The 72,089-nt window shown below is 40.4% G+C and overlaps 1 protein-coding gene, 1 non-coding gene and 5 gene segments (V, D, J or C); 2 read left to right on the top strand and 5 right to left on the bottom strand.

Annotated features, from left to right (window-relative positions):
• Window positions 1-10,091: 10,091 nt before the first annotated feature.
• On the bottom strand, window positions 10,092-15,136 carry LOC112657938 (T cell receptor alpha variable 8-4-like). The segment is given in 2 exon segments: window positions 10,092-10,534; window positions 14,964-15,136. Coding segments are annotated over 2 exon segments (495 nt in total).
• A 14,604-nt stretch (window positions 15,137-29,740) lies between these two features.
• On the bottom strand, window positions 29,741-30,364 carry LOC125755634 (T cell receptor alpha variable 10-like). The segment is given in 2 exon segments: window positions 29,741-30,054; window positions 30,278-30,364. Coding segments are annotated over 2 exon segments (366 nt in total).
• An 11,903-nt stretch (window positions 30,365-42,267) lies between these two features.
• Window positions 42,268-44,910, top strand: LOC112657850 (BRCA1-associated RING domain protein 1-like). The gene is given in 4 exon segments (XM_025444015.3): window positions 42,268-42,386; window positions 42,388-42,452; window positions 42,455-42,934; window positions 43,151-44,910. Coding segments are annotated over 4 exon segments (2,310 nt in total). The 5' UTR covers window positions 42,268-42,318; the 3' UTR covers window positions 44,848-44,910.
• Window positions 44,911-46,496: 1,586 nt separating this feature from the next.
• LOC125755649 (T cell receptor alpha variable 9-2-like) lies at window positions 46,497-47,228 on the bottom strand. The segment is given in 2 exon segments: window positions 46,497-46,951; window positions 47,090-47,228. Coding segments are annotated over 2 exon segments (405 nt in total).
• Window positions 47,229-58,513: 11,285 nt separating this feature from the next.
• On the bottom strand, window positions 58,514-59,537 carry LOC125755633 (T cell receptor alpha variable 22-like). The segment is given in 2 exon segments: window positions 58,514-59,043; window positions 59,223-59,537. Coding segments are annotated over 2 exon segments (582 nt in total).
• Window positions 59,538-63,589: 4,052 nt separating this feature from the next.
• On the bottom strand, window positions 63,590-64,506 carry LOC112657401 (T cell receptor alpha variable 9-2-like). The segment is given in 2 exon segments: window positions 63,590-63,979; window positions 64,105-64,506. Coding segments are annotated over 2 exon segments (381 nt in total).
• A 5,930-nt stretch (window positions 64,507-70,436) lies between these two features.
• Window positions 70,437-70,543, top strand: LOC112658116 (U6 spliceosomal RNA). The gene has a single exon (XR_003135520.1). It is a non-coding gene; the product is annotated as a U6 spliceosomal RNA (small nuclear RNA).
• The last annotated feature ends 1,546 nt before the right edge of the window (window positions 70,544-72,089 follow it).

Raw genomic sequence — 72,089 nt, 5'->3', positions numbered from 1 at the left:
CTTTTTCTTTTTTTTAAAAAAATTTTTATTTATTTATGATAGTCACACAGAGAGAGAGAGAGAGAGGCAGAGACACAGGCAGAGGGAGAAGCAGGCTCCATGCACCGGGAGCCCAACGTGGGATTCGATTCCGGATCTCCAGGATCGCGCCCTGGGCCAAAGGCAGGCGCCAAACCGCTGTGCCACCCAGGGATCCCCATTGTCTCCTTTTTCTTACTAATAGAATCCCAATTTTAATGTGGGATGGCAGCACGTTAAGATAAAAAAAAAAAGCTGTGATATCTCAGTCTCCCTTGTAGATGGGAGAAAGGTGGAGACATTGAATAACACTCAGGTAAATGAAATGGAAGTAGAAGCCATTGGGTGTAGTTTCTGGAAAAGATCAACTTGGCCATTCTTTGCCCATTTGCCCTCTAACTTTTTCTTTCTGCCTCGAGGGTGTACAAAGTTTCTTCAAAGTATAAAACCAACAGTGACACCTTAAGGATGAGAGACAGTGAGCTAGAAAGATCCCATATCCTTCCTAATATGATGAAGCTTTCAGACCAGGCCTGCATATGATAGAACTTCTTTATGTGAGAAGAAAATAAATTCTACCCTCTTAAAAACATTATCATTTGAGTTTTCTGTAACATGAGACTGAAATAATCTTGAAACTGATACAGATGATGTTCATTGAGAATACAAATTCAGTGTTTCATCAGATACTGAGTAAGCTGGGATGGAGCCTAATAACCCAGATCTTCAGAGGTGCTCTAGGTGATTCTGAAACAGGTGATGCTAGTGGTTAAAGGTCTGCCATTTGGGAACCACTGACTTCCTGTATAACTTTTCCTCTACCCTCTCCCACCTTTTTCACCAAACATGCCCATAAATACAAATGCCCCAATTTTCTCCATAAACACATTTTTGGTAGTATCAAAACTGTAACAAAACTATATTCATACCGGGATCCCTGGGTGGCGCAGCGGTTTGGCGCCTGCCTTTGGCCCAGGGCGCGATCCTGGAGACCTGGGATCGAATCCCACATCGGGCTCCCTGCATGGAGCCTGCTTCTCCCTCTGCCTATGTCTCTGCCTCTCTCTCTCTGTGACTATCATAAATAAATAAAAATAAATAAATAAAAATTAAAAAAAAAACTATATTCATACCATATAATCCACTACTGGATTAATAATAATTCCACTACTGGATATTTACCCAAAGAAAAAGAAAAACTAATTTGAAAAGACTGTGCATCTCTATGTTTACAGCAGCATTATACACAATAGCCAAGGTATAGAAGCAGCCCAAGTATCCATTAATGATGAATGGATAAAGAAGCTTAGCATTCTATCAGTACACAATGTTTCCATTCCTCAACCTTAAAATGAAAAGTGGCTGAAAGAGTCCTAAGACCCTTTCTAATTCTCTTTCTTATACAGGAATTGGAGGGATGTAAAAAACATTGCACGCATGTCAAGAAGTCATCTGGGCCACCAAGGGTTTGCACATATGAGACCTTCTAATACTGAGAAGTCCTTCCTCATTCTCCACAAGTGTCAGGTGCTTAGCTCTTTCCCTGATAAAATTAGAGCTTGAAGGGTCCTTTGGACTCATCAATCCAAACCCTTCATCTGAAGTGAGGAAATGGAAGACTGCTACCCTGATGATGTGCCCAAAGCCATATCACCAGGCAGATCTGAACCTGGTATTTCAGTTTCTTATTCTAAACTCTATGCCCTTTGCCCTGGTACAAGGTGTTTCCAAAGAAACCATGAATTTGAGAGTTTCATCTTGCCTGCTCTTTGTAGACTCTTCTCCATGGGAATACATAACCACAAATGTTACCCACTGTGGGGCTTCTGAGAGGCAGCTTGGGCAGAGTCTATCCAGGTGCCTGGTGAATACTGTGTATCCATAGCACAGATATAAGTAGCAGTGTCTGCAGCCTGGGAAGCCACGATAGACAAAGAACTGCTTTTGATGCTGGTGTTCAGTGTGACTTGTAGTCTTCTACTGTGTTTCTCTCTCTGGTTTGAACATACTAAAATCAATTGGACAAAGACTCTGCCTGAGTCTTGTCTATACCACTGTAAGTTGTCAATAGAAGTCTTATAACTGCAGTTCATGGTGGCATTTTCACCCTCCTGGATGCTCAGGACCTGATGATTCTGTTCTTGCTGGCTGTTCAACCGTAGTCAAAAACAGAAGGCCAGACATTGGGAATTAGTCATTGTATTTTCATTCTTCAGTATTCACATTTCCTCCCATAATTTTCTGATGCATTTTCAACCTAAGAAGAAGAGTTTGCCCAAACTCTGTTTTGTGGGCTCTGAACTTGGGTCTCCCTGTTCCTATCACTTTGGTCACACTGTTTGTATTACCATGACCCCCAATTCACTGGCCAGTTAAAGCCATAGTATCATCAAAGAAACTACCAGGAGTTTCTCCATTCTTCTTCCTTATTAGGATCACAGAAGACTCTGCTCTGGGGCCTGAAATGCAGCCAGGATCCTCAGTTGAAAGAGTGAGCTCTCTCTATGGGGTATATTTATCCATACCCTCTGGACCCCAGTCTCACCTGGCCAATCAGAGGCAAACCCAATCCTTTGCTTTTGATACACATAAACTGATGTGTTACCTATGGTGCCATCTTGTGGTAGCAACATTATCTTGCTGATAGAATATGCTCTGGAAAGGTAGAGTGTGATTCAGAAAGTTATAAAGCAGTGATGCCCAACTTCCTGCCATGTCCTCACACTGTCCTCCCTCTGTGTGTGTGGTCTTAATCTCTTCTCATAAGAAGGCCAGTCATACTGGATGAGGGTCCGCCTTAACATAATTTAACTTAATTTCCTCTTAATAACCCCATCTCCAAATACAGTCACATTTTGAGGTACTAGGGGTTTAGGAACATAAAACAGTGGGGAGACAATTCATCTCATGGCAATGTAGATATTTCTGTTTCTATGACAGGAGGTGGTAGGGTATAAGAAAAGAGCCAGGTTTGCAATCAGGCCATGGAGATCAAGTTTAGATCTACACATTCAGGGGCTGTTTATATCATTTGTTGTCTGTATTCTCTTGACTATAAAATGTAGGTGATGATGGGACACCTGGGTGGCTCAGCGGTTGAGCATCTGCCTTTGGCTCAGGGCGTGATCCTGGAGTCCCAGGATCGAGTCCCACATTGGGCTCCTTGCATGGAGCCTGCTTCTCCCTCTGCCTATATCTCTGCTTCTCTCTGTGTCTCTCAGGAATAAATAAATAAAATATTTAAAAATTTTTTTTAAAATATGGGTGATGAGTAATAACAATATTACTTTTTGGAGTTTTGAAAATGAGATGAGATAGTAAAATGCTTTTTAGATCAGGACCTGACACTTACTAATGACTCAAAAATTATTGTTGGTATAAGAAAATGGGTCCTGATGCTGAGCAGTCAAAAGCAATGGCAAACATCCCCTAGAGTATTTTATAAATGGTTTCAAAAACTGACTTTAAAATATTCAGTGTGTAAAATAGAAAGAGGGAAGAGGGGAGGGAAGAAATATAAGGAAGGAAAGAAAGGAAGAAGGGAAGAGGTTGTTGGCTGGAGATTGGAGAGTGCTAGGAGGTACTTCTGGAAGGTTTGTGTGGGGTGACTACCACAGCAAACCTGGATGTTTGTCACTATGAGACAAGAAATATTAAAGCTTTCTGAGCGAGGGACTGATGTTATTTAAGAAGTTAACATTTCAATCTGCTCTCTGCTATATACTTCTGAAAAAATTTGTAAGGAAATTTTTGAGTAGTGGTTAAAAGACCCCTGGCGGAAAATTAACAAGGCAGGAAACCACAAATGTTGGAGAGGATGTGGAGAAAAGGGAACCCTTTTACACTGTTGGTGGGAATGTGAACTGGTGCAGCCACTCTGGAAAACTGTGTGGAGGTTCCTCAGAGAGTTAAAAATAGACCTGCCCTACGACCCAGCAATTGCACTGCTGGGGATTTACCCCAAAGATACAGATGCAATGAAACGCCGGGACACCTGCACCTCGATGTTCTTAGCAGCAATGTCCACAATAGCCACACTGTGGAAGGAGCCTCGGTGTCCATCGAAAGATGAATGGATAAAGAGGATGTGGTTTATGTATACAATGGAATATTACTCAGCCATTAAAAATGACAAATACCCACCATTTGCTTTGACATGGATGGACCTGGAGGATATCATGTGAGTGAACTAAGTCAATAGGAAAAGGACAAACATTATATGGTCTCATTCATTTGGGGAATATAAAAATTAGTGAAAGGAAATAAAGGGAAAAGAGAGAAAATGAGTGAAAATATCAGTGAGGGTGACAAAACATGAGAGACACCTAACTCTGGGAAATGAACAAGGGGTAGTGGAAGGGGAGGTGGGGGGGGTTAGGGTGATTGGGTGATGGGCACTGAGGGGGGCACTTGGCGGGATGAGCACTGGGTGTTATGATATATGTTGGCAAATTGAACTCCAATAAACAATATTTTAAAAATTCTAGTTCCCTACTTTTTGTATTTATTTGGCTGTATACACAAAAAATATATTGAGAAGCAGGAAAAAGAAACGAGGTGCCTAGGTGGCTCAGTTGGCTAATTATCTGCCTTCAGCTCAGGTGGTGGTCTCAGAGGCCTGGGGTCAAGCCCGAATCACATCAGGGAGGCTCCTCACTCAGCTTGTCCCTGCTTGTCAGTCTGCTTGTCAGTCTGCTTGTCCCTCTCCCTTTGCCCCTCCCCCTGTTCATGCTCTCTCTCTCAAATAAATGAATAAAATCTTAATAAAAAGTAAAAAGGAAACAGAGACATTGCTGACCTCTGGGTAGAACTGTGAGGTGAGCTAGCTAGGGTAAAAGAGAAACTTTCTGTTGTAAATGTTAATTGGTTACCAGAGCAACAAATGAAAAAGCAGGATCATTGAGGACTTAGACCTTTTGAAAAGTTTCAGGTCACTCCACAAGGCCAATAACCCCAATCCAGCAAGGTTATGGTTTCAGGCAGGGGAAATAAAAAAATGTATAGCAATGAAGAGAAACTGTGTCAATTGCAGCCCCATGACCAAACCTGGACTTCAAGAATGAGTAGCTTTCTCTGTTTTCTGCTTATGCTTTATATGTGTGTGTGCTTTTTAAAATGCTGTCATTTTCTTCTTAATCCATCCTTCTCACTATTATTTTGTATATAAATTGTTAAAGATTAATTTTGTGATTTAGTCTGTATATAAAGCACATTCAATGGAATCTCCACTGAATTTTTAGAAATGATTAATATAGCAAGAGATGTATAGTGACTATTGGGACTATAGACCTCATTTTGGGGAAAGGGTAAGAAATTCTCTTGTTTAAAGGACAGCTGTAGCTTACTCAATGGTAACAGAGTCATTTCATTGTTTGAAAGTTCAAATGTGCATGCAGAAGTACATATCAGTAACCAGAGATCAGTAGCCCGAGGGATAAAGTGTGCCAATTATCAATTTATTGCGTTTCTTTCTTATTGCCAAATCCTTTCTTTAGTGCCCCATTTGTGATACTGGGCCCATTCCCTGGGAACATCTTGCCTCCACCAGCTGACATGATATCTAGCTATATCAATAAAAAGAACCTGGAAGAGGACTGCAAGAGGGAGAAGCTTCTCTTCCGGGTTTTGGTATGTCTTCGCATTTCTCCTTCCTGCAGTTCTCAACCAGCCTGTGGAGCATGCAGTGGCATTCACCTGCAGCAAGTTTCAGCAACAGCCTCACAGCAGCTTCTTGGCAAGATTCACCAGTGCCCCAAGTGAGTTCAGCAGCACTCCTTTGCTAGCTTCTGATAAACTTTATTGGAACCCTGGTAGGTGTTTTTCTCCTTGTCAGCCTTTATCTTTGGTGCCTCAGCAAACTTCCACCATTCCGCAGGCTATAGCTACACACTCTCCAGTGAGATCTGAATCATTGGAGAGTATGTTATTATAATGTATCACTTACTTGGGAACTCTGGCTTAGTCCTAAGATAAGAGCTTCTCTCTATGTATGCTATGTTCTTTAGAGTTCCTTTAATTCATTAGTAATTAACTGACAGGAAAGGCATTATGCAGAGGGGTCAGTAATCACATGCCATGAAACAGGATAGTACTTTTAAAACCCTGTGCTTAGGTATATGGTGAGGAACACATGTGGGGTTGGTGTGGGGTGGTAGCAAAGGAGTTGGAAAAGTGAGGCCGAACCACTGGAGCATTGCCCTGGTCTAAGAAAAAAAGGTTTTTATGCTGTGCTATATAGTTTATTTCAAAAACTATTTTTTTCCAGGTACTACTTGACAGAATAATCACACCTCTATCTTTAAAACTCATCAGACAAAGTAGGTAATGAGAATTTCCTTGGACAAGTTTTTGAGATTCATCTATAGCTGACAACCAATGATATTATATCTAAGAGGTAAACTCAATGTCAGTCTCCAAAGAAAGAATGCCCCACCATGGCCATATAGAAAACTTATGAAGAGGAGCCCCTGGGTGGCTCAGTTGGTTGGTGAGCATCAGACTCTTGGTTTTGACTCAGGTCATAATCTCATGGGTCATGAAATCGAGCCCCAAGTTGGGCTCTGTACTCAGCACAGAGTCTGCTTGGTATTCTCTCTCTCTCTCCTTTTGCCCTCTCTGCACACAGCACCGCCACCCCACTCACGTGAACTCTCTTTCTCTCTCCTATATTTTAAGAACTTATGAAGAGAGTGGCTCAGTGATTGAGCATCTGCCTTTGGCTCAGGTCATGATCCCAGGGTCCTGGAATCAAGTTCCATATTAGGCTCCCTGCAGGGAACCTGCTTTTCCCTCTGCTTATGTCTCTTACCTCTCTCTGTGTGTCTTTCATGAATAAATAAATAAAATCTTTTTTTAAAAAAAAAGAATACTTTCTGTAACTTCTAAAGGGTTTGTGTTCTGCTTCTCTGGTGAAGTGAAATAATATTTAGTATTTTAAAATAAAATAAGAGATAAGCTATTTTTTAAATAAATTTGGGATGGTCATAGATTGTTTGAGCAAGTCAGACAGCATAACAAAATATTGATTGGTCGCATTCTATAGAAATTTAAACTTCTGGAAAAAAATAAATAAACTTCTCCACAGGTATGCTAATGAAATGTTTAAACTTTACCAGATCAAGTGATTTTTCCATCCATCATCATTGATTCTGAGCTTCCCACCACCAGGAAGTGGCCATTTAGAATTTAAGCTCTACAAATTCTACAAGTTTAAAAAAATATATAGGCCATAAACAAAAAAACAACCATTTGGCTTAGGATCATAGGATCACCTCCAAATAGATTGCCCCCAGGTATCAGACATGTCAGGAGGGGAGTAAAGAAGGGAAAAGAAACCTCAGAGAAATAAAGGCCTCATCTGGGTCAAGTATAACCTGAAAAAATTATCAGGGTCAGTGACTCAATTTTTTTTTTTTCAGGACACATAGTCTGAAAAGTGATTGAGAATTCACTCAATTCAGACAAAGATTTAATAAGAATATGATTGTTTTGTCCTTTTCCCAGAAAAGATAGAAAGGAATATTATCAAGAGATTAAGTAGAGATATTATCTTGAGAGTGGAACAGGGATATTCCCAGATGAAAATAAAAGAGGGATGAAAGATCTAAATGTGAGACAAGATTCCATCAAAATCCTAGAGGAGAACACAGGCAACACCCTTTTTGAACTCGGCCACAGTAACTTCTTGCAAGATACATCCACGAAGGCAAAAGAAACAAAAGCAAAAATGAACTATTGGGACTTCATCAAGATAAGAAGCTTTTGCACAGCAAAGGATACAGTCAACAAAACTAAAAACCTACAGAATGGGAAAAGATATTTGCAAATGACGTATCAGATAAAGGGCTAGTTTCCAAGATCTATAAAGAACTTATTAAACTCAACAGCAGAGAAACAAATCATCCAAACGGGAAATGGGCAAAAGACATGAAGAGAAATCTCACAGAGGAAGACATAGACACGGCCAACATGCACATGAGAAAATGCTCCGCATCACTTGCCATCAGGGAAATACAAATCAAAACCACAATGAGATACCACCTCACACCAGTGAGAATGGGGAAAATTAACAAGGCAGGAAACCACAAATGTTGGAGAGGATGTGGAGAAAAGGGAACCCTCTTGTACTGTTGGTGGGAATGTGAACTGGTGCAGCCACTCTGCGTGGCTGGTTCCTCAAAGAGTTAAAAATATACCTGCCCTACGACCCAGCAATTGCACTGCTGGGGATTTACCCCAAAGATACAGATGCAGTGAAACGCCGGGACACCTGCACCCCGATGTTTCTAGCAGCAATGTCCACAATAGCCAAACTGTGGAAGGAACCTCGGTGTCCGTCAAAAGATGAATGGATAAAGAAGATGTGGTCTATGTATACAATGGAATATTCCTCAGCCATTAGAAACGACAAATATCCACCATTTGCTTCGACGTGGATGGAACTGGAGGGTATTATGCTGAGTGAAGTAAGTCAATCAGAGAAGGACAAACATTATATGTTCTCATTAATTTGGGGAATATAAATAATAGTGAAAGGGAATAGAAGGGAAGGGAGAAGAAATGGGTAGGAAATATCAGAAAGGGAGACAGAACATAAAGACTCCTAACTCTGGGAAACGAACTAAGGGTGATGGAAGGGGAGGAGGGCGGGGGGTGGGGGTGAATGGGTGACGAGCACTGAGGGGGGCACTTGTCGGGATGAGCACTGGGTGTTATTTTGTATGTTGGCAAATTGAACACCAATAAAAAATACATTTATTATTTAAAAAAAAGAAAAGAAAAAAAGAAAAGAAAAGAGGGGGAGGTAGAGGTGCCTGACTGATTTGGTCGGTAGAGCATGATTTCTTGATCTCTGGGTTGTAACTTTGAGCCCCATGTTGGGTGTAGAAATTAATTGAAAAATAATATCTTTAAAAAAATGAGGAGATGGACAGAGATGTAAAAAGAAGTTGGGGGAAAAGATGTAGAAATTCTTACTCTATTACTAACTTCAAAGTTAATTTCTGCTCTGTGAGGCTTACTTTCTCTGTATATAAACTTTTTATAATATTTTTGGAGAAATTTTTTAATCACATAAATCAAAATAACAATTTAGAGTCATAATCATATATATAAAATATCTTAAACATGTGAGCTCTCTGATACAATTTTTTTTCAGAAGAAATAAACATATTCTCTGGTCTTGGATATCCCTACTAGAATTAATGTAATCTTTGATACTGAGAGCTTTGGTTGTGCAGATTGATTTTCCTATGAACTTTGTTAGACTGGAAATCTTTGTCAAGTATACAATTTTATATCATGAATTAATGTGACTTCTTACCAAATGCCTAAGAGTTTTTCAGCAGATACTATATTTGATATTTTTATGGGTCAGTAGCCTCAAATTTTTAATTTGGAAATCACTGTGATAACTATTTCAGAAAATGACAGGGATGCCTGCATGGCTCAGCAATTCAGGGTCTGCCTTTGGCTCAGGGCATGATCCTGAGATCCAGGATCAAGTCCCACATCAAGTTCCTTGCAGGGAGCCTGCTTCTCCCTCTGCCTGTGTCTCTGCCTCCCCCCCCCCCATGAATAAATAAATAAAATCTTTAAAAAAAACAACAATTACAACTTGGTAGCTTTTAGACTCTCAATAGTGCTTTCAGGACCACATAAATAGGTTCACTGGTTTTGTGTTACACAAGATTGGAAGTCTAGATATCATGATGTCTAATTTACTTTAAAATATGTCTGTGTCACACAGTTGGTATTATGTATGTGCTAGAAGTTATTCTTCAAGTCTAGGTCAAGAAGCTATATTGTACTGATTAAGAATCTATGCCATAGATGTTGCCCTCATTGAGAACATATGTGGTACAGCTTGTCAGCTAGCTTTATAACCAAGTACTTGTTTTCCACATGCAGATCAACACCTGAGGCAGTGCTAAGTACCTTCATGAATGCTAGAAATGATTTTTTTAAATAAAAATTCTCTTGCATTTTTTACTTCAGAACTCTAACACTTAATGATATACTCAGAGTGGGAGTGGGGTGGGGAATTGGCGGGGAATTGCTATTTAAGCAACTATTCAGGTGGCAAGGACTCCCCAGAGCCCAGCCTTTCCTGCCCTGTTTGCCTTCACAGAAAAAGATCTTGGAAAACTCTCTTGAGTCACAAAAAGTCCCACTGTCTCAGGAGGTTTGTGTGCAGCTCTCCCCTCAGTCTCAGGCACTGTGTCACTAAGAGCACAGAAGTACTTGGCTGTGTCACTCCCATGGGCTGAGGGTTTCCTCAGGTGGAAGGAGGTTTCATTCCTCTTAAATTCAGCCTCAAAACCTTTGATGCCTTTAACCAGTGCTCCCTTTAATGTGTACTGGAGGAGAAGCTGGGGGCCTTGGTTGGGGTACTGCACGAACCAGTAGAGATACGGCTGAATAGAAGATGAGTAGCTGCACCTCAGCTCCAGAGGGGCTTCTTCCGAGACAGTAACATAGGCATCCGGTTGGGTTACTGACTGGGCTCCGGTTCCTCCTGAAACATCAATGTTGAGTCAGTGAGTCCAAGACAGACTCTCACCTATTAAGACAATGTATCTTTAGTCTGTATCTAATTAGAACATGATCACTTTTGCATAGGGAGTAAAGGAAAGGGAATGTCACTTGGGGCAAAAATCAGGTCAAGCACTGAGATGAGCAGCAGAAACATGGCTGAGCAGTGGAGATACTGTGGCTCCTGAGCAGGTGGGACAGTTAGCTGAGGTCACTGAGTTTTCAGATCTATAGGAAGAGTGGAGAGATTGGGCTGGACAAGTCCTTTGCTTTGATGAGTTTCAAAGACTGTTAGAAAGAGTCTTCTTTTCTGGCCTCTTCTTGTCAGTTTCCTCTCTGCACAGACATCAGCCAGCTGCAGGGAGGAGGGGCTGAGGGGATGGTGATGACCTGCAACCAGAACAAACGTCTCGTTTGTGCAACATTGCCCTCTGCCTCCAGAGGTAGGACCAAAGATCTGAGAGAGCTAGCTGTCTTCTGTTCTCATTTCAGAGATGTGATCATCTAAAAAAACTTCAACAGGAAGTGTTTCTTCCTCCACGAATTTGTGAAAATGTCACCCTCTGTAGTACATGGTATTAATCCCTAAAATAAGGGAGAAATGGGAGCTTTATAAAAAATAGATGAGTAATTTACTTCACTGAGAAATTAATCACAGAAGACAATATTCTAGACTTTGAAGTACCACTCTATTTTTAAAGCCATTCATCAGTTAGGAAGACTAAAATCAATTGCCTCAGCTGAGCTGAGTTTCATATGGCCTTGTGCTGGTGGATGATATTTAAAATCAGCCTGGAACATGTGACATTATCTAATCAGAGCAAACTAGTAAAGGCAATAATTTTCTTTCACAGCAGAAAGTGTGAAAAAGACTCCTTGGTTTTCAGGTGAACTAGTTTGATGTGTGTTTAGGCATGAGAGAATAACCTGGGCACCCCATGTTTAAGTGGAGAAGGTGAGTCCTGTTCCAATTGTTGGAGGTCACAATAGACTGATATAATGATAGTGATCTCACACTAAAAAGAACATCAATGGAGAAGCATTTTCAGAAAAGTGGGGAGAATTATAAAGGTAACGAAAATATGACATATAAATAAATGGTTCTAGAAGGAACTAGGAGAGAGAAAAAAGGGAATCTATATGAACTCAATAAAGCTGAAGGAGTGCAGCCAGCAGATTGGAAATGAGAGGAACTTCCAGGGGCAAAAGGGGTGGGTGGGTGTTGGGTGTAGAAGCCATGGAAGTAGTTTATCAGGGGCACTCAACATAGTGAAGCAACACAGTCCCATACAGCAGGGGCCTATCAACTGGGGAAGTCTGCTCTATGCTCTAATAGTAAGATGAAACTCTGAAGGAGAAGACTTCTCTATTCCACTTATTTTAGAGACCACTGAAACTTAAAACTGAAATATCAAGGAGAGAAATCTCAGCTGAAATGAGAATCTGGTCAACAGGAGTCCTTTTCAGAGGTGCAGAACAACTCACTCTTTCTGAATCCTCTGTTGACTTGCACCAGTCTGAAATCAATTCTCTCTCAGGCTTCCTCTTCTTCTTCTTCTTTTTTAAGATTTTATTTATCCATTCATGAGAGACAGAGAGAGAGAGACATAGGCAGAGGGAAAAGTAGAGCTCCCTGCAGGGAGCCCAATGCAGGACTTGATCCCAGGACCCCGGAATCACAACCTGAACCAAAGGCAGATGCTCAACCATTGAGCCATCCAGGTACCCCTCTCAAGCTTCTGATCTTCTTCCCATTCTTCTCCTCCTCCTCCTCCTCCTCCTCCTCCTTCTTCTTCTTCTTTCTTCTTCTTTCTTCTTCTTTCTTCTTCTTTCTCCTTCTTTCTTCTTCTCCTTCTTCTTCTTCTTCTTCTTCTTCTTCTTCTTCTTCTTCTTCTTCTTCTTCTTCTTCTTCTTCTTCTTTTCTCCTTCTTCTCCTTCTCCTTCTCCTCCTCCTCCTCCTCCTTCTTCTTCTTGATTTACTTCTTGACCCTGCCAATAGATCTCTTTCACATATGGGACCAAATCACATGGCCAATTTGAAATGTTAAATGTTTCTGGAGTATGCTTCTGATTCAAAATATCACACTAAGTATATGTACTCTTCTCTTTTCTCCCCAGAATTGCCACTGAAATAAAATTTATTTTTTAATTGTATTTATTTATTCATGAGAGACACAGAGAGACAGAGATACAGGCAGAGGGAGAAGCAGGCTCCATGCAGGGAGCCGGACATGGGACTCGATCCCCCGGAGTGGGATCACACCCTGAGCCAAAGGCAGATGCTCAACCACTGAGCCACCCAGGCGTCCCGCCACTGAAATAAAATTTAGAAGCACAAACAGGATGAACTTAAATCCATCATGAGAAAATTAAAAAAAGATAAAAGATATTAATAATCCCATAAGAGGGAAAATCAATGCGAGCACAGCGATGAGTGAGACAGAGGGCAAAAGCACAGCCCAGAATGAAACAGAAGATGTCAGTAGAAATGTGAGTGAAGGAAATTTTACTTCTTGGGACCTTGAAGAAGTTCTGGGCTCAGAAAGAGAGTATAATGGAGGTGTGGATGGACAGAACACAGGGGACAAATTGAAGGTCAATGTGTGGATTAGCTATGCTCCCTCCTATGCTCCATTCAACTCCTACTGCACTTACATGTGAGAAGCATAGAAAAAAAATATACATATATAAATCTCATTTAATCCTGAAAACAATCCTGAAATATACATGATGAAAACATATTTAATATGGGCCTGGGGAACCTAGGTGTCAGTTAGGTAAGTGTCCAACTCTTGATTTCAGTTATGGTCATGATCTCAGGGTTATGAGATCAAACCCCAGGTCAAGCTTCCAACTCCGCATGGAATCTGCTTATGATTCTTTCTCTCCCTCTTCTTCTGCCCCTCCCCCTGATCGCACACACACACACACAGACACACACACTCCATAAATAAATAAATAAATAAATAAATAAATAAATAAATAAAATCTTTTTTAAAAAGAGAAATATATATAATATGGGCTGAAGATCAAATGGCTCATTAGTAACATAAAAGCTATTCAAACTGGCATCACAACCAAATTCTTTCCAGTGCACCATGATGCCAGAAGATACACAACAGACATGGAACTAGAATTCAAAGATCTTGATTCCAGCACAACTTCCTGTTCTTTCTCACTGCCTTTCAAATCTTTCTTTCACGATTTGGAAATATTTGTAGAGAGTCTTCAGTCCACAAATTGAGAATTTGAAGCAAATTCTGACTGGGTTGGATCCTTTTAGTCAGTGACTATGGAAACGAAACTGAACAGAAATCTTAATTCCCAATTTCCAGGTTTTCCCACCCTTTGGACTATATAAGCAATGGCCTGTCTAGTAGCCCACATCTTCAAATTTACAATAAATGTGGCTTTTACATTTTTTCCCTTGTAATTGTAACATCTATCACAAAGCTTTATTTCTATCAGGCCACAAACATTCTTCCTGGACTTGGACATAAGTTGTAGGGCAATTCCAGAGTGCCAAGGAATCAGGGGAGAGGAGTTTTCATATAATCTTTGGTGTTATCAACTTTCTTCACCAACTTTTCTATGACACCTTCGTTATCGTATGATCTTGATAATTGATCCTTGCAGGTCCTTTAATCACCAAAACAAACCTCCTCAGTGTCTGGAATTCTTTTAAGTACTTACTTATAGATCCTTCTCAGGAAATCTGAAGTCATTCTGTGCTCCCATGTGCTGCCTGTGGGAGAAGGCATTCTATGGCGATGGCTAATGCTCTTAATTCACATTTGCATCTAGAGAGCAAACAGAATTTCTCTACCCTGCAACCTAGGTTCTATATCAGGCATTGCTAGGGCCCCAGCAGGTTTGGGTACAGACAGCAGGAGCCAGGGGAGCACTGTGCGGCTCACTGCACAGAGGTAGGTGGCTGAGTCACTGGGCTGGGAATCTCTGATGAGCAAGGAGACATACTGTTTTGCTCTATCGACCTGCACTGCAAATCTTCCTTCTTCTTTTTCACCTTTGGAGTATATGTTCATCAGCAACTCAGGGCCCTTCCCAGAATACTGTCTGTACCACATGAAGTACTGGGAAGCACTGTCACTATAATTGCAGTTGAGAGAGGCAGTGGTTCCCTCCAGAGTGCTCAGAGATCCAGGACTCTGCTCCACTCCCTTCTGTTGACTCGTCATCTCTATGCAGAAAGACAGTGGTCAGTCAAAGGATATTCATTGAGTAGTAGATGCTTACTCTCCAGAATTTAAAAGCATTTTCACAGACCTCCTACCCCAACTTTCCCTTAATTAGCAGGGATAAAAACACTCATGTTATTACCCACAGGCCCAGAATAGATGATAACTCTGAATGCAGTGCTTCATATTCCCATATAGATGCCCAAAACTCACGGGTTAACTGAAGCCACAGGATCACTAGTAAGACTCTTGAGGACTTCATCATTCTCTTCCTCTAGTTCACTGAGGATTCAGATTTTAAGCCCTAAAACAAACAAGTCTATCTCAGACATTTCAAATTCTTCTGCTTTAGGAATTATAAAGCATCTATTCTACCAATTAGGAAAAAGGAGAGTTTTTCACCACCCCTCCTATACTACCAAGCTCCTCCTCCCCTCCCCTCCCCTCCCCTCTCCTCTCCCCTCCCTTCCTCTCCTCTCCTCTCCTCTCCTCTCCTCTCCTCTCCTCTCCTCTCCTCTCCTCTCCTCTCCTCTCCTCCCCTCCCCTCCCCTCCCCTCCCCTCCCCTCCTCTCCTTTCTCTATTTCTCTCTGGGTCTCTCTCTCTCTCTCTCTCTCTCTCACACACACACACACACACACACACACACACACACACACACACACAAGCTTTCCTTTGTCCCTGAGAAAACACTGCCATCTTGTGGACTCATGATAGTGATCAAAGAAATGTTCAAATGTAGACCCCTATTATATGAATTAATAACAGTAAAAATCTGCCACTTCCATAAAATTAAAAATTTAAGAAGTATATGGTCCAAGTCAACGTGTGTGGGGAGAGGGAGATGTGTGTGTGTATTTGCTTTACATATACAGATAATAGCACTTGTCTGAGCAAAAGCAATTATAGAGAATAGCCACTTTCTTGTGCTGTAAAAGTAGTCACAGAGTATTGTATTTTACTGCCCAGTGAGGTTCTTGCAATTCAAGGAGCATTTCATATTGTGTAGTTCTTCTCCACATCAGGCCAGACACTTCCTATGTCATTCCCTCACCTCCAGTTTTTAAAGAAATTTATTTTAACTCAAAAGAATCCTTTCAAGACAGGCAGCCTAAAATCTGAACAAATAAACATGTTTCCAGCTCAAAACTTGGGCAATATTTTTTTAACAAAGCCAAGGACTAGAGAAACTTGGGATTCTTCATACTATTTTTCATCAATGACACATCTGTGTCAAGATAGTGCTTACTAAAGTTGTTTATTATTTATTATTATTATTATTATTTATTATTATTATTACAATACAGACCTGACTTCAATATCTAGACTATAAATAAAACCTAGTGTACCTGTTTGTTTGTCTATTTCCTCCTATTCCCTTTTCTTGCATAAAGCCTTAATATGTAGGGTTTATCTTCAAAAGTTAAGATTTGGTCTTGCCCTCTCTGCATCTCCATCCTAGCCTAGCCAGCAAAGCAGATTTATCAGAGGGCAATATATGCCAGAAGCTTCACTGGGCTACAGAGAAACAAGCACAGACAACAACTGTCTTTCCTGTTCCACAACCTGAAACAGAATAAGGGAGAAGATGCTAATATTGACATTCTTCTAAGAGTACATGCCATTTGGCAGAAACCACACAGCCATTTCTCAGTGAAGGTAAGAACCAAAGGAGATGCCACAGACGATGGCAACAACCATGGTCTTAGGATATCTATGAACACCAAATATAAAGCCTTAAAAATAGAACGTGGACTTCAAGCACAGTCTTTATAAGAAGCATCCTGCCCTTTTTAAAGATTTGTAACAAAAGTTAATATAAATGGCTAATAGCCTAATGTTGTGATGGAAGCAAAGCCATATCCACCCTGGGAAAATGATAGAATCCACATAGCATCAATGCTGTCCTGTCTGCAGAAGCTTCTGTGCCTTGACGGGATGAGCACTGGATGTTATTCTATATGTTGGCAAATTGAACAGCAATAAAAAATAAATTTATAAAAAAAGAAGCTTCTGTGCCTAATGATGTCTGATGGAACTCCTTCAGATGATAGAAGGACAATGTTAAAGCAATTGATCAAAAATAAAATCCACAGTCCTCTCTCTCATTTGATTTAAGTAGTCTTCATTTTCTACAGTAGTATGTTAGATATGTTTTGTAAACCTCAAAATAACACAGAGCAGGCTCCGATTCAAAGGGAATTCATCTCATGATACTGCAGATGCTAGTAATTTTGTGTCCATTAAAAATATATGAGCTCTACTATTAAAAACAATAATAAAGGAGACTTTTATATATGTGGAAACACAAACGTCTTTACCCATTGTGTGCTCATTAACATTACTGTATTGTTTACGCATTTGATTTTTAAATCATGTAGGAAAAAAGAAGAGATACAAATGAAAAATATTGGCTTTATGTTTGCTTATGTAGTTGCCTTTACCATGGTCTGTTATCTTTGTGTGTGTGTGTGTGTGTGTGTGTGTCTCCAAGTTACTGCCTAGTGCTGTTTCATTTCAGCCTGAAGGACTCCCTTTTAGGATTTCCTGTGGGGTAAATCTACAAGTGATAAACACTTCAGCTTTTGTTTATCTGGGGATGCCCTAATTTCTTCTTTATTTTTGAAAAGTAGTTTTGCCATATATAAAATTGTGGGGTGATGGGTTTTCTTCTTTCAGCACTTTAAATATATCATTCCACTGCCTCCTGGCTTCCATGGTTTCCATGAGAACTTGACTGTTAGTCATATTAAGGATCACTTGCTTGTAATTAATCCCTTCTCTCTTACAACTTTCAAGATTCTCAATTTGTCTTTGTCTTTCAACTGTTTAATTATTATGTGTCTCAATGTGAATTTTTTTGGCTTTATCCTACTTGGTGTTTATTGAGATTCTTGGCTGTGGAGGCTCATGTTCAATCAAGTTTGGGAAGATTTTCATCACTATTTTTAAAAAGATTCTTCTTGCCCCTTTCTCTCTCTCCCCCCCCCCCACTTTTTTTTTTAAAGATTCATTTATTTATTCATTCAGAGAGAGCGAGAGAGCGAGAGAGAGGCAGAGACACAGGCAGAGGGAGAAGCAGGCTCCATGCAGGAAGCCCGACGTGGGACTCGATCCCGGGTCTCCAGGATCACAACCCGGGCTGCAGGCGGTGCTAAACCGCTGCGCCACCAGGGCTACCCTCTCTCTTCCCTTTTGAGACTCCTATTACACTTATGTTGGTATATTTTACAATGTCTCACAGGCTTCTCAGGCTCCCTTCATTTTTCTTCATTCTTTTCTCTTTCTGCTCTCAGACTGGGTAATTTCAATTGATCTGTATTTAAGTTTTGGGATTCTTTCTTTTGCCTGCTCAAATCCAATATTAAATTCCACTACTAAATTTTTTTCCTTAGAAAATTTCCTCTGTAGTGGCTTCTCTGTCCTGAAGGAGATCTGAGTTACCTGCAATCCAGGTAAGCCTTTGCATCAGTTCTTTAGGGAGTTCCCTGACAGGTTAAAGCAGTAAAGCACTATTCTTTGATAGCAAGGTTGGCTCTGCTCCCTCCCCCACCAGGACATCACACTGGGAATGCAGGCCACCATTCAAAGACTGTCATGAAGTCAGTTATAAGAAGTTGGAGCAAGGATGAGTTAAAATGCCACAGATCTCTCTTATCAAGTTTGAGCTATCTTTGTCTTAAGTGTTGGCTTGGTCACTGTCTAACTTTCTGTGGTGTTTGGTTAGAGAGGACTGGTTATTGTGGTAAATTTTTCTATCTTTCTAGGTTGTCCTTTTCCTGGTCCTTTGGGTACAGAGAGAGGGAGAAGGCTTTTCTTGGACTTTTTTTGTCTCCATCTATTGGCATTTCCAGGTTACTGGCTTCTCCAGAACTCAGCTGGGTTATATGAGGCAAAAGAAAACTCAGGGAACTCACTGCTCTGTCATTCCTCAAATTCCAAGTTAGTTAGTCTGTGTTCTTCTCTCTACCTTCTTAGGTTTTGTTTTTACACAAGGCCCAGGGTTTTAAACCGTACTTAACAGGAAGAGTAGAGAAAAGTATACCTACTCCAATTTTCCAGGAGTAGAAGGCATGCTGCTTCTTTCTTTCTCTTAGCGGCAATGTCAGACCAGCTTGATTGATATAGCCTCCTAATAGCAGCCCACTCAAAATGGTACTAAAATTTAATTCCAGTTCAGTCATCTGGATTCTTTTGTTGGATAAATGTGGTCCTCGATCATAAAGATAACTATTATTTATTTAATATACTACTCTAAGAGATCCCTCACAGTGACCCAAGACAGCCAAGGTGGTGAATATAAGTCGTCTCTGTAAATGGCATGTCCCTCCCTATACCTCTTCTCTTTATCCTTTTATACAGAAGTTTTGAGTGTGATTGGGAAATGACTAGAAAAAAAGTGCAAAGTTACAGCTATTAGAAGGGTCATACTGGGATACCTGGGTGGCTCAGTGGTTGAGCATCTGCCTTTGGTTCAGGTCATGATCCTGGGGTCCTGGGATCAAGTCCTGCATCAGACACCTGCGGGGAGCCTGCTTCTCCCTCTGCCTCTCTCTGTGTGTCTCTCATGAATAAATAAATAAAAGTCTTTTTTAAGAAGAAAGGTCATACCAATTTTGTCATAGTGGAGAAAGAGCAACCCTGGCAACCAGGAAAGGAAAACCTTAGACTATGAGAGGCAAGAAAGGGTAAGGGATTAATGCTCTTTTCATGTGCTAGATCCAACACTTCCACCTAGCAAAACAACCATATGGTCTTCTGTGGCCAAGCAATAGCTGCAGTTAGCAATTTGACCTACTCTGGTTTGTCATCCTCTTCCACATTCTATGAAAACAGAAAAATTGATATGAATATGGCCTGTCCTGAACTATTCTGCTCTGTCTGACACCATCAATGGAAACTTCCCAATATGGATTCCCAACCCCATATGTGTACAAAAACATAAATCAGCACATTTTTTCAATCTGACTGGTACAAATGTATATGCCTCTGATGTCTAAGCAGTCTTGAGTCATGCCTCATGAATTGCTATAGAGGTTGCAAATACTCCGTAACAATGCTTATACAGCTTAGCCAAAGTGATGTGACGCTGACTCTAATCAAGTTTAACAGTAAAGCCCAAACTGGATTAACTTGTGCCCTTTGGGTTATATGTTTATGTCTGGGAAGAAAAAGACCACAAAACATCCTTTTATCAGTGATGTGGTTACTTCTTGGTATTTTTTTCAATTAAACCAAAGATCAGTGTGTTAGTCTAAACTTCCTTGAATGGATCATAACGAATGCTACCCTATATCTAGCCATCTGTATCCTTGAATTAATTCACAGTTGACTGGATCTGGAATCCTAGGAGACATGATTGAGGTTAATGCTGAAAATTGATGTCATTCTGCTGCTTAGAGTTTTGCTAATAGCATCTTTGATTAACTGCTGTTTAGGACAAATTGAATGGATTTAGTCTTGGTCTCTGTCAGATTAATCAGGATGGCTGATGGACTGGCATATTCACGAGAAACATTTCAAGAAACACACAGTGTAAGATCATGGGGTGGTTATTGTTGAAAGACAATCCACTATGAATCTTTCATAGTTCTACATATCTTGCTGGGTGTGCCAATAACATAAGGCCATGACCACTCAACCTAAACCATTTTTTAGGGTTATCCTTACAGCAAGCAACCTTGAGCAATGAGGAAATGTTTTCTCTGAGACAAAGAGCAAGCTTGCTTGCTGCTTCCTAAAAAAAACAGTAAATTCCCCAAGCTCTGTTCCTTAGCTATGACACAATCCCACTGCGTGCATAGCACGCTGAACTGTGAGCCCATTATATCACCCTTTGAGAATGAAGGGCAAATGCAACTGAAGTAAATATGCCAATGTTCTTGCTTTGCAAAGATAAAATGCTTTGTCTCTGACCTAGGAGTCCTATGTCTACAATAATAGCATCAAAGAAACGATAAACTTATTATCTTGTAAGAAGGTTAAGATCCAAGTCCTGACAACTCCCCTCTCTCCCACATTTATAAATACTATAGTAAAGATTTGAATTCCTTTGAGAAAGATAAGTTTCCCCAAACTGGTTTAGAATGTACTTTTCTTGAAGGATGTGATGTATAACCCCATTAATGTATAATGTAATGTAATGTAATGTAATGTAATGGATAATAATGGACTGATAAAATGCTAGAGCAATTTTCTGATATAATTTAATGAAATAAAAACTCATTCTGGAAGATCGGTGTTACACACTCAAATGATAATTAATAATCCAAGGAACCTAGTAGCCGGTGCACAGACATTCGAAAGTAGAATAATTACAAACCAGTTCTCTGACCATACTAATGACCTTTAATCAGCCTTTTTTTTAAAAAAAAAATCTAGTCTGCTATGAAATATCTCTAACAAGGCTAATTATTTGAATTTATTTCCTGAAGAGCTTTTCTCTTGAAATAATTTGAAATAAAACTTTGACATACATTCATGATTATTTGACCTTAAGTTATTGTTTGACTTTCCAAAGCCTTTTGGGTATGTCTTTTCTTTTTTTTTTTTTTTCATTTAGTCATTTCTCTATGAGGTTATTAGCCTTCGAGTAGCTAGCCCAGCTCATTCAGATTATACCTGATAAAATGAGGTTAGTTGAGAGGAGACAGTCTGAGACCCTGAGAGGATATAATTATTTGACAGAGCCCACTGAGTGGAAAAAGGCCAGGATCTGAGACGGGGGTAAGGGCCAGAGAGAACTAAATTGTACCATATAACTAAGCAAAGAGAATATACACAAAGTTGAGAACTGCTAAGGTGAGGATGAGAAGAAGGAAAAGAAGAGACAGAATGAGGGGCCAACACCAACCAACCTTCCTTCCTTCCTTCCTTCCTTCCTTCCTTCCTTCCTTCCTTCCTTCCTTCAGGAAAATGATACAGCAGTAAGTTTCCTGAGTTTTCTTTTGCCTCATATAACTGACTACTGTTGGTCAGTCACTATTCTGTGCACTAAGGAAAAAGACACGAACAAAATAAATGGTACCTCTGGCCTGAGAGAGCTGTATTTTAATTGGAGGTATAGGCAATTAACATACTGACACAAAAGTCCACAATATAACTGCATGCTGTGATTACTATCATCAGGGAAATAACCAGGGTATTGTGACAGAGTTAAGAGGAGGTCTGTGGGTGACTGCATTAGTCAGAGATCAGCAGAAGTTAGAAGGCTTCTTCCACAGTAATGATATTTGAGTTGAAACCTAAAAGATGAAAATGAGTTGGGTTGCTGAGATTTAGGGGAACAGCATTTCAGATGGATGAAAGAGTAAGACCAAATATAGGAAAGGATATGGCAAGTTCAAAAAACGGAGGGAAGATCAGTGTTGTTGCAGCACAAAGAGCTAGGGAAAGAGAGTTAAGAGCTTATATTGAGGGGTCAGGAAAGATTCAAATTATGCCAAACCTTGTATATTGTACCCTGGAGTTTGCATTTTACTGTAGGAGTAATAGAAAACCACTGTAGCATTTTAGGCAAGAAGAGACAGCTTTTGATTTATGCTTTAAACAGTCACTCTGGCTAACAATCAGGTTATTGTTTCTCAAGCTGTTAAGTGATAGAATCACCTGGAGATCTTGGTAAAATGCAGACTTAAATTCAGTCAGTCTAAGGCAGAGTCTGAGATTCTACATAAATTCTAATACTGTTGGTCCACATTTTGAATAGCAAAGATGTGGGTAATACACTGTCTTGAGAGAAAAGAGACCAATTAGAAGGTAGCTTGGACCAGCACAGTGTTTTTTGAGCTCTGTTTAATATGTCTTATTTTATGAAAGGATGTTTATTCTAACTCTGTGTAGTGTACCCCGAAGTTTTTAAATCTTATTTTACTTTTTAATGACAGAATGTGTAAATTCACAGGTTAAAAGAAAATTAAAACATGGAAAAATGTTCACTTAGTATAACGGAAACCGTTTTAAAATAATAATGTCCATATCTGGTAAAGTATTGGAAAATCAGCACCCTCATATGCTCCTATTGAAGCATAACTCGGTTACAAAATTCTTCAGGGAACTCAGACATTCAGTGTCATGTCTTTTCCCTTATCCAAGCAATTCCATTTCCATTAAAGCTATGGCTTTAATAATGTTCATAATGACATTGTTTATAATACTGGATAATTGGAAATAATACCAAAAATGATTAATTTAGGGTGAAATAGGCGATAGAGATTAAGGAGCACATGTGTGATGAACACTGGGTAATGTATGGGAGTGTTGAATCACTATATTGTACACATGAGACTAATATAACACTGTATGTTAACTGTACTAGAATTATAATTAAATTAAAATTTTAAGAGGAAATAAAGTGATTAATTTAAAAACTTCATCTATGTAATGGAAACCCAGTAATCACAAAATTATGTCCTCAACATATATGTTTCCTGTGTTTCCTGGGGGCACCTGGCTTGCTCAGTTGGTGGAGCATGTGACCCTTGATCTCAGGATCATGACTTCAAGCCCCACATTGGGCATAGAGATTACTTTTAAAAATGTGTATATATATATATATGTATATATATATATATATACACATATATATACACACACACACACACACACACATACACACACGTATGTTTTCTGGCATGAAAATGTCTTCATTATAGTGTTGAGACAAATAAGCATGTTAATAAATACCAGGTACACTGTAAGCCCCTTTCATAGAAAAATACAGCTGTTTGTGTGCACACACACACAAAAGCTGAAAAATAGTAATAGTGATCATTTCTATATCATGAAATTATGGGACTGTTCTATTTTGGAATAGAACTTAATTTTAACTTGAATTTAATAGAACTTAAATTTAACTTGAATTTAAAACACATAACTCATTCCTTCAAATTCTAGATCCTACTTTGCATCTTTAATGGAAGAAGTAATTGACAAGGGGTCAGAATGTCTAGTTTCTACCTCTACCTTGCATTTTTCTATAAGTCATGCTTTGAGTAAGTCATGCAATGCCTGTAGGTCCTAATTCTTCCATCTGTTAAATGAAGGGCATGGCTGAATCAGTATTTCCTAAAGTGTGATTGATACTAGAAGTTTGTTAGGTGGTACATTTTTATTTGTTACATATATCACATTGTTTTAATTTGTAAAAGAAAACAACGAGCACATCAAATATATGATTTCACAGATGGTGTCAATTAAAACAAGTATAATTTTTGTGTAGTTATTTTAAAAATCTATTTAATATAAAAGTCAATTTAATATTAAATTATTAAATAATGGTATAATTGGTGCATGAAGATAGAAATGTTGTGAAGATTATAAACAAATGAGTAAGATGCTGCTAGTGAGGCTACCACTTGATGAAACCTTGCTTCAAGGACTGACACCCTGAGCCACAAAGGGCGAGTGACAGCAGTGGAGGGGACTCTGTGGGTAAGCAGGTCCAAGATCAGTACAATCTGCAGTGAGCAATGAAATTTCAATAGCAACCAAAGGAAATTGAAGTCAATATTAATTCAGATTCATCACATAAGGGAGATGGCATATTATCCTTCATTTCTATTTGGAGACAAAAATTATATAGAAAACTCCCTCCATAAATAAATAAAACATACTCACTCCCACCCACCTGTATCAAGAAGCCCAGCTGCTGGGTTGTGGTAGGACTGCAGGTGCTCAGAGAACACTAGGCCAGGAAGCACAAAAGTAGATGGCCAAATTTCCAGGATGACAGGCTGGGATGTGCAAAACTCTATACAACTTCTCTTTTCAAACAGTTCTTTAAAATTTTTGTCTGCATACTCTTTCTGGCTTGATTGAATTAAAGTTAAAGATACAAATCCTTTTCCAGAATTCTTCTTGAACCAATGGAAGTTGTACAATAAAAAATGGTAGGTATTTTCTCCTGGAGACTCAGGAATGAAGCACTCGGCTCCATTGAATATGAACTGCTCAACTCTGTTTAAACAGAACCACAGACAAAGATTTATTAATGGCTGATTATATTTTGAAAGATTAGAGTGTCTTTTCACAATCCTCCAGCTGAGCATGGTAGCTTTAACCACCATTTTATAATTTTCAGATTTATGACAAAGATGACTAGGTTCTGCTCTTTTTATTCATTTCTCCAAAGCCCACCAACTCACAATACGGCTGCCAAAAGAAAAGTATCAAATGAAAATCCCAAGGACTTCTCCATTATCCTATTTGTTGGACTCATGAGGACTCAGCTTGGAGTCTGAAAGCTCTCAGATGCTACCAAGCCATATTTATACTTCTATTGTCACAGGAAGCTGAGAGACTCTTCAGGCAACCATAAATTAGATCCATTCCCCTGTGCACATATTCACTCAGCTATTCCTGACCTCTGAAGAGATCACATGGAAAGAGCATCATGTAAGACCAAGTGCAGATTAGTTGGAGAGCTACTTCTATTGTTTGTCCTCCAGATTGTTCTCTTTCTTTTATAAAATTCTTCAGCACCTATCACGTATGAGTTATAAATTGAAAAACAAAAAAGCATCCTTCCCCCAAGAAAAACCTAGAGAGGTTGTTTTCTCTCTTCTCAGTACAGAAATCTATCAAATAAGCCCCTACATATGAATCTAGTTAGTGACACTGTAGCTCATGATAATGATCCTATATCTGAGCCCTGCTCCATAAAGCTTGTGTGGATCCATCTTACAATTTACACTAAAACACACTAGCAATAGGGAGCCTTCATGGCCCAGTCAGTTGAGCATCCAACTCTTGATCTCAGGTCTTAATCTCAGGTCCTGAGCTCAAGCCCCACTTTGGAATCCCCATTGGATGCACAGCCTACTTTAAAAAAATACACTAAAAGCAAGAAATTATTATTTTTCTGTGTGTAACACCTATGAGATAACAAAACCAAACAAGAAAGCCATTACAATCTGTTCAGATAATTGGATGGGATAAAGCCAATGTAAAATAAAGAGAGACTCCCAGCCATCACCATAGTAAAACAGTAAGATAACCAATAGCAGGATGATGGAAACCTGAGCCTTAATCGATATTTGGTATTTTCTTATTATTTTTTCCTTACATATTATCTTCACTGCCTCATCATCTCATATGTGTCCAAGAATAACCACTGTTAGTTGAAAAATCATTTTATGCTAATGTTATTCATTTAATTCAATTAATTGAATTGAATTGAATCCTTACAACTATGTAATGAAGGATATGTTATTATAGATGATGAAATATCTCCAAGTTTATGCTCCAATATGCTCCCAGTTTAGTAATTTTGCCAACATATCATTTAGCAAGTACAAGACTTCAACGTCTGTGCCTTTTATCACCACATGAACGTGCCAGTCATTGAAAGCAAGCAAGGGAAATGCCCTATGTTGGAAAATAAACCTAATAGTATATTGCTTTAAAAGAAAGTGAACAGGGTGGCCAGGGTAGCTCAGCGGTTTATCGCTGCCTTCAGCCCAGGGCCTGATCCTGGAGACCCGGGATCGAGTCCCACATCAGGCTCCCTGCATGGAGCCTGCTTCTCCTTCTGCCTGTGTCTCTGCCTTGCTCTCTCTCTTTCTCTCTCTCTCTGGTCTTTCATGAATAAATAAAATAAAAATCTTTTAAAAAATAAAATAAATTGAACACCATAGACCAATCTAGATTCAAGCCTCATTAGAGAAGGTCTTTGGTACTTGTTTTGTCTGTTCTGTTCGGTACTCTACATTATAAATCCACAAAAATACCTGTAACTTATTGTGCATTTAATAAATAATTTTTAATGAATAAACTCAATGTGAGTCTGTCAGATCAATTAAGAATAAAAAATGAAAGTTTATATTTTACTTTCACTTATTCTTTCTTTGACGCTCTTCCTTGCTTTATGTCAATCTCAGTTTCTGACCTATTCTCTTTTCCTTCTCTCTAAATAAATTTTAATGTCTGTTGCAAAGCAGGTCTGCAGAAACAAATTTCCTCAATTTTTGTTTGTCTGAGAAAGTATTCCTCTTTCACTTGTGAAAGATGATTTTACAGGTACGGAATTCTAGGTTGATGGGGTTTTTCTTTCAAGACTTTAAATATTTCACTCTCTTCTTGCTTGTATGATTTCTGAAAGAAGTTAGGTGTAATTCCTATCTTTGTTCCTCTGTAGGTTGGTTTTTTTTTTGTTTTTTTTTTTTTTGCTTTGGCTTCTTCCAGGATTTTTTTGTCGTTATCTTTGATTTTCTGTGCATTTGTTTGTTTAGATTTGTTTTTGTTTTTTGGCATTTATCCTGCTTGGTGTTCTCTGAGCTCCCTGAATTTGTGTTTTGGTGTCTGACATAAAATTGGAGAAATAGCCAGTCATTATTGTTTCAATTATTTCTTCTGTTCCTCTGTTCTTCTCCTTCTGATATATCCATTAAGCATTTGTTACAACTTTTGTAGCTGTTACATGTCCTTTGGATATTCTGTTCTATTTTTTTCAATCTTTATCTTCTTTGCTTTTCAATTTTAGAGGTTTCTGTCAAGATACCATCATGTTCAGAGATTTTTTTTTTCTTCAGCTGCTTCTGGTCTATCAAAAGCATTCTTTTTTTTCTGTTACAGTGCTCTTGATCTCTCATATTTCTTTTTGATTCTTTCTTAGGATTCCATCTCTCTGATAACATGGCTCATCTGTTATTGTATGCTGTCTGCTTTAATCCATTAGAGGGCTTAGCATATTAATCATAATTGTTTTAAACTCACGTTTTTATAATTCCAACATCCCTGCCACGTCTGTTTGATGCTTGCTATGTCTCTCCAAAATATGCTTTTTCTTTTTTGCTCTGCCCTGTCATTTTTCCTTACTAGCCAGATAGGAAAGTACTGGGCAAAAGGAGCTACTGAAATAAGCCATCAAGAGTGTGATCATGAGAAGTGAGAAGAGGGGAAGTGTCCATGATCTTGCTAATGGGGGTCAGTCTTCAAGATTTTTTTTGTTTTTTTAATTAATTAATTAATTTATTTATTTATGATAGTCACAGAGAGAGAGAGAGAGAGAGAGGCAGAGACATAGGCAGAGGGAGAAGCAGGCTCCATGCACCGGGAGCCCGATGTGGGATTCGATCCCGGGTCTCCAGGATCGCACCCTGGGCCAAAGGCAGGCGCCAAACTGCTGTGCCACCCAGGGATCCCGAGTCTTCAAGATTTTGAACTTCTCTAATTGGCTTTTTCTATTTCTTTCTCTCCCATTAGGAGGCATAGGATGGCTAAACTGGCTGGAGTTGGGTATTTCCTTTCCCCTAGGTTAGTAAGGCTCTGATAGTACCTCAGCTGGTTAAGTACTGGTTGACTATTCCTCTGAAGGCAAGCCTTGTAATGGAAGAACAGATCTTTCTGGTGCATTTCAAAGTAGTTCTTCCCCCACCCCTCCCTGCCAGAAGCTAGGGGATTTTTCTCCAGTATTTACTGTGGGTACCTGATTGAGCTCCCAGATATAATCTCATAATATTGTGGGGTCCTCCTATAACTGTGTGCCCTGGAGTTTTTAACTCTCAGACTTGTTCACACTAAGCCTCCAACAATTCATTGATTTTGGTTTGGGTTTTCTTTTCCAGAATCTGTTCCTATTGCAGTTAGGGTTCATGAGTCTTTGCAACTCCCTGTTTTTGCTGTCTGTCTCTCCAATTGTGGTAGCAGCAATTTGTCCTTTGTCCTTCTCCTACAGATCCAAGAACAATTGTTGATTTTTCAGCCTGTTCAGCTCTTTGTTAGGACAAGTGGTAACTTTGAGGTTCTTTACATGCAGGGATATTTGAGTGGCAAAGTCAATTAAACATCTGACTCTTGGTTATGGCTTAAGTCCTCCTCTCAGGGTTCTGAGATCGAGCTCCCTATTGGGCTCTACATTCACTGTGGAGTCTGCTTGAGATTCTTTCTCCCTTTCCCTCTGCCCCTTCCTGCTTGTGCTCTCTACCTCAAATAATAAATAAATAAATAAATAAATAAATAAATAAATAAATAAATAAATAATATTTTTAAAAAATAAAAATGTAAAGCTCCTTACATGCAGAACAAGAAACTGGAAGTCCCTAGTTTTCATTTTTTAATAACCTTTATTTTGACATAGCAGAACTTGTGTACTATAGAAAGTTAGAAATATAGACAAGGAAAGATACAAAAATAAAAATAAAATAGCCCTACCACTCAGAGATTACCTTTTTAAAATATCTTACTATATACCCTTCTTGTTTTTCTCAGTTAATATCTGCCTTTCAAGTAAAATAAATATTTATCTCCTCTAATTCTCCAACCATATTTAAATTTCTCTAAGTATCTTTAAAAAGAACATCCTAGCTAATTTGTGCAATCTAAGATTATCCATAGGATGAAGACATTCTGTCCCTTAAGTTTCTTTTCTAGAATACTGTTAGTTGAAGAGCTTGGGACAGCTGTCCTACTGCCTCAGAGTGACTGTGCCTGCCAGTATTATGCTGGCATAATAGTATGAGCAGTGATGTTCTCCAAATGAGCAGCTGTGGAAGGTAATAAATGAGTTGGTGCCACATCTGGAAAGGTGCCTGGATGTGGAGCATGGATAAATTGATAAAGAAGATCTTTCCCTACAGAATGTTTCCTAACTTGAATAGCCATTAAATGAGGAATAAAAATCTGTCAGGAGGAAGGAAGCTTATCAGATATTGTCCTCAGCCCCATCAATGTTTTGTTTTTCCACTTAGTTGACATTCTACTAGTTGCTGGAGCTGATCACTCCTGTTAAAACAAAATTATTTACTTCAACAGCACAGCAGGAATGGAAATGACAGTCTTACCTTTGGGAATAGCCAGATGCAGCAGTTAACCTTATGTCTTGAATGAGGATGACTTTATGACATGTAGACATCTCAGCTTAAGTTCAAACTCAATCATATGTAAGAAAGAAGTATCAGCTCACTTGTGAAAGTATATACTATATGAAAAACAACATTCTACTTCACTTCCTAAGCCTCTTGACAACCTGCAGGTGCAGGTTTGGGTACTGGATTCAAGTGCTCAGGGAACACAGTGCGCTCACCACACAGATGTAGGAGGCTGAATCACTAAGCTGGGCAGCTGTGATGTGCAAGGAGCTCTGCTTGGAGTTTGCATCCAGAGTCACTGTGTAGCTTCCATATGACTTTTTGCTGTCACTGTAAGTCATGCCTATCAGAGAAGCAGGACCTGTCCCCGTGCTGTGCTTGTACCACCTTAAGCTGCCAAAGGGGTTCACTGTATAGTTGCATTGAATTGTGCAGTTCTTCCCCTCCAGGGTGATCAGAGATGGAGGATTCTGTTCCACTTGGTTTTTGCCACTCACCCCTATTCAGAAAGCAAAGTGAGATTTAAGAAATAGATCATCCATTTTAATGCTTCCTAATTTGTAGCCATTCCTTTTCTCTGCAAGGAATCTCAGGTAAACTATAAAGTGGCCTCATTTTCTCCCCTTCTCCTACCCCAGTGCATACACTTTTGCTGAAAATCCTAAGAAAATGTTCCCCTGACCTTCCTGCGTGAACCTGGCTAAAACTCTGCATTAACTTACGGCAAAAATGAAGCCCCAAAACCACCAAAGAAGTCCACAGATGCTTCTCCATCCTTCTTCTGCACAGGGCTACCCCCAAAAGCTGACTGGTCTATTCAACATTTTTTTTTAACACTAAACAACGAGATTCTCAAGGTATGCGATCAGCCAATCAGAGACCACATGCCCCTCCTATACACAATCATACCTACAGTCAGGGCCATTGAAAACACTGCCATCTTGGGGCTGTAGATACAGTTGCTCAAAAACTCTGATTAACCTTCTTCCAAGGTTTTCTCCTTGCCAATTGCAATATGACATAGGATATGAGCCCTGATATGACTGGGTTAGCACAGTAAACTGCTACTTAAAACATGTTTGAACACTTCAGTCTGAATTCTGGCTGTAGATGATATTGGAGAGAAGAGTTAAGCCTCTACTTTATCATCTTAAAATGAATGTAGTAACATTTGTCCGACAATTTTTGAAAGATGTAGAAGACATGATGCAGGCCATCTCTTCCTATACAGAAACACTACGTTGATTTATCAATGATATTAGTACCTTGAAGACAAGTTCAGAATCCAGCTAAGAATTAAAAACAGCCCAAAGGAGAACAAACTGAGAACAGTTACATTTGATACAGGTAAGAGGAGAATTTCACTTTACTCCTATCAGTCCAGCCACCAAATCAGGATAGCTTAGTACCAAGAAAATTGCTTAGGCCCTGATTTCTCCCATGAAGAGGTAGGTGTTTAGAGGGGAGGGAGTGAGAATGGAATACAAAATTGGCTTCCGAGCTTCTCTGAGCCCCCTCCGTGGGGCTGAGCTCAATCTTGCCTCATACCAGTTCTGAAGGACAGGCAGGGCTGAATCCACTGGAACACCGAGGAACAAAAGTAAAGGAAGGGCATCACTCTACAACTGGTACTGTTTACAAGATTGGGAATAAGTGCAGAACTGAGGTTTTAACCCCAAAAGCAAGAGGAGGAAGGTAAGGGGAACTTATGCTTAATAATTCAAAGCACCTTTCATGAGCCAGTTCCTTTCTCACCTCATAGAGAGCACTGAACAATGAACAGAGCTTGATCCTCTCAGATAGCTAGCTAATTTTTTGGATATGACCCAAAAGGCACAGACAACAGAAACAAAAATAAACAAGTGGGATTTCATCAAACTAAAAAGCTCCTGCATGGTAAAGGAAACAGTTAACTGAGTGAAAAGATAATTTATAGAATTGTAGAAAATATCTGTGAACCACACATCTGATAAGAGACTAATATCCAAAATATATAAGGAACTCAAACAACTTGAGAGCAAATAAACAACATAAAATGGGCAAAGAACCTAAACAGAAATTTCTCCAAAGAAGATCTACAAATGGCCAACAGGTATATGAAAAGGTGCTCAGCATAATTCATCACCAGGGAAATGCAAATCACAACCACAGTGAGATACCACCTCACACCTGTTAGAACAGCTATTGTCAAAAGGCAAGAGATAACAAACCTTGACAAGGATGTAGAAAACAGGGAGCCCTCATACACTTAGTGAGAGTGTAAATTGGTACAGTCATGGAAAACAGTATGGAAGTCCCTCAAAAACTTAAAAATAGAACTACCATACAATCCAGCAGTCCCACTTCTGGGTGTATATCCAAAAGCAATGAAATCAATAACTCAAAAAGATATCCGTGCTCCCATGTTCATTATGACATAATTCACAGTAGCCAAGGCACGAACATGCTATATGTGCACCAAGAGATGGAATCCTGCCATTTGTGGCAACATGAATGCACCTGAAGAACACATAGCAAAAGAAATAAACCAAACACAGAAAGACAAATACTGCAAGAATCAAACTGAATCTTAAGTGTTAAACTCCCAAATGCAGAGAGTAGAATGGTGTTGTTAATGTGGTTTGGGTGTGGGGGGAAACGGGGAGATGTCTGTCAAACAATTCAAACTTTTAGTCAGGCCAGATGAGAAAGTTCTGAAGATTTAATATACAGGATAATGACTATAGTTAATGGTACAGTATACTTGAAATTTGCTAAGAGTGTAGATTGTAAGTGTTCTCATCTCACACAGACACACACAATAGTACTATGTGAGGGACTGGATATGTTAATTAGCTCTATTGTGGAAATCATTTCACAATGTGTACATACATCAAAACATTATATGATATATTTCAAATGTAGATAATTTTTGTCAATTATACAGCAAAAAAGCTGGAAAAATTTTTTTTTTAATTATTTCTTTATTTATGATAGTCACAGAGAGAGAGAGAGAGAGAGGCAGAGACACAGGCAGAGGGAGAAGCAGGCTCCATGCACCGGGAGCCCGACGTGGGATTCGATCCCGGGTCTCCAGGATCACGCCCTGGGCCAAAGGCAGGCGCTAAACCGCTGCGCCACCCAGGGATCCCTGGAAAAATTTTTAAACAAAAGAGAAGATGCATATAAAATGCCTACAAAAGGGAATCATTTGGATTTAGCCCTCAACTAAAAATAAACTCCTTAGGATCCTGTTCTATTCTCTCCTATACCCTCAGTTTGTAGAAAAAAGCACATAACAAAGTTTTATTGAATGAATTAATGATGATGTTTGCTCTAGTACTAACAGTACTATTTTTAGTACTCATTTGTATTTCAACAGATTTTTTGTAGGCCTACTATTTGTCAGGTATGGTCATATGTTTTGAGAATAAGCAAAATCTCTGCTCTCGTGGAATTACAATCTAGTAAGAGAAAGGCACAATATTTGAGCACAAACCTGGTACATGGTAACTTAGAAGCTCGTGAAAGTTCTCCTCTTATTACTTCTATTTTCTCAATGAATAGTTGAGAGTGTAGATATATGTATGAGGCTTTATTGCAAGTTTAAGTTTAGGACACAGAGTGGTATATGCAAAAGATGGAAAGAGACAGACCATGTGAAATAACCAAAAGAAACCTGGCATATTGTATGAGTATAATAGAAACTAGGCTTTCAGAATAGAATTATTGGAAGTAAAGAAGGTGCAGTGGTTAATTTTATGTGTCTACTTGACTAAGTCATGATACCCAGATATTTGGTCAAATGTCAAATTAGAAGTCACTGTGAAGGTTTTTTTGTTTTGGGTTTGTTTTGGTTTTGGTTTTGGTTATGGTTTTGGTGGGCTTTGTTTTGTTTTCTTGAGAGACAGAGTCAGAGGGAGAAGGAAGGAAAGAATCTCAAGTAGGCGCCATCCCAAGTGCAGAGCCCAATATGGGGCTCCATCCCACAACCCTGAGATCGTGATCTGAGCTGAAATCAACAGTTATACACTTGACTGACTGAATAGACCGAGAAAAGCAGATTACTCTCCATGACATGAGTAGGCCTCATCTCAGGAGTTGAAGATCTTAAGAGAAATAGATCGAGGACCTGGAGGTAAAAGGAATTCTGCCTCCAGACTGCTCTGGGACAAAAGCTGCAATACCAACTCTTTCCGGGGTCCAGCCTACCCACCTGCCTTATGGAATTTGGACTTGCCTGTCTCCACAATCACATAAGCCAATTCCTAAAATCTCTTTCTTTCTGTGTCTGTCAATCTCTTTACATACACACACACACACACAAGTCTAATTCCTCCTCTTAAAGAGGAACACAAAGGATACAAAGTTGCACTTAAGATTTAAAGATAAAAATAATTTGAGAGAAACTAAAGAAAATGTGAAAATAAATTTTACCATTTTAGAGTGCTGTGGATTGCTATGCAGGACACATGACTCAGAATCTATTTTAAAAAATGTTAAATTTAGAGGGGGAGGAGCAAGATGGCTGAAGAGTAGGGTCTCCAAATCACCTGTCCCCACCAAATTACCTAGAAAACCTTCAAATTATCCTGAAAATCTATCAATTCGGCCTGAGATTTAAAGAGACCAGCTGGAATGCTACAGTGAGAAGAGTTCGCGCTTCTATCAAGGTAGGAAGACGGGGAAAAAGAAATAAAGAAACAAAAGGCCTCCAGGGGGAGGGGCCCCGCGAGGAGCCGGGCTGAGGCCGGGGCTAGTGTCCCCAGGACAGGAGAGCCCCGTCCCGGAGACGCAGGAGCTGCACCGACCTTCCCGGGCGGAAATGGGCTCGTGGGGAGTTGGAGCAGGACCCAGGAGGGCGGGGATGCCCTCGGGCTCCCCGGGACAGTAACAGAGCAACTGCGCGCCCAGGAGAGTGCGCCGAGCTCCCTGAGGGCTGCAGCGCACGGCGGGACCCGGCGGGACCCGGAGCAGCTCGGGGGGCTCGGGCGGCGGCTCCGCGGAGGGGGCTGCGCGGCCCGGGAGCGCGAATCCAACAGCGCAGGCTCCGGAGCACAGGGCGCCGGGACACAGCCCAGGATCCCGCCTCCCCCGGGACAGGCAGAGGCCGGGAGGGCCCAGGACAGCGAGGACGCTCCTGCCCCAGCTGAGCAGATCAGCGGCCCCGCCCGGAGCCTCCAGGCCCTGCAGACGGAGTTCCTGCCGGAGCTGAATCCAGGTTTCCAGAGCTGCCCCGCCACTGGGGCTGTTCCTCCTGCGGCCTCACGGGGCAAACAACCCCCACCGAGCCCTGCACCAGGCAGGGGCACAGCAGCTCCCCCAACTGCTAACACCTGAAAATCAGCACAACAGGCCCCTCCCCCAGAACACCAGCTGGACGGACAACTTCCAGGAGAAGCCAAGGGACTTAAAGTACACAGAATCAGAAGATACTCCCCGGTGGTTCTTTTTTTTTTTGTTTTGTTTTGCTTTTTGATTTGTTTCCTTCCCACACCCCCTTTTTTTTCCTCCTTTCTTTTTCTTTCTCTTTTTCTTCTTTTTTTTCTTCGTTTTTTTTCTTCCCTTTTTTTTCTCTTTCTCTTTTCTTTCCTTCTTTCTCTCCTCTCTTTTTCTCTTTTTCCCAATACAACTTGCTTTTGGCCACTCTGCACTGAGCAAAATGACTAGAAGGAAAACCTCACCTCAAAAGAAAGAATCAGAAACAGTCCTCTCTCCCACAGAGTTACAAAATCTGAATTACAATTCAATGTCAGAAAGCCAATTCAGAAGCACTATTATACAGCTACTGGTGGCTCTAGAAAAAAGTATAAAGGACTCAAGAGACTTCATGACTGCAGAATTTAGAGCTAATCAGGCAGAAATTAAAAATCAATTGAATGAGATGCAATCCAAACTAGAAGTCCTAACGACGAGGGTTAACGAGGTGGAAGAATGAGTGAGTGACATAGAAGACAAGTTGATAGCAAAGAGGGAAACTGAGGAAAAAAGAGACAAACAATTAAAAGACCATGAAGATAGATTAAGGGAAATAAACGACAGCCTGAGAAAGAAAAACCTACGTTTAATTGGGGTTCCCGAGGGCGCCGAAAGGGACAGAGGGCCAGAATATGTATTTGAACAAATTCTAGCTGAAAACTTTCCTAATCTGGGAAGGGAAACAGGCATCCAGATCCAGGAAATAGAGAGATCCCCCCCTAAAATCAATAAAAACCGTTCAACACCTCGACATTTAATAGTGAAGCTTGCAAATTCCAAATATAAAGAGAAGATCCTTAAAGCAGCAAGAGACAAGAAATCCCTGACTTTTATGGGGAGGAGTATTAGGGTAACAGCAGACCTCTCCACAGAGACCTGGCAGGCCAGAAAGGGCTGGCAGGATATATTCAGGGTCCTAAATGAGAAGAACATGCAACCAAGAATACTTTATCCAGCAAGGCTCTCATTCAAAATGGAAGGAGAGATAAAGAGCTTCCAAGACAGGCAGCAACTAAAAGAATATGTGACCTCCAAACCAGCTCTGCAAGAAATTTTAAGGGGGACTCTTAAAATTCCCCTTTAAGAAGAAGTTCAGTGGAACAGTCCACAAAAACAAGGACTGAATAGATATCATGATGACACTAAACTCATATCTCTCAATAGTAACTCTGAATGTGAACGGGCTTAATGACCCCATCAAAAGGCGCAGGGTTTCAGACTGGATAAAAAAGCAGGACCCATCTATTTGCTGTCTACAAGAGACTCATTTTAGACAGAAGGACACCTACAGCCTGAAAATAAAAAGTTGGAAAACCATTTACCATTCTAATGGTCCTCAAAAGAAAGCAGGGGTAGCCATCCTTATATCAGATAAACTAAAATTTACCCCAAAGACTGTAGTGAGAGATGAAGAGGGACACTATATCATACTTAAAGGATCTATTCAACAAGAGGACTTAACAATCCTCAATATATATGCCCCAAATGTGGGAGCTGCCAAATATATAAATCAATTATTAACCAAAGTGAAGAAATACTTAGATAATAATACACTTATACTTGGTGACTTCAATCTAGCTCTTTCTATACTCGATAGGTCTTCTAAGCACAACATCTCCAAAGAAACGAGAGCTTTAAATGATACACTGGACCAGATGGATTTCACAGATATCTACAGAACTTTACATCCAAACTCAACTGAATACACATTCTTCTCAAGTGCACATGGAACTTTCTCCAGAATAGACCACATATTGGGTCACAAATCGGGTCTGAACCGATACCAAAAGATTGGGATCGTCCCCTGCATATTCTCAGACGATAATGCCTTGAAATTAGAACTAAATCACAACAAGAAGTTTGGAAGGACCTCAAACACGTGGAGGTTAAGGACCATCCTGCTAAAAGATGAAAGGGTCAACCAGGAAATTAAGGAAGAATTAAAAAGATTCATGGAAACTAATGAGAATGAAGATACAACCATCCAAAATCTTTGAGATGCAGCAAAAGCAGTCCTAAGGGGGAAATACATCGCAATACAAGCATCCATTCAAAAACTGGAAAGAACTCAAAAAAAAAAAAAAAAACAAAAAACAAAAACAAAAACAAAAACTGGAAAGAACTCAAATACAAAAGCTAACCTTACACATAAAGGAGCTAGAGAAAAAACAGCAAATAGATCCTACACCCAAGAGAAAAAGGGAGTTAATAAAGATTCGAGCAGAACTCAACGAAATCGAGACCAGAAGAACTGTGGAACACATCAACAGAACCAGGAGTTGGTTCTTTGAAAGAATTAATAAGATAGATAAACCATTAGCCAGCCTTATTAAAAGGAAGAGAGAGAAGACTCAAATTAATAAAATCATGAATGAGAAAGGAGAGATCACTACCAACACCAAGGAAATACAAACGATTTTAAAAACATATTATGAACAGCTATACGCCAATAAATTAGGCAATCTAGGAGAAATGGACGCATTCCTGGAAAGCCACAAACTACCAAAACTGGAACAGGAAGAAATAGAAAACCTGAACAGACCAATAACCAGGGAGGAAATTGAAGCAGTCATCAAAAACCTCCCAAGACACAGGAGTCCAGGACCAGATGGCTTCCCAGGGGAATTTTATCAAACGTTTAAAGAAGAAACCATACCTATTCTACGAAAGCTGTTTGGAAAGATAGAAAGAGATGGAGTACTTCCAAATTCGTACTATGAGGCCAGCATCACCTTAATTCCAAAACCAGACAAAGACCCCACCAAAAAGGAGAATTACAGACCAATATCCCTGATGAACATGGATGCAAAAATTTTCAACAAGATACTGGCCAATAGGATCCAACAGTACATTAAGAAAATTATTCACCATGACCAAGTAGGATTTATCCCTGGGACACAAGGCTGGTTCAACACCCGTAAAACAATCAATGTGATTCATCATATCAGCAAGAGAAAAATCAAGAACCATATGATCCTCTCATTAGATGCAGAGAAAGCATTTGACAAAATACAGCATCCATTTCTGATCAAAACTCTTCAGAGTGTAGGGATAGAGGGAACATTCCTTGACATCTTAAAAGCCATCTATGAAAAGCCCACAGCAAATATCATTCTCAATGGGGAAGCACTGGGAGCCTTTCCCTTAAGATCAGGAACAAGACAGGGATGTCCACTCTCACCACTGCTATTCAACATAGTACTGGAAGTCCTAGCCTCAGCAATCAGACAACAAAAAGACATTAAAGGCATTCAAATTGGCAAAGAAGAAGTCAAACTCTCCCTCTTCGCCGATGACATGATACTCTACATAGAAAACCCAAAAGTCTCCACCCCAAGATTGCTAGAACTCATACAGCAATTCGGTAGCATGGCAGGATACAAAATCAATGCCCAGAAATCAGTGGCATTTCTATACACTAACAATGAGACTGAAGAAAGAGAAATTAAGGAGTCAATCCCATTTACAATTGCACCCAAAAGCATAAGATACCTAGGAATAAACCTAACCAAAGATGTAAAGGATCTATACCCTCAAAACTATAGAACACTTCTGAAAGAAATTGAGGAAGACACAAAGAGATGGAAAAATATTCCATGCTCATGGATTGGCAGAATTAATATTGTGAAAATGTCAATGTTACCCAGGGCAACATACACGTTTAATGCAATCCCTATCAAAATACCATGGACTTTCTTCAGAGAGTTAGAACAAATTATTTTAAGATTTGTGTGGATTCAGGGATCCCTGGGTGGCGCAGCAGTTTGGCGCCTGCCTTTGGCCCAGGGCACGATCCTGGAGACCCGGGATCGAATCCCACGTCAGGCTACTGGTGTATAGAGCCTGTCTCCCTCTGCCTATGTCTCTGCCTCTCTCTGTCTCTCTCTGTGTGACTATCATAAATAAATAAAAATTTAAAAAAAAGAAAAAATATTTTTTAAAAAAATATTTGTGTGGAATCAGAAAAGACCCCGAATAGCCAGGGGAATTTTAAAAAAGAAAACCAAAAAAAAAAATAAATAAATAAAAAATAAAAAAGAAAACCATATCTGGGGGCATCACAATGCCAGATTTCAGGTTGTACTACAAAGCTGTGGTCATCAAGACAGTGTGGTACTGGCACAAAAACAGACACATAGATCAGTGGAACAGAATAGAGAATCCAGAAGTGGACCCTGAACTTTATGGGCAACTAATATTCGATAATGGAGGAAAGACTATCCATTGGAAGAAAGACAGTCTCTTCAATAAATGGTGCTGGGAAAATTGGACATCCACATGCAGAAGAATGAAACTAGACCACTCTCTTACACCATACACAAAGATAAACTCAAAATGGATGAAAGATCTAAATGTGAGACAAGATTCCATCAAAATCCTAGAGAAGAACACAGGCAACACCCTTTTTGAACTCGGCCATAGTAACTTCTTGCAAGATACATCCACGAAGGCAAAAGAAACAAAAGCAAAAATGAACTATTGGGACTTCCTCAAGATAAGAAGCTTTTGCACAGCAAAGGATACAGTCAACAAAACTCAAAGACAACCTACAGAATGGGAGAAGATATTTGCAAATGACATATCAGATAAAGGGCTAGTTTCCAAGATCTATAATGAACTTATTAAACTCAACACCAAAGAAACAAACAATCCAATCATGAAATGGGCAAAAGACATGAAGAGAAATCTCACAGAGGAAGACATAGACATGGTCAACATGCATATGAGAAAATGCTCTGCATCACTTGCCATCAGGGAAATACAAATCAAAACCACAATGAGATCCCACCTCACACCAGCGAGAATGGGGCAAATTAACAAGGCAGGAAACCACAAATGTTGGAGAGGATGCGGAGAAAAGGGAACCCTCTTACACTGTTGGTGGGAATGTGAACTGGTGCAGCACTCTGGAAAACTGTGTGGAGGTTCCTCAAAGAGTTAAAAATAGACCTGCCCTACGACCCAGCAATTGCACTGCTGGGGATTTACCCCAAAGATACAAATGCAATGAAACGCCGGGACACCTGCACCCCGATGTTTATAGCAGCAATGGCCACGATAGCCAAACTGTGGAAGGAGCCTCGGTGTCCAACGAAAGATGAATGGATAAAGAAGATGTGGTTTATGTATACAATGGAATATTACTCAGCTATTAGAAATGACAAATACCCACCATTTGCTTCAACGTGGATGGAACTGGAGGGTATTATGCTGAGTGAAGTAAGTCAGTCGGAGAAGGACAAACATTATATGTTCTCATTCATTTGGGGAATATAAATAATAGTGAAAGGGAATATAAGGGAAGGGAGAAGAAACGTGCGGGAAATATCAGAAAGGGAGACAGAACGTAAAGACTGCTAACTCTGGGAAACGAACTAGGGGTGGTGGAAGGGGAGGAGGGCGGGGGGTGGGAGTGAATGGGTGACGGGCACTGGGGGTTATTCTGTATGCTAGTAAATTGAACACCAATAAAAAATAAATTAAAAAAATAAAACTCTCTTATCCATCTTTAAAAAAATATGAAGTGAAACTCCATCTCATTCATAATTAGAGAAACTATTAATAATAAGGGAAGCCCAACTGACAAGCAAAAGTCAAAAAACTCAGCAATACATAAGGTATGGGGACATAGGTTTTCTGACCAATCATCACTATTAGCAGTACATATTACTGAAAGTAATCTAGAAGACTGTTTATTTGAAAAATACAGAGTAGTATGAATATGTTCCTTTCCTGAACAATATTTTCCCTAAAATAAATCATTATATTTTACTATTTTAATTGTTTTGGCATTCTGACTTTTTTAAGGTTTTATTTATTTGAGAAAGCACACAGGCACAGGAGCATGAGCAAGATCATTAGTGAGATCACGAGTACAAGTAAGGGGGGGAGAGGCAGAGAGAGAAAGAGAGAAGCAGACTCTCCACTGAGCAGGGAGCCCCATGCCTGACTCAGCCCGAGTATCTTGATGATGACCTAAGCCAAAGGCAGATGTCAACCAACTGAGTCACGTTGGATTTCCACTTTTTTTTTAATTTAAATTCAATTTTCCAAGATGTAGTATAACACCCAGGGCTCATTTCATCACGGGCTTTACTTAATCCCAAATTACTATATCAACCCTTCTGCAAACCCTTTGTGTGTTTCCCAGAGTTATGAGTCTCTCATAGTTTGTCTTCCTCTCTAATTTTTCCCCACTCAGTTTCTCCCCCTTCCCTTATGATCCCTTTCACTATTTCCTAGAGTCCACATAGGAGCAAAACCGTATGATAATTGTCTTTCTCCAATTGTCTTGTTTTACTGAGCATCATATCTTCCAGTGTCATCCACGTCAAAGTTAATGGCAGGTATTCGTCCTTTCTGATAACTGAGTAGTATTCCATTGTATATATAGACCACATCTTCTTTATCCATTCATCTGTCAAAGGACATCTTGGCTCGCTTCACAGTTTGGCAACTGTGGACATTGTAGCTGTGAATAATGGGGTACAGGTCTCCCATCGTTATCCCCAACACAGATATACTGAAAAGTTCGGCTATCTGACTTTTTGATGTGCTATTCTTCAGTTTATACTATCTTCCATTCTTCTATAGAGTTTGAGAAGTGATCACTGCTTATTGTATAGGCCCAGGTAAAGAACATGGGTTGTCCATTACTTATAAATTTTCTCATTCAGTCCTCCTATGATCTTCCAAACATTCAACACACACACACACACACACACACACACACACACACACACATGCACACACACGACACTATCCTCCATAATTATTAAAATGCAATTGGTGCCACTTTTTCCTTACCCTCTCCAGTGGGTACAGCACACACTGAGGTACTTCTCTACTATGTGCTCCTTGGTTACTTCTTTATTTGGTCTGCTCAGCAAGTTTGCATTGATTGCACCATATACATACAGCTCACCCTCTAAAATTTTTCTAATATCACTGTCGTTTGTCATCTTTTTCAGTTCTCTTTGTCAGTTTACACCCTTTACAATTCCTTATCATCTTTTTAACAGGGCTTCAGGGGGTACAGAGAGGAATATGTACACTCCATCTTCCCTTGGTATTGCAAGACCATCTCACTCAAGGCCTTCTTGTAGGTAGGTTAATGATTTATGTACTTACCAAGATGAAAGGAGGGGCACAGCTTGTAATTTACATGAGCCACTTCATTATGTGTCTGTCCCCATACCTTCATTTAGAATATCAGGGCGCCAGGCCTGCGGCGTCTCGGTCGTTGCCCGGGCCCGCCCGCCCGCCGCGGCTCCCGCTCGGGGAGGACCCCTGGCCAGGCGGGGCGATGCCGGGGGGCCGGCGGCCGAGGGTCCGCTGCGGGAACCAGCCTCGTCCCGCGCCCGCCATGGAGCCGTGGCCGCGGGGCCTGGGCCCACAGCCGCGCCGCGCTCGACCGGCTGGAGGAGCTGCTGCTCTGCTCGCCTCTAATATTCTGAGGGAGCCTGTGTGTTTAGGAGCGTGTGAGCACATCTTCTGTAGTAATTGTGTAAGTGACTGTATTGGAACTGGCTGTCCAGTGTGTTACACCCCAGCGTGGATACAAGATGTGAAGATAAATAGACAATTGGACAGCATGATCCAGCTTTGTAGTACGCTTCGGAATTTGCTACATGATGATAAGCTTTCAGATTTGAAAGAAGACACATCTAGGGAAAAGTTATTTAATGATGCAGAAAATAAGAAGAATTCAATAAAAATGTGGTTCAGTCCTCGAAGTAAGAAGGTCAGATATGTTGTGAGTAAAGTTTCAGTGCAAACCCATCCTCAAGTCATAAGTGATGAGAACGCTCGGCAGGCTTCAATGTACGAATTTGTTTCTACAAGTCCTCCAACAAGTGTTTCAGAGAGGGCTAAAAAGGCTCGTACAAGATCTAGAAAAAAACAAAAAAAGAAAACTTTATTTTTTATTTTTTTTTAAACTCTTTTTATTTATTTATGATAGTCACACACACAGAGAGAGAGAGAGAGGCAGAGACACAGGCAGAGGGAGAAGCAGGCTCCATGCACCGGAAGCCCGACGTGGGATTCGATCCTGGATCCCCAGGATCGCGCCCTGGGCCAAAGGCAGGCGCTAAACCGCTGCGCCACCCAGGGATCCCAAAAAAAGAAAACTTTAACCGAAATCAACCAAAAATGGAATTTAGAAGCAGAAAAAGAAGATGATGAACTTGACTCCAAAGAGGAATTTAAGGAGAAGCTGGTGTCTTTCTGTAGCCAGCCATCTGTTAACCCTAATCCTCAGGCAAATGGTGAAATAGACTTACTTGCAAGTGGCTCTGTAACAGAGTCACAGTGTTTTAGCAGCTTAGCTGAAGTCTCTTTACCATTAGCTGAGCAAATAGAGTCTCCAGAATTGGAGAGCAGGAATGAAGAATTGACTCCCCAGAAGAATCTCTGTGAGAATCCTCTTCCACCTAAGCAGTCTTTGCCATCAGGTCACAGTGGGCACCGTGGGCAGCACAGCAGCCGGTCCAGTCCCATTTCTAAGAGATGCAGAAGCAGCATTCCTGGCACCAGTAGCCAGCACATAGTGCTTTCAGAAAACAAGCCATTGCCTGGCTGCTCTTCACCACCTTCAAGCAAACTTAAAATTGGTGACACATTAAGGAGGAAAAACAGTAATCTATCAGTTGAGTCCATGACCCTTTCACCAGGTACACCGCCTTCTGCCCTGAATAACCCAAGTTACAGACGGATGATGTCTAGCCCCTCAGCAACAAAGCTGTCACCCAATAGCCTTACAGCCGTGAAGAGAAATCATAGAGGAGAGACTCTGCTCCATATTGCTTCAATTAAGGGTGACGTACCTTCTGTTGAGTACCTCTTACAAAATGGAAGCGACCCAAATGTTAAAGACCATGCTGGATGGACACCATTGCATGAAGCCTGCAATCATAGGCACCTGAAGGTAGTGGAGTTGTTGCTGCAGCACCAGGCGTTGGTGAACACTCCTGGCTATCAGAACGACTCCCCGCTTCACAATGCTGCCAGGAACGGGCACTTGGAGATAGTCAAGCTCTTACTCGCCTCTGGAGCCTCCAGGGATGCCATTAACATATTTGGTTTGCGGCCTGTGGATTATGCAGACAATGAAAATATGAAATCACTATTGCTGCTACCAGAGAAGAATGAATCATCATCAACTCGCCATTACTCAGTACCAAACACTGGTCAGCGTAGGGATGGACCTCTTGTGCTTATAGGCAGTGGGCTTTCTTCAGAACAGAAAATGCTCAGTGAGCTTGCAGCAATTCTTAAGGCTAAAAAATGTGCTGAATTTGACAATACAGTAACTCATGTCATTGTTCCTGGGGATACAGTTCAAAGTACCCTGAAATGTATGCTTGGGATTCTCAATGGATGTTGGATCTTAAAATTTGAATGGGTGAAAGCATGTCTACAGAGAAAAGCATGTGAACAAGAGGAAAAATATGAGATACCTGAGGGACCCCATCGAAGCAGGCTCAACAAGGAACAGCTGCTGCCAAAGCTGTTTGACGGATGCTACTTCTATTTTGGGGGAACCTTTAAACACCATCCCAAGGACAACCTTATTAAGTTTGTCACTGCTGCTGGGGGCCAGGTCCTCAGTCGAAAGCCCAAGCCAGACAGTGATGTGACTCAGACCATCAATACGGTTGCGTACCACGCGAGACCAGATTTCGATCAGCGCTTCTGCACACAGTATATCATCTACGAAGATTTGTCTAATCATCACCCAAAGAGGGTTCGGCAGGGCAAAGTCTGAATGGCTCCTTCCAGCTGGTTTATAGATTGTGTGATGTCCTTTGAGTTGCTCCCTCTTGACAGCTGAATATTACACCAGATGAACATTTCAGATTGAACTTACAGATTGAACTTACATGGTGTGAGAACCAGCCATTGCACTGTTGTGATCATTCACATTTTTAAAAATAGGTAGACTCATTCATACGTATTTTTTCCTTTAATTAAAACAAAAAACAAAAAACAAAAACAAAAACAAAAAACAAAACACCTTATGCCAGATTAGGAACTCATTTGGTGTTTACCATTTAGATGCTGAGATTGTTTTGTTGGATTTTTCTTTTTAAATCTGGTGTATGCTTTGATTCATCATGTCTTTTTATTCAAATTATCAGCTATCAAAGATTAATGAGAGAGTATCAGAACTATTGGTTAAATATACAAGCAGTATGGTTATTATCTCAGCCTTTTAATGTTCTTTGATGAAAAAAATCCACACTTTGCCACCAGCAAAAATGCTTCCCATGCTTAGTAAACAAAAAATATTGTCAAATAATTGATTCTGGCTTTATTGTAATACAGTACCTGGTCTGAATGTACCACCATAGGTGTTAAATTCTTCTGTTTACAATTGTCTTCATCTTACGTTTCATTTCTTATAATTCATGGGGATTGTCAGTTCCTCTGTTTTTATCCCTTCTTTTATCTTGTGTATTCATCAAGAAATCATGATTTAAACCATAGCAGCATTCTTTGGTGGTGAAAATCAACATTGGGCATGTATTTTTATTATATATACTTGCTTATCGCTAACTATCAATCTGCGACTGTGCCTACAGTGTATGTGTATATACGTAGAGCATTTTCTCTCACACATTTTGTCTCACCAGATGAGTGAACTGTCAATCAAATGTTAATAAATTAAATTAGGAGCCAGTTCTTCTTCTGGTAGACCTCACTACATATTGCTAAAATAATTGTTTTGAAGGTCTTAATTTCTTTTGTAAGATTTTTTATTTACCCCTTTTAGATTGCTGTGGAGGCAGAAGTTGGGGATTATTTGTAAAAAGTAGAATTCTTTAGTAAGTCTTCCTAGAAACTGAACATACTTCTAATATGAAAGACAGGAGAAGGGAGACACTGAGGGACCTGCCAGGTTTGGTCTCTGATGCGCTGGAGATGGTCAAGCTGTGGATGACAATACTGAGAGTCTGAAGCGAATGAACATACTAAGATGCATTTATTTGTGTGTTTGAGATTCTGCTGATTATTTCAAAATAAATCTTACTGTACTTCAAAAAAAAATAGAATATCAGCCCATGTCTACCACCTGATTTATTAGAGAAGAAAGCAGGGTAGAGGTCCCTGGCTGCTCTTTTCCTTGCTCAGATATTCTCCTTTTCCTCCTTTCTTCCCTTCCCTTCTTTCTCTCCTAAAACCTGGTTTGGGGGCTGAAGCTCTCCCATCCCTCCTGCCGTCGTACATACTCTGTCATAGACACACTGGGCAGAAACCACCTTCTCAGGCACACTGAGTTCCTCTAAAAGTGTCAACCCACCAGAGTGGCTGAACAACTTGTGGGGCTGGACTTTCCCTGCAAGGATGAGCAAGAGACCACTTCATTGTTATGTGGTTTTATCTTGAAATTACTTACACCCTGGCTGAGGAACGAAGGGCATCAAACTGTTGTCTAAGTCACTAATGGATAGCCAGGTGGGGAGTATTATCTTGGTTCCTAGGCTCTAGCCTTTTGTATGACTTTGTATCAACCAGACGCCGAGAGACAAACAAACACCAACTGCGCTGGAACCAGAGTGGATCAGTCAGAGAGGCTCAGCATCCAGGCCCCCGCTCTACTCTGAGTTTGTGCTCAGCTCCCCCTGCAGTCCCCATCACTGTGTCACTCAGGGCACAGTAGTACACAGCTGAGTCTGACATTTGCACTGAGCCTTTCTTCAAGTGGAAGGATTTGGATGAAATGTCCAAGGTTGCTTCAAATCCTTTGTTGCTTCCCTTTTCCTTGTCTCTTAATGCTTTCAGGAGGATCTGTGGACCTTCTCCCAGATACTGGACATACCAGAAGAGAGTGGGTGTCGTTGATGTTGAGAAAGTACAGTTTATAGTCAACGAAGCCTCTTCTGAGAGGGTCACTTGGCCTTCCATCTGTTTCACTGAGTCTCCATGGATTTGTCCTGGGGAAAAAGAGACCTGTGTCAACTTGAGCAGGCATAACACTCTTGGAAAAATCATAGTTAAAAGTTTTGCTGATACAATGGGGAATAAAAAATGTAAATTTTTTAAAAAGTAAATTTTTGAGGTATTTTCCTTACCTAGCATGAAGACTAAGACAATCACGATGCCTGAAGAACACTTCATCTCTGGAGTGTCACCTAAATAATATTCTTCATTCTTCAACGTGAAGAAACAGAGTGACAAAGAAATGCTTAGTGAAAGCCCTCAGTTCACACAGGAAATGTGATTGTGATAGGAAGCTGCATCCCCTAGTGGACAGGGACTGAAATGGGTGTGTGTTGCCCACAGCAACACAAACTCAGCAACCTGTTTCATCCAAACTGTTTCAACTGTTCCTGTTTCAACCCAAACTCAGCAACCTGTTTCATCCCAGACTCCATGAGGCACATGGCAGGCTTCAGGTGGTGGTTGGAACTCTGAAAAACAACAATCCAAACTCTCAGGTCTATTTTCCTCTTCAGATACCCCCGGATATGGAAGTTCTTTAACAAAGCATCCCAGGGCATTTTTATAGCTGACAGAGTAGCAATCTGATAGAGCATTTTACTACTGTACCTTATAATATCCTCATGTATCCATTGTGGGCCAGCCTATAACCCCCTGACTGCCAGAAAAGGGGTTGGGGTTGAATACAGAAAAACTATAAAGAAGACAAGTCATTGCTGAGTGAGTCTGTGGTTTTTGGCACTGCACCCCAATAGTTAGAACTGCTACTGTCACTTTTTAAGTACTCACTAGATATTTCTTAAATTAATAAAATAATGAACAAATTCCCTTTAATTGAAATAGCATATTTACTTGTTCCTAAACTACTAACGTTTACAAGAAATATTGTTTTTTTTAAGAGTTTATTTATTTATTCATGAGAGACACAGAGAGAGAGAGGCAGAGACAGAGGAAGAGGGAGAAGCAGGCTCCTCATGGGGAGCCTGATGTGGAACTCGATCCCAGTACCCAGGGATCACGACCTGAGCCAAAGGCTCAACTGCTGAGACAGCCAGGTGTTCCAGAAATACTGTTTTTTAACAAAAGCTTTCAGAAGAAGTCACACTATTTGTAGTCAACCATTTTAATAGTCAATATTCCTGAGTTTCAGAATCATTAAAGAGTGAAAAGTAGGAACTCTAGGTAGAAGAAAGATCATACATGAAGTTGTCAAATCCCTGTAGAATGACCTGTGATTCTTATCTTCTGTTCTCACTGTTTTGTTGATTCCAACATATGGTGACTAGTGATTGTGAATCTGACAACAAATACTAATCCTGTCCTCTTAACAAGTTTAGCCTCAAAGATGCTTTCCATTACACCATCCATCTGTCACGTTGTGTTGCCAAATGTTAATCAAATAATTTTCCGCACAGGTAAGAAATCAGGATTATCAGGAATAAGTTCTGGGGAGGGACCCATTTTTGTAAAGCCCTGTAAAGATTTATCTCTGGACACAATAGGCAGCTTAACCCAGCTGTTTCATGGAGGTGATTCCCCACACATTCAGAACTTTATGAGTTCAGGGCCAACATGGTGTAATGCTTTCCCAGATGCAGAGAGAATTAAGAAATTCAGGCTTGGATCCTGTGTTAGGTAACGTGTCTCTTCACTTCCCCTCCACCTTCCAAATTATTTGTCAGAAACCTGCTTCAAATCTATGCTAGAAAGGAATTTCTTGGCAAGCCCCTACAAACTTCTATTCAGATAAGCAGGAACAACGCAAATAGGTTCAGATGATGTTGACTGAAAAATAATTGTATGGCAAATAGATGCAAAACGTCATTATGTATAACTTTAATAAAATAACACAATTTCAGGCCAATGAAAGTCTACAGGAGAAATATTTTGCATTTCGTGTCACTCTAGAGGACTTGTACCACAGTGAGGGCAAATGCTGCATATAAAATTTGGATATTGAATGGATTTATTAATACATAATTTACATCACAATAAGTGGCACCAAATTAAACATTCTCTAAGATTTGTTGTATGCATGTATTTGTGAAGTCATCATCACAATCGAGATAATGAACAGATGCATCACTCCAAAAGTTTCTTCCTATTGCTTTGTGATCCTTCTCTCAACCCTCAGTACACCCATTTTCCAGGGAAACCTTTGTCATGAATTAGTTTGCATAGTTTGTAATTTTGTGTAAATGGCATCATATGTACCCTTTTGCATGGCTTCTTCTCAGAATAATTATTTTGAGATTCTTTCATAGTCATAATTATCAAGACTTTGTTTCCTTATGTTGTTGTGTAGAACCCATCCTGTGCCTATAAAACAAGTGGTCTATTCACCTGTTGATGACTATATGGATTCGTGCTAGTGGGGCTCTTACAAATAAAGCTGCTGTGAATATTTGTGTGCAAGATGTTTTAGACATATGCTCTCATTTCTCTTGGATCAATTTCTGAGAGTACAATGGCTGGATCACACGTTAGGTGTAGAATTCATTTTCTTTTTTTAAGATTTTATTTATTTATTCGTGAGAGACACACAGAGAGAGGCAGAGACATAGGCAGAGAGAGAAGCAGGCTCTTCTCAGGGAGCCTGAGGTGGAACTCCATTCCTGGACCCGGGATCACACCCTGAGCGCAAGGTAGACGCTCAAAAGCTGAGCCACCTAGGCATCCCTCATGTAACTTCTTAAACCAATGTACACGAGTAGCTTTCTTTGTAGATTCCCTGTCATTTTCTCTTCACACTATTATGCCCTCTGTTAATAAATATAAGTTCACTTCTATCTTTCCAAGCTATATGGCTTTTGTTTCTTCTATGTGCCTATTGACTGTAATTTCTACTTCAAATCAAAATACAAGTGATGAAAGCCAAAAATCTTCCTTTATTTCTGACACCAAGGAGAAAGCATTTGGACTTTCCCCATCAAGTATGACAATTGATGTAGATTTTGGTTCAGCTTTTTTCTCATTGAAGAAACTCCCCTCACTTCCTTATTCACTAGGAGTTTCTCTTTGGAATGGATGTAGGTTTCGTCAAATGCTTTTACAGTATCTGTTAAGATTAACCTCCTAAATTGCTCATCTGGTACTTGTCAATCACTTTGGATATATCATCGATAAATTGTCATAACAAAATATTTTTTTTTTTGTCATAACAAAATATTAAAGAAAATATTACTCTCCCATTTTTACACATAATGAATCAAGCTCAAAAGTATCAAGAATTTAATGGTAGAGATAGTAGTTTTCAACACAGAGCTGGCTGATAGCAAAATCCTGTTCTCTCTTTCTGCCACTACAGATAGTTGACAGAAAAAAAAATTGAGAGAGACACTAGAGTGTAGCAAAATGACTTCCTCCCAAGCCTTTGAAATATTTTAGAACAGTGTTTTATACGTTCTTTATTGAACTAATTGAACTATTGAACGTATTGAACTAATGCAAATGAACTAATGCAAATAAGGAAGAACTAAATAGTTGCAGGTTTGGCTCTTTTACCAAAAGGAGAAAGAAAACATATTATAAGGGATACCCAAACTGCTACTCAGGAGCCAACCAGTGAGCAGTGAGACGTGGCTTCACAATTCCATTCAGACCTATTATTGACATGTGATTACTACAATGCAGGGTAGCAAAACTGTCAACTCTCCCAGGATTTTGTGATGCACCAAGATGTTGGTGCCTCAATCGTGACCAGTGATCACTCTCTCTGTTCCTTGAAAGTTGCTTGTGATAACACAGTCTGGAGCATAGTTTTTCCAGTTAACAAGCATAAATGTCTCTAAAAAATTTAGAAATGTAATTTCCCTATGACACAGCGATCCACTTCTGCTATATACTCAAAAATGGACAGAATATAAAAATACCCAAAATATTGAATTGTTTATGTATTCCTGATTCTACCAAAAGTTGGAAGAAACCAAAAGGTCTATCACAAATAGTAATGGATAAACAAAATGAGATATGCCCTGCACTGGAGTATTATTAAACCTCAAAAAGCAAAGACATTCAGCAACATACTGAAAGATGGATGTACCCTGAGGACATTATGGCAAATGAAACGTCACAAAATGACCAAGATAGCATAATTCCACTTCTTTGGGGTATCTAAAGTAGTGAAACACATGGAAAGAGAAAGCACAATGGTACTTTCTAGGGACTGGAGGGATGGAATAATGGGGAGTTACTCTTGAATGAGCAGAAATATTTAGTTTCTCAAGATGAAAAGTATTCTAGAAATGGCTGGTGGTGCTGGTTGAACAACAATGTAATGGATTTAATACTACTGAAGTATCCACACAAAAAATGTTAAAATAGTAAAACTCTATGTTAAAATGGTAGAATTCTATAATTAAATTTTAAAAAAATGTGAGGAGGGGCTCTTGAGTGGCTAAGTGAGTTAAACATCTACCTTCATCTTGGGTCAGGATCCCAGGGTCTTTGCATCTAGCCTGGTGTTGGCTGCCTACCTGACAGAGAATCTGCTTCTCCCTCTCCCTCAGCCCTTCCCCCCAGTTCCTGTTCTCTCCTGCGCTCTCTCACTCTCCAATAAACGAATAGAATGTTAAGAAAATTTCAAGGTGACACTCGTTAAGATTTCTACACTACAGATCTGCCGTCCAAGCAAATATAAGAGGGTGGGCAGTTCCAGACCAATTATCAACCATCCATTACCATCGGAATTTTAAGATCCTATGGGAATGCAGTTAAGGTGGAAGGAAGGAAATACAGAGAAAGAGGATATTGCACTGTTGAACATTGGTCAAACAAAGAGTGCTGGGAAGTGTGCACACTGAGCCATAGGTTGGCAAAAAAGTGCTTTGAGAGAGTGTTGAAGTGAGGGGCAGGAACACACAAAGAGGAAAATCCACTCCCTGCTCCTTCACGGTGTCCCCCTAAGAGCTCCTAAGTATGGTCACTAGTGGATAAGACAGGTAGGAAGCAGGTAAACCTCCTGTATGCAAACTGAGCTCTCCTATGCCACAGCTGTTAATAAGATGGAACGGACACTAGTACAAACTACGTCACAGAGCAGGCCTCTCTGAAAACTAAATGTGAGTACAACTGACTCACAGCAAACAAACCTAGTTAAACACTACACACAACACTGAGACCCTCACCTTCCATCTCGCACCTTGTGGCTTGCTACAAGCACACCCAACCAAGGAGGACAAGTAGAGTGAGCTTCTGGAAGTGGCTAGTGAGCATGTGCAGAAAGCAGCCTCACTCTGCCAGACTGGGAGAAATTACACAAATTCAGACAACACATCCTTGACAAAGCAAGCAAAAGGGAAACTCTCACCACCCAGTATGGCCTCATAGGATCAAGAGAGGCCATCGAGTTTGTACCACATTGTCCCAAGGCAGGAGGAAACAAATACGCCAACCATGGTGAAGCTTTCAAGTCTGAATGTGTCTGGATCTGAGCTATGTACTCTCTGTACACTCTGGAAAAAGCAATTTTTTTTCTTTCACCGCATCAATTTTCCCCTGTGTGATCAAGCATTCAGGCCTATAGAAATGGCACCCTCTCTCTCACTTCTAACTTGACCTAAGATAAGGTAAACTAATAATATAGAAGCATGATTCCCTCTGACTCCATTTTCAGGCTTCGGGGAAATGGACCAATCAAGAATTGCCTTGATTCTACTGCACAGGAGTTAGCACTATAAGGAGGGAAAGAATCCAGTGTACTGACATGTTGGGTGACAGCACTAGCTCACCCTGTGTAAAATGTTTTACACGAATCTAATCTCAAGAGTTTCCCAGTAAGAACAAGACAATTAGTAAATAACCAACAACCATCACACAGGGTTGAGTGGAGGCAGCAGGTTCCTTGGAAGCACAGTGCGCTTGCTGCACAGAAGTACAGGTGAGTCTTCAGGCTGGGTGCCTGCGATGTGCAGGAGAGGTGTTGGGCCATCCTATTCAAGAAAACAGTGAGTCTTTGGTCTTCTTTTTTGGCCACAGAGGAACGAATGTCTATCATGAGCTAGGGACCTTTCCCAAATTCTTGCTTATACCAAGGCAAGTGTCTGAGCCACTGTCTGAATAACTCCAGTTGATGGCAGAGGTGTTTCCCTCCTGGACACTCAAAGTAGAAGGATGCGGCTCCACATTCTCTCCTTGGCTGACCCCTATGCAGAAAGAAAGGGTCAGAACAAAGAGAGCAGATTCCACGTGATAAAATTTCCAAATTCTCTTTTTTGCACTAATTGGAGGAAGCCTGAGTAAAAAACCATTCTTGACTTCTGAAGAATATCCACTAATATCCTCTCTTTCTCATAAATGCTCAATTCATAGTTCACCTGCAGCCACAAGACGTGATTAATGCTCTCATGGATGTCTTCATGGCTCCTCTCAGTGCTGATCAGCTTCAGAGCTTCAGAATTGCAGCCTTCAGCCAGCTCAGCTCCTTCTCCTCTCAGGCCGCCCCTTCTTTCCTCTAACACTACTTTCCCATATCGTCCACCCAGTCAATAAGAAAAAGCTCCTGTTTCTGACAGAGCCTGGTCAATCAGAATGCACTAGAATGAACCCTCCACATGTTCTGTGTGTGTTCTGTGTCAGCACAGGTGCATTACTGTCAGTGGCCACATCTTGACTCAATTAATCTGGAAAATAGTTCTCTCTTAATTGTACCCCTGAGAGACAAATTTCTGTAATCTGTCAATCTGTAAAACCACTTGAATGCTATGTGTCGTATATTCTGCAAAGTACTGAAAGACGGAGTAGAAATTCTGATGAAACATCCACCTGCAACCTCAAGAAAATATAACCATATGACTTTATTATGAAGAGATTTCATTTTCTCCAATCAAAATGCACGGCACATCCTCCAATGTAATTACTGACTCATAGCCTCAGGAGAATTTCTTTTGAAGCATTAGCCTTCTATCCTGTCATGCTTCCTACTTCCTGGTCAATTGGTTCACATTCCACACTCCATCATCTATCTCCTAAACTCCACTAGAGTGTTCGCTCCCCAAGACTCATTGATAAAGGTCTCCAGTCCGGTGAGTTCCAGTATTCCTTTTGCCAAAACCCCTTTCTCATTCACATTAATTTCTTGGAAGTTTCTGATGACCTCTGTGACAATGAATCCAGGCAATTATAAAGATTCTGAGTGGAGCACCCTGGTGGCTCAGTGGTTGAGCATCAGCCTTTGGCTTAGGTTGTGATCCCAGGGTTTTGGGATCCAGTCCCACATCAGCCTACCCATAGGAAGCCTGCATCTCCATGTGCCACATAATGTGTCTGCTTCTGTCTCTGTGACTCTTGAATAAATAAATAAAATCTAGATAGGTAGATAAATAAATAAATAAATAAATAAATAAATAAATAAATAAATACAATTCTGAGTGCTATGGGAATGGTGCCAACAGGAACCTGACCCTAAAGAATGATCAAGAGAAATGGTCTCCGAAAAACCAAGACTACCTCATTTCCAAAAGTCAAGCCCCTGTCCTATGATTCCTAAAATGGATCCTCTGAAATGACAAAGAATAAAACTACTCTTTCTTCTTCCTCCTCCGCTCTGAAAGATTTAAAGACAGTTATGGTGAAGAATATCAAACCAATACGTAAATATACGTGTATATATGAAATGTGTTTTTATACATGGAAAGCTTCTCATTCTGAGAATCTTCCATTCTCTCTCCTATTCCCCATAAAAGAAGAATTCTCCAAGTCTTTTTGGGCAAATTTCCTCTTCTTAGCGAAAGATACTTACGTCAATATCTGCACTTTTCACATGTGGCTCTTCTAACCGAATATAATGATATGAACGTGAACATTCCAATAAATGACTCCTTCTGTGAATTAACTATCGAAAGGTAAGTTGTTGAAATTCCCAGCACCATGATGATTTCATACAGTATTGTTTGACTTAAGGTCAAAGAGTTGTCTAAGAAAAGCTTTATCTATGCCATCTCAATGACTGCCTACTGCATGAGTGCTCCGTTCCAGTGATCATTTCTACAGACAGTGTGTAGTTTTGATTATAATACTCATCCTTCCTTCAAGGGATGCCCATCTGGGATACTAAATTTATTTGCTATGTTGGGGAAAGTCTTTAGAAATATATGTAGGTGTTCAATGGCACCATCACCATTCGCTTTCTCCTACAGAAACAGTGAGTGATGGATGAGTTTCCTGGTAGAATAACAGTGGCTCAGCCCCAGTCTCCTTTCTTGCCCAAGGTCCCAGACATTTACCCAAATTGGAACTTTCCATTGGGGCGTTCCAACTGATTGGACCACGACTTTCTCAGACACACACTGGCAGAGCTACGACTGGGCTTGCATTAGACACTTTCTCTTCACCCAGCAATGGTCCTACAACAAAAAGGCAGGGGAGAAATTTCTAAGTAGGAAGTGAGAAAATGCACTCTCTTTCTTGTCCAGCTCATTCACTACCTAATTGTTCCATACTGTCATCCTGAATGCAGTCTCTGTTGTATAAAATGAAGCTGGACCAAAGGACTTCTAAGGGCTCTTCCACCTCTAAATTTCTTTTATACTACATAACAAAGCTAATATTTATTGAGAACTGGTTGTGTGCACTCTGGACTGGTGTCATCAAGGGATGAAATTGCTGGCATCATGGAACCCCAGGACCATTTTCACAAACACATGTGATCTAGTGGTTTTGATGTTGATCCTAACCTACCCTGAGGCCTCCTCAGAACTGGGACTTAGTCCTCAAAACCAGATCCTCTCTTGGATTTCATTTCTCCTATGACATCAAATATCTATCAAGGAGAACTAAATCTATCTTAACATGGAATAAAATGGGACTGTATTCACTGAGTGTCAAGTCCTTCACAGGCAGTGAGACCAGGGGGCTCCATGGCTGAGCCTTAGGTAAGTAGGATGTTCTTCTGGGGACATATTTCTTTACATAGATTACATATATGGTACAGAAAAATGGAAGAATCTCCACATACGAAACAATCTAGAGGAGGTGGATGAGCTATTAATACGGTAACTGAGAAGCAAGTTCTAAAACAGCCTAGTTACTTTCTGGATCCAGCTTTCTCCTGAAAGCTTTAGTTTGAAGGTTTATAATGTCCAGCCAGAGATGGTTCGAAAATCATTGAGATCATTTCAAAATTAAAATTGGAAAAAAAAAGAAAAGAAAAGAAAAGAAAAGAAAAAGAAAAGAAAATTGGGCATCTTATGTAAAAAAAAAAAGAATAAAGGTGTGTTTAGTTTGTTTCTAGGGGAGCATTTTATAAAAATGTTTAACTCTTTATACGTATTAGTTTTATATCTCTCAATTTGATTTTTTTTAAGATTTTATTTATTTATTCATGAGACAGAGAGAGAGGCAGAGACACAGGCTCCCTCCCACATACAGGGAGCACGATGTGGGACTCGATCCCGGGACTCTAGGGTCACGTCCTGGGCCAAAGGCAGGCGCTAAACTTCCGAGCCACCAAGGAACCCCGTGAATTGGATTCTTTAAAGAATTTCTTCTTTTCAACCATTTCAAAAAAGATTCTTTTTTTTTTATTTATTTTTTTTGGTGTTCAATTTACTAACATACAGAATCAAAAAAGATTCAAAGAAAAATTAGGCAAATATACTGAGGTTTCCAGTGCACCTCCTGCCCCCGCACAGGCATAGCCTTCCATTTATCATCTTCCCCATGACAAATTTCACAATGAAGGATATCACCCAAAGCCTACAATTCTAGGGTTCCCTCTTGCTGCTGTACTTTCTAAAGGTGTGAACACATGTATGAAGCATGTACCCAACATTTACTATATCATACAGAGCAGGATCACTCCAGTAAACATACCCTGTGCTCTATTCATCCCTCTGCCTCCCCTCAAAACCAGGCAACCACAATCTTAATACCTCCATATGTCTAGCTTCTCCAGACCATCATGGGATCATATCATACCCTATATAGCCTTTTCAGATTAGCTGTTTTTAGTGAGTAAAATGTATACGAGGTTGCCCTGTCTCTTCAAGGCTTCATACTTCCTGTCTTTTTAGCGTCAACCATATTCCATTATTTAAACGTACCACCATTATTTATTTATTCACCTCCTGAAGAACATACTGCTTACTTCCTCATTTTGGCAAATGTGAATAAAACTTCCATAAAACACCTGTGTACAACTCTGTGTGCACATAAATTTTCAACCTTGTTGGGGAAATAGGAAGGCCTCTGCTGGATCACATAGTATGAGTGTTTCGCTGTGTAAGAAACTGCCAAATCCCTTTTTCAAATGTCCATGTATACACTTTGCTTTGTAGTAATTTCCCAACAAACTTTACTACACGCCTTGCTGCATACCAAAGCCCCAGAGAGTCCAAAGCAGGCACAGGCACAGCGGGTGGTCCTGCCAACAACTCACTTCACACATAGCCTGCTGTGACCCAGAACCTGCTGAGCCTGCACATGTTCCTGCCTGTGTCCTGCTGCCCTATGTATAGCTTCTGCTCAGGCACCTATTCCTCCCACTTCTGGGACTCACTCATTAAAGAGAAGTACGATGATAAAATCATTAGGAATTGCAACACATTCTTATGATTTCACAGCATTCAATGAAGGGCAGGGGTCCTTGGGAGAGTTGCGGGCTCTGTGACTGTCAGGTCACATATTCGAGAAGCTACCTCTACTCCCAGCTACTGCGAGTCTGTCCATCTACCTCCATCTAATTTTTCAGGGTCCCAGTCCTTCCTACCAATGTCCTGCATGAACATAAAAACCGGCACAGGCTGGAATTCAATTTCTGCTGTAATTGAACCACATGATAGGTTCAACTTTGAGTTTGGTCTCAGAAGTCTTTGTCTCTGGCTACAACAGAGAAGAGATTCCTCTGCACAGTCTTGGAAGCTTTCTGCTCCCTTTCCCAACCTGGGAATGATGTTACAAAATCATGAGTAATAGACTCATTCAAAACGTGAGGAAGAGCAATGCATTTTCATGGAACAGAATGAAAATCTCCACAAGCTCTTCTCCACAAGGTGCTCTTTAAAAATGCCTTAAAAGGATATACCGTGGTCAGTGATATATGTCCACACATTATATAAATTGATCAGTAGAAGTCATTTAGACTTGTGCTTCTATAGGGCATTCGATAACAGGTACTCAGAGGATAAGCTCTCCTGTCACCTCAGATTATTAACTTAGGAATACTATGAGCTCAACCAAGTCACTTACACTCTAAAATCTTCCCTTTGTTCGTGTATAAAATGAACTACTTTTTTACCAGGGATTATATTACTGAAACAGAAAATATATGTAGTGGGATAAGTAGAATGCCTGGACTTCAATAAAAATACGTAATTCTATTTCTATTCCCAAGAGTGAAAAAGCTAACAGAGACTTGAAAGAACATTGTACACATTCTCTTCACATTTCCTTGAACACGGACCATCTACAGGCTAAGTAAGTATCTCGGTATTTCTATCTGTTGACGGTATCTATTTTTTCAAGCCTGTTCTATTTCTATTATTTTACAGTTACTTTATAGGTAGTGCCCAGAGATCTATTTATCACGGCATTGGATATGCGCATCTGTGTCATTTGCTTCAAGCTCCTTCATAGAGGTTTTTACCTACAAAGAATTTTCTGGGATGAAAAAGGGCAAGGAAAGTAAGTGAAACAACAGCACTGATGCACCTAATATTAGGAGGAAAAAAGTATTGTAAGAGAAAGCTGAAATTGTAAAATGCACAGGCTGCTGTGGGGGCAAATGCCCTCCCCAGGGAAGTGCTGGTGCTGCAGGCCCAGCTGCGGTTTGGGGGCAGGCTGCAGATCACCAGGGAGCACTGTGCCTCCACCGCACACAGGTAGGTGGCTGAGTCTTCCAGCTGAGAGGCCGCGACATGGAGGGTGCTGAACCGTTCCTTAGCATTCAGTGTGCAGTTTAGCCTCCCGCTCTGCTTCATCCCTGAAGCTATGTAAAACAGCCTGGTGAGGCTGCCGCCCTCGGGATTCTGTCGAAACCATTGCACATTGTTCACTGCGCTAGAGTAATTGCACTTGAGGATAGAGCTGGCTCCCTCCTGCAGGCTCAGGGCTGAAGGGCTCTGCTCCACCTTCATCCCTGTCACTACTGCTAGAAAGAGAAAAACAAACACATATGATATCACTGGAGAGCACTGATGCAGCTTTCAATCTCTAAATATCCCAGGAAACACCACTGAGCATATAGGACCCTCTAGCTCAGTGTCAGCTCCCCCCACCACTGTTGCCCTGGACCACTCCCCAGGCCCCATTCTGGATCGCCTCACTCACAGCAAACATGGACCCACAGGAGCCCCAGCAGAGCGTCCCAGATTCTCTTCATGATTCTTTGTCTAGTCAATGAGGTGCCTTAACCCCTACTCTACAGAGTGTAGAGTCCGGGTCTAGAGAAACTCTGTTCTTACACTCAATCTGTTCCACTAGAATCACAGGGCAGCAATCACACCTCAGTCTCATCAGTCACAAAACTCGAGACTCCTCCCACAGTGCCCCAGTGACACTGCACAGTAATGTCTTCAAAATTGCACTTGCCAACACTGCCGAGGGAGAGGGGCAATATTTCCAATATAGAAAGATATAAGAGTTCTTTTTCTCTTCATAAACACTTTACGTAAGAAATGTATGGGTTAGTGTGTGAGGAAAGGTGGATGATATTTCTAGAAGTGTCAGCTACTCTGGGTTATGCAGAACCTTGATATATCATAGGGAAGAGTGACTCCATTCCCAAAATTGCATCATTGGACAGACAATGTGAGTATTCACTTATATAAAAATAGTTGATCGTGGTGAACCATCTGATAGTTTGCATTGGGTATTGCAGAAATATCTACAATTTCCTGATATCAAGATCGTTCTAGAAACCAATAGAGACATTTCCCATCTGCATAGATAATGATTCCAAACAGAATTTGGTCAGTGAAAAATAAGATGTCTGCATAACGTCCTCTCTAATTTAATTTCCAGCTCTCTTAGTCTCCTGTGCAACTGGTGGACACCTGCTCACTTACACAGCTGAGTCTGGCCAAGTCACACATGGCCGGTCAAAGTCAACATTGTCCTCTACCTTTCCTTCTATTTCTGTTCCTTACTTTTTCCTCTCTTCTTCTTCTCTACATTCTTGTTCTCTCCACTCTCAGCATGGATGTACGAAGAGGGAGGATATCTGCGGTATTGAAAAAATTTCAATGGCAGTAATTTTCGGGGATTTTATTCATAACAATTGGCAGCTTGTAAACCATGTTTTCTATTGAGCTTCCATGGTGACATCACAATGCCCAGAAAAATCCTACCCTGTTCTGAGAATAATTACTTGGATATAGGGTCATGGCCTCGACATGTCTGAAGTTGAAATGGCAGAGCTGAAAACATGAGATGAACTGACACAGATTCCCTCCCCCACCCCACCCTCATTCCACCACCATTGCTATCCATAATGGACTGGCTCACTTGACTTCTGTTCTCTCCTTAACTAACATTCAACCCTGGATCATCAGAAAGACTTGGTGTCTTGTACGGCCCGCAGTGCCCCCTAGAGGACTCAAACAGTCTGCAAAGACACCTCAGATCAGGCAATCAGCAGACACAGATCCCCTGCCCCATTCATTCCAAGCTTCCTGATGAAGGAAATGCAGATGGTCAGAGAAGAAGATAACTGCTTAGATTGAATGGGGATTAAAAGTAAACCAAATCTTACTTTTAAAATAGAATTGTATAGAAACTGATATCGGAAATTAATTTAGTAAATCTCATCTTGTGCTATTTGATTGCCTTACCTTCGTTCAAAAGAAATCCGTAAATATAACGGTGCATTTAGTTGCAACACTGTAATTTCCTAAAGGTAAAAAAGGTAAAAAAATTCCTAAAGGTAAAAAAAAGCAAAAAATGATACAGGTCAAGTTAGTCGTGCAAAATAAGCTAAATTAAGCTTTATTTGTAGGACTAAGCTGATTTCCACGTGCTCTTTGTCCAGGGAATTTTCAAGGCTGGTCTGTTTCTTTTTTATTTTAACACAGTCAAGCATGCCCAGGAGGCCTCATTTGTGGCTGACACAAACGTGCAACTATAGTGCCACGTTGAAACACAAGGGTAACAGTTTCTTACACAACCAAACAGACTCCTACCATGTGATCTAGCAGTGACAATCCTTGGGGTTTACCCAAAGAGCTGGAAACGTCTGTCTACACAACAACTTGCACACAGCTGTTTATAGTAGCTTTAGTCACAATTGCCAAAATAGAGAAGCAAGGAAGATGTCTTTCAGTAGAAGAAAGGGTAAGGAAACTATTGTACAGCCAGACAAGGGTATTGTACTCAGTGCTGAAGAGAAATGAGCCATCAAGCCACGGAAAGACATGGAGGAGACTTACCTGCGTATTTCTAAGTGAGAGAAGCCAGTCTGAAAAGGCTACATTCTGTTTGCTACCTAGTATGTGACATTCTTGAGAAAGACAACACTGTGGAGACAGTAAAAAGATCATGGATTGCCAGGGGCTAGACAGAGGAAGGGAAGAACTTCCCTAAGGGAAGGAAAGTCTAATGGTGAGCAAAAGTCAAAAAGCTTAGTAATACACAACATTTGGGGGAAATTTTTTATTGTGTGCCTTTCAATTGCTCAAAAACCAACTTCCAATCTTCTGCTGGGTTGAGAAAGTGATCGTAGTTTCCTATGAAAGGCTGTGGAGTGCATGGCTGTTCTGTGACTTAGAAATATTCTCACTCAATCCACATATTTCACTTCCCTCCACTCCCATACCTTCAACACAGGCAAACACACACACACACACACACACACGCACACACATACATACCCACCAATGTGGGCAATACCATCTTCCTTATTATCTAAAAAACCATGGTGCTTCCCCCTGTCCCATTCTGGGGGCACAGCACACACTGAGGTGCTTCCACACTAGGCTCAAGTTTCTCCCAATCTAGTCCTTCATGCAAGTTTGCCTTTCACTATACACACCTCAACTCTAACATTGCTTGGCGTCACTGTGTGATGATAGCTTCTGTCATACTTCCTTTGGGTTTGCAAATTTCTGCCCTTTGAAGTATCTTTACTATCTTTTTAATAGAGTTTTAGAGAAATCAAGAGATAAATGTGTATTATCAATCTCCCAGGTGTATTTTTAGAGATTTTCTTTTTAAGTAATCTCAACACCCAATCTGGGGCCTGAACTTACAACCCTGAGATCCAGAATTGCAGCTCTACTGAGCAGGTCAGCCAAACACCCCTAGTCTACAATTTTATCCAAATGTCTGAGAAATATTCTTATTATATAATATTTTGAATTATTTAAAATGCATTTTGACGTGGATTTGAATTTATAGAGCTTTGAAAAAAATTATATTTTAAACCAATTAAAAATTAATTTTAGTGTACAATATATAATAATGAGGAAATATATTAATATTCTGATCATAGCTCATTAATAAAAGGAGAAAATAATTAAAGAAGGTTTCATGGCACCGGAATGGATCAGGTAAGCAACCGACTGACTCTTGGTTTTCACTCAGACCGTGATCTCAGGGTCCTTAGATCCAGTCCCTTTTTGGGCTTTGTGCTCAAGGGAGAGTGTGATTGAGATTCTCTCTCTCTCTCTCTCTCTCTCTCTCTCTCTCTGCCATTCCCTGCTCTAGCTTTCTCTCACTCTTTCTCTCTAAAATAAATAACTAAATGGGCAGTCCAGGTGGCTCAGCAGTTTAGCGCAGCCTTCAGACCAGGGTGTGATTCTGGAGACTCAGGATTGAGTCCCATGTTGGGCTCCCTGCATGGAGCCTGCTTCTCTGTCTATGTCTCTGCCTCTCTCTCTCTCTCTCTCTCTCTTTCTCGCTCTCTCTGTGTGTCTCTCATGAATAAATAAATAAAATCTTAAAAAATAAAATAAATAAATACATCTTCTTAAAATATTTTTAAAAAGAAGATTGCAAAATCATTGGCAAAATCTGTATAGTTCCCTCTCTGTGTCATCTATTGATTTATATTGTCAGGAAATAGCAGTGTAAGAGCATTTTCTCTCACCATATTTCCTGGGCACCGAGAGCAGTCTCCCTTCAGTTCCTAGCCAGAGAGCCAACTGATCTATTTTAGTGGCCAGGACATGAACCCTTTCATGATTCTGTTTCTGCCCCCATGCCTTCATTTTGAACACCAGCCTGTGTCTACCATCTGATATCCCAGAGAAGAAAGCAGGGCAGAAGTCCCTGGCCTCTTTCTTCCTGTTCCTATTCCTTTCTTCCCTTCCCTTCTTTCTTTACTAAAACTGAGTTTGGGAGCTCTAGCTCTCCCATCACCTCTCTCGTCATACTCCATCAGGAAGACAATGGGCAGAAGCCACGATCTTGGGCACACCTTGTCTTACGAAAAGTGTCAAAGGCACAGTACTACCCACCAGGGTTGTCTGATCAACTTGTGCGGCTGGACTCTCACAGCAAGAATCACGCAGGTGCTACCTCATTGTTACATGGATTTATCTTGAAATTTCTTACACCCTGGCGGAGGAACTCTTGGCATCAAACTATTTTAAATGTCACTAAAAAACAACTGGGGTTGAAGGTGTTACTTGGGTCCTATGTTCCATCCATTTATATGACTTTGCATCAACCAAACACTGAGAGACAAAAACCACAGACTGTGCTGGAACCAGAGTGGATCAGTCAGAGAGGCTCGGCATCCAGGCCCTGCTCTGCTCAGAGTTTGCACCCAGCTCCCCCTGCAGTCCCTATCACTGTGTCTCTCAGGGCACAGTAGTACACAGCTGAGTCTGACAGTTGCACTGAGCCTTTCTTCAAGTGGAAGGATCTGGATGTTTTGTCCAAGGTGGCTTCAAAACCTTTGCTGCTTCCCTTTTCCTTGTCTCTTAATGCTTTCAGGAGGAGCTGTGGACCTTCTCCCAGATACTGGACATACCAGAATAGAGTGGGGGATCCTGTTGTTGAGTAGGTACAGTTTATAGATAGGAAAGCCTCTTCTGAGAGGATCACTTGGCCTTCCGTCTGGTTCACTGAGTCTCCATGGGTTTGTCCTGGGGGAAAAAGAAAAGAGACCTGTGTCACCTTGGGCATGAAGCTCTTAAATAAAATTATAGTTAAAGGTTTTGACGACACAATGGAAAACAAGAATCCAAATTGTAAGAGGCATTTCACTTACCAAGCAGTAAGAGCAGTACAGTCACGACCCCTGGAGCACACTTCATGTCTGGAGCGTCACCTAGATAATGTTTCTCCTTCTTAACATGAAGAAATGTTCAAGTCACGGAGAAATGATCAGTGAAAACCCACATTCCCCAGGAAATCAGAACGTGGTGGGAAGCTGCACCCCCTGGTGGACAGCGGCTGACATGAGTGCATGCTGGCCAGAATCCGCCCAAACTCAACAGCCTGTTTCATCCCTGACTTCATGAGGCACATGTCAGGCTTCAGGTGGCACTTGGAACTCTGAACAGCAGCAGTACTAACCTCTCAGGTCTACTTTGTTCTTCAGACATTGCATGATATGGAAGTTCTTTAACATGGCATCCCAGGGCATTTCTGTAGCTGAGAGGATTAGCAATCTTCTAAATAATTTTACTAGAGTACTTTATAGTCTCGTGTGTCCATGTGGGCCGGCGAGAAATCCCCTGACTGCCAGAACAGGGTGGAGGTCAAATACAGAAAAAGTGATAAGGAGACAAGTCATTGCTGAGTGATTCTGTATTTTTTTTTGGCACTGTAGCTTAAAATTAAGAATAGTGACTGTCCTTATTGAAGCACTCACTAAGTATTTGTTAAACAGAAATGAACAAATGGCTTTTTCCTGAAAGCCATATACTTCGTTGGAAAATTTTAACAGCTGTATGGAATCCTATCTTTTGATAAAGGTTCTCAAAACAAATGTCACACTGCTTTATAGTCAACTGTTTCAATAGGCAAATATTTCTGATTCGTATAATCTTTAACAAATGGAAAATATGAACTCTAGACAGGAGAATCATTATAAATAAAGTTGTCAAGTCCTTAATGATCTGAAATCCTTCTTTTCATTAAAGATTTATTTCATTTATTTAGAGAGAGAGACAGTGCAAGAGCAAGAGCAGGGCAGAGGGGTAGAGGGAAAGGGAGAGGGAAAGATCTATTGTCTGAGCGCTCCTTCTGGCTGAGCACAGAGCATGACACGGAGCTCAGTCTCACAGCCCTGAGATCCTAACTCGAGCCAAATGCAAGAGTTGATACTTAGCTGTTGGAGCCACCGAGGAGCCTATCTGAGATTCTTAGCTTATAATCTCACTGTTTTGTTGACTCCAACCTCAGGAAACCTACATATGTGAATCAAGCCACAATACGAATGCTACACTCAACAGATTTTAGCCTCAAGTATGCTTTCTATTACCATCCACCACATTTTGTTGCCAAACTTTAATCAAAAACTTTTCCTTATTGGGACACATCGGGTGGCAATGCGGTTGAGCATCTGCTTTCGGCTTATGACGTGACCCCAGAGGCCTAGGATCAAGTCCCGCATCCAGCTCCCTGTGAGGAACCTGCTTCTCCGTCTGCATGTGTCTCTGCCTTTGTCTCTGTGTCTTTCATGAATAAATAAATAAAACATTTTTTTCACACTCTTCCTCTCATTGTAAGAAATCTGGATTTTCAGGATACAGTTCTCCAGATGGGCACATCTTCTCTAAAGCCCTATAAATCCTTACCTCTAGACACATAGATGGAAGAGGCTCAAGCTGTTTCCTCGTGGCCATTCTCCACAGATTCAGGTCAAGGACTTTCATGAGTCCAGAGCCAACATGGAAACAGTTTCCAGATGCACAGTGGAGTAAGAAACTCAGGCCTGGTTATTTCTTGGCTTCATGTGTCCCTTCCTCTCCTCTACCTTCCAATCACAGTATTAGAACCTGCCTAAAAACTATGTTAAAAAGGAATTCACGACAAGCAGCTACAAACTCATATACAGACATGCAGAAAGAATGCCAAACAGGTTGGGATGATGCTGGGTTGAAAATAAACAGTATAGCACATAGGTGTGGAGCATCATTACCTATAACTTTCTGTAAAACAAACTAATTTCTAAACCTTGCAAACCTACAGGAGAAATAGTTTGCATTTTAGATCACACGAAAATGTTGCACAACAGTGAGGGAAGATATACATAGTAAATTTGGATATCTCATGGCTTTATTTATGGGGAACTTTCATAAAAATAAACTGTGCCGATTTGAAGTGAGCGATTCTGTAAAATTTGACATATGTATGTATTTGTGAAGTCCTCACCACATTTGAGGTAATGAGCGTATGCATCACCTCAAATGCTTTCTCATGTCTCTTTGTAATCCTTCTTTCAACCTGCACCATCCTCATTTCCAGGGAATGTTTCAGGCATTAGTTAGTCTGCATATTTTATAATTTTGTATAAATATTCTACAAATTGTACTCTTTTGTCTGGCTTCTTCTCAACATAATTATTTTGAGATTTTTTTCATTGGTCATCTTATCAAGAGTTTGTTTCTTTCTGTTGCTGTGTCATATCCTATCTTGTGCCTATAAAACAATTTGTCTATTTAGCTGTTGCTGACCATATGGATTAGTCCCAGTGGGCTGTGACAGATAAAGGTGCCATGAATTATTGAGTATAAGACTTTTTTTCTGAGTATGACGCTTTTTATAGACAAATGCTTTCATTTCTCTTGAGTCCATATTTGGGAGTAGAATGGCTGGATCGTATGGTAGGTGTACATTCGGCTTTCTTAAACCAATTTGTTGTAGTAGCTGTTTTGAAGATTTCCTTGCATTTTCTGCTCAATTATGCTGCCTATTAATAAAGATCAGTTCACTTCTTTCTTTCCAAACTGTATGGCCTTTTTTTCTACCACGTGACTTATTGAGTTGGCTGGAACCTCTACTTCCATATTAAATACACGAGGTAAGAGCTAAAATTCTTCCCTTAATTCTGAAAGTAACGAAAAAGCAACTAAGCTTTCACCATCAAGTATGCCATTTGACGCAGCCTTCTGTTGAGCCCTTCTGCAAGGTGCAGATCCCCTTCAATTCTATCTAATTCACTGGCACTTTCTCTCAGGAAAGGATCTGGACTTCGTCAAATGCTTTTTCTGTACCTATTAAGATTGCCCTCCTAAATTGTTCATCTGATACTCATCAAACTCTTTCAATACATTATTGTTAAATTGACAGAATTAAATTGAAAAAAATTAAAGAAGACATCACGCTACAATTTACAAATAATGAAACAAAGCTCAAAAGGGCCAGGAAAATTCACGGCAGAACTAAGAGTTTTGAACACAGAGCTGGATCATAGCAAAACCCTGTTCCCTGTTTTTGCCACTACAGATAGTTGACAAAGAAACGTTGAGACAGACTCTAGAGGGTAGCAAAATGACTTCTTCCCAAGCCTTTGGAATATCTCAAGACAGTCTTTTACCGGTTCTTTATTAATGCAAATGGAACTAATGAGGAAGAATTAAGAAATTACAGGTTGACTCTTTTACTGTTATAATGGATCCATAAACTGCTATTCAGGAGTTGACCCATGGGTAGTGGCCTCACAGTTCCATTCAGAACAATTATTCGGCATCTGGTGTAAGCAATATGGTGTAGCAAGAGGCACAAACTCTTCTAGGGTTTTGTGTTGCGCCGATCTACTGGAGCTCCATCCATGACTAGTAATCATGCTCATTCTCTCTTCCTTGAAACTTGCTTCTGTTAACACAGTCTAGAGCATTGTTGTTCCAATCAACAAGTATAAATATTCCTCAAAAATCTGAAATAAAATTGCCTTATCATCCAGGAATTCAATCTCACTGAGTCAACTCAGAAATGGAAAGAATTTGTCTATATATCTGAATTATTGAGATGATTCTAAATTCCAATTTCTACCAAATGGTGGAAGCAACCCAAATGTCCATCCACAGATAGACATAGATAAACAAAATGTACTCTGTAAAGCACTGGAATATTATTCGACCTTAAAAAAAAGAAATTCTGTTACATGCTGCAACATGGATGAACACTGAGGGCATTATGTCAAATGAAATGTCACAAAATGACCAATGCTGAATAATTCCAATTCTTTGAAGTATCTGAAGCAGTGAATCTCATGGAACAAGAAAGGAGATTGATACTTTCCAAGGAATGGAGGGATGCAATAATGGAGAGTTATTGTTTAATGGGTAAAATATACAATTTTTCAAGGTGAAACGAATTCTAGGAATGGATGGAGGTGCTGGCTGAACAACAACGTAAATGTATTTGATACCACTGTACATGTCAAAGAAATGTAAATAGTAAAAACGTAAGTTAAAATGGTAAAATTTTGTACTTAGAACCCATCAAGAGATTCTTCTTAAGATTCTACTCTACACATCTGCCTTTTTAGCAAACATAAGAGGGTGTTAGAATGCAAGACGTTGGTCTTATCAATCATCCGTTACCATTCAAACTTGAAGGCACAAGGGACATGCAGTTAGAGGTGGGAAGAGGAAAGTGGGGAAAATGTGGCAAAAAAAGATCAAACAAGGAGGGCTCGAGAGTGTAGACACTGAGCCACATGAGGCAAAAAATGTTCTTGAAGGAGTGTTGAGGGGCAGGAACACACAAAGAGGACAATTCACACTCTGCTCCTTCACCATGTACCCCTAAGAGCTCCTAATTCTGATCTTTTGTGGATAAGACTGGGGAGAAGCAGTTAAACTCCTTTTTTTTTAAAGAATTTTTTTAAAGATTTTATTTATTTAAATGATAAATTTAAATTCATTTTATTTATTTAAATGATAGTCACAGAGAGAGAGAGAGGCAGAGACACAGGCAGAGCGAGAAGCAGGCTCCATGCAGGGAGCCCAACGTGGGATTCGATCCCGGGTCTCCAGGATCGCGCCCTGGGCCAAAGGCAGGCGCAAAACCACTGCACCACCCAGGGATACCCGCAGTTAAACCTCCTATATGCAACCTGAGCACATCTAGGCTAGAGAGATGTGTTAATAAGATGGAATGGACACTAGTACAAATTACGTCACAGAGCAGGTCTCTTGAAACTAAATGAGAGTACGATTTAGTACTCGCAATAAATAAATCTAATCAAACTAAATCTCTAAATGGTACGAAACAGCATGATATAAAACAAAAAAAGGAAACCACACAGATAATTCATGGCCTTTCTTATTCTAACGATGCCTGTATCAAAGATATCCTCAATGAATTGTAGTGAACAAATTTATCTGAAAATCCAACAATTCACACACATTATTACTGATTTTTGAGTCAAGATTTCTAAATTTCCTTAGCCAAATCTTCTAGCTGAATCTAATTGCAAAATGGCAACATGTTTACTGTGGTTATTCTAGTCTTCGATAACAATTTCAACACAAATTTACAGGGATCTTTTGGATGCAGGATAACTCTTAACTGGAGAGGTGTTTTCTGAGAGTGAGAATTTCCCTCTAGCCCTGCGCCTGTGCTGCCACAACCTTAGCCTCATCCTGTCTGGGATGGCAAATCCCTGCCCTGGGCCCTACAGCAGGAGCAGGCATCAACAAGAGCTGTGGGGCTTGGGTACACCTCCCTCCAAGGTGCCACTCACTGTGGGCTCCCTCAGTGCACAGGAATACATTGCGGAGTCCGCGAGCTCTGAAGTGTAGATGACGAGTTGGATGGATTTTCTTGTCTTCTGAAAATGCGAGTAGCGACAGTAGTGAGTAGCGACATTTGTGGCATTTTGCTGGCTGTAAGATTCTTAATGGATAAGGAACATCACCACCTCACTACTGAGCTGCTTGTACCACAATAGACTTTAACGGAGTTCACTGGTGTTATATGTGCATTCCAGGATGACAGCCCCCTTCTCCGGCACTGACTTTGCTGCTTGGGCTTCAGTTCCCGTCTGGGCAATACTAGATCCTGAAGGAAAAAGCATGGGATCAGGGGTTTCAGAATAGGTGATGTGGCACAAAACACTTCTACTTTACACATGTCCTTCTCAAGGTACCCACAAGATACTGCCCATCTCTCTTGATTTGAAGTCATACAGGTGGCACATTCGCACAGGGACCATCCTGACCAAGCCACATGGAAGCTATGACCACCTTGAGAAGCCTGGAGGCACCAAGTTTGAGTTCTCCCACTAGATGAAAAATGTCATCTTCTTCTGCAATTTCAGGGCTCAACAGTGTGAGGTGAGACTGCCAAGGTGAGGGGGGATTGTCTGGTACATCCTGCTTTGGTCCCAGAACAGGAAACAGGACTTTCCTGGTATAGCAAGTTGTGTGGGTCCTGTCACACTTCTCTTTGTACCAGCTGAGAGTCTCACTACCCAAAACTCTTTTGCATTAAGCAACTTTAATAAAAACATTAAATCTGAAAATAAACTTGAGTAAGATTTATATTGAAACGAAGACTTAGGATAGATGGTTTAACTGTGATATGTTCATTCACTGCATTTGAGATAAAAGTCGGTGGGTGGCACTTATGAACATATGATGGACAGGCCTCACTTTGGGAGCTCATACACTAAAATTAGAATGATACAGAGGATATTAGCATGGCCCATGTGTAAGAAGGACATGAAAATTCCTGAAGCAGTACATAATCATTTAATACTACCTGTAATGAATTCTAGAAACCACATAACATGTAAGATCATGAAAACAAGATATAAGAATCTTGTATGCTCACACTATGTGATTTCACCCAAGGCAGAAATAGGTCACTTATGGCAAGAAGGCAAAGTGTTTAGACTATTCATTGCAGCTCTGTCAAGCTACCTCTGGTGAATGCTAGTGTTCCTCCTCACTGTCAGGGTCTGGTCACATGCCTCTCTGGGGCCGGACAGCAGAAAAATCTAATCACTCTTGGCTAAAGAGCTCAGGCTGCAGGGCTCAGACAATAGATCCTGTCTCTGAGTCCTCCTCCTCCTCACTGTTTAGTTTCCACAGCTCAGCGATTTAGAATGGCCAGAAGAGACACCAGAGCTTGGTCATTAGGTTACCAAACTCTTATATTTATTTCATTCCATTACATCAGCTGAATCACAGTAACCTTCCATGCTTTGTATGCTCAGGTCTGAGCGCTGAAGGTGACCACTCAGTCTGCTTAGATTCCTTCCCTTAACCTCAAGACACACACACACACGCACACGCACACTTACACACACACACATTCCAACCAATGTGGGCCATGAAATCTTCCTTAATTCACAAAAATATGTGGTGCTTCTTTTCCTTGACCCTTTCTGGAGGGCACAGCAACACTGAGTGCTTCCACCCTAGGCCTGGTTTTCTTCTTTAGTATCTTTGTTCACTCCTAAGCATATACAGCTCATTTTCTAATATTGGTTACTTTACTGTCTGCTGATAACTTCTTTCATGTTTCCCTTTGTGTTTGTGAATTTCTGCCCTTTGGGATGTCTTTACTAAACTTCTTAAAGAGTATTAGAGGATTGTGAGAGGCTCAGTCATTTAAGATTTTGCATTCAGCTCAGGTCATGATCTCAGGGTCCTGGAATTGAGCCTCAGTTTAAGGCTCCTTGCTCAGTGAGGAGCCTGTGTTTCCCTTTCCATCTACCTACTTTTAGACACTTGTTCCTATGCACTCTGTCTCTCAAATAAGCAAATAAAATATTTTCCAAAAATGTGAATTTTGGAAATCAAGAGATAAACAAGTATTATTATCTACCATGGAGGTTTTTTAGACTTTTTCTTTTTAAGTAATCTACACCCAACATGGGCTGAAGCATAAAACCTGAGATCCAGAGTTGCAGCTTTATCTACAGAGCCAGGCAGGCATTTCTAGTTTACTATGTTTATCCAAGTGTCTGGGAAATTTAAAATTTTCAAACTACATTTTCACATCCTTTTACATTTATACAAATTTGGAAAAAAAAATTTATATTTTAAAGCAACTAAATAAAGGCCCAGGGCCTCTCTCTTCCTTCCTTAGGTACATGTGCTCCTCCTCCTTTCTTCCCTTCCCTTCTTTCTCCACGAAAAACCTGGTTGGAGGCTGAAGCTCTCCCATCACCTCTCCCATCAAACTCCTTCAGGAAGACACTGGGCAGACGCCACTTTCTCAGGCACACTGTGTCTCTGTAAAAGTGTCATAAAGCACAGTAATACCCACCAGGCCTGACACACTTGTGCG

This window comes from Canis lupus, chromosome 8 (assembly GCF_003254725.2).
Source record: "Canis lupus dingo isolate Sandy chromosome 8, ASM325472v2, whole genome shotgun sequence".
Classification (NCBI taxonomy): Eukaryota; Metazoa; Chordata; class Mammalia; order Carnivora; family Canidae; genus Canis; species Canis lupus.
Note: the sequence above shows the minus strand (reverse complement) of the source record. Positions and strands in the feature narration are given on the sequence as shown.